The 59,649-nt window shown below is 35.6% G+C and overlaps 2 protein-coding genes across 2 annotated transcripts; both read left to right on the top strand.

Annotated features, from left to right (window-relative positions):
- The first annotated feature begins 17,576 nt into the window (after positions 1 to 17,576).
- On the top strand, positions 17,577 to 19,349 carry LOC113297736 (mitogen-activated protein kinase kinase 5-like). The gene has a single exon (XM_026546314.1). It carries the CDS (start codon positions 17,788 to 17,790, stop codon positions 19,003 to 19,005), a length of 1,218 nt encoding a protein of 405 aa, XP_026402099.1. The 5' UTR covers positions 17,577 to 17,787; the 3' UTR covers positions 19,006 to 19,349.
- A 14,237-nt stretch (positions 19,350 to 33,586) lies between these two features.
- LOC113294824 lies at positions 33,587 to 34,872 on the top strand. The gene is made up of 2 exons (XM_026543200.1): positions 33,587 to 34,493; positions 34,541 to 34,872. Exons 1-2 carry the CDS (start codon positions 33,587 to 33,589, stop codon positions 34,870 to 34,872), a joined length of 1,239 nt encoding a protein of 412 aa, XP_026398985.1.
- The last annotated feature ends 24,777 nt before the right edge of the window (positions 34,873 to 59,649 follow it).

Below are 59,649 nucleotides of genomic sequence, written 5' to 3'. Positions count from 1 at the left end.
GAGTTTACAAACTCAGCAGAAATTTTCGGTTTGAAACTTCCGTGGGTACGCGTACGGATATGCGTACCTAAGGTGACTGGTTTACTAGTTTGAAAACTTACAAACTCAGCAGAAACTTTCGGTATGAAAACTTCTGCAGGTACGCGTACGGGTACGCGTACTCAACCTGTCTCATTCACCAATACCGCATGCACACATATGCACGCACTTGGTTTCCGACACATGGATTTATACACTAATGTGCGAACACACTATATATGCTTATATCCATAGTTGGTAATGTCAACTCTACATTTCAATCATTGAAACATTCTTCTATAATGTTATAACAATCGTTATTCACGACTATCGTCATCAAAGCTATTTTCAAGATTGAAACGTCTTCATGACTTGCGTCATGGGTAAAGATGAAAATGGTTAAAGCTAAAGCTCACCAACACATATTTCGAGAAAAAGATACGCGAGTAAACTCGGCTCGAAATAACAAATGTGTATGTATGAAAACTATCATACTTATACGACTTTGTCTCAAGAGTAGGAGATAGAATAGAATTTTAAGTGACAGAAAAGTTCAAGTCTCCACATACCTTTTTTTCGGATGAAGTTCCACTTATTTCTCGAGTAGTTCTTCGTCTTCGTAAGATGATCGCCATGGAGTCTGGAGCTCAACTGCACTTAACTATCCTAGACCGAGACTTAGTCATAAGTAAACTAGAAATCAAGACATATAGTTTTGATCACTAATATTGACAAACATGCTTGATATAGCAACGCATGCGAGCTCGACCGAGCAGTGCTCTAACAATCTCCCCCTTTGTCAATTTTAGTGATAAAACTATCAATACATATGGATTCCAAAATAGATAAAAACTTTGTAGCTTCACGTACGTCCACATGCTTGATCTCCTTGGCGCTTCAACATTACTCGACAACTTCGTCTTTTCCAAGCACTCCCATGATTCCAAAGGTTGTAAGTTCAACATCATAGTTGTTGAAGTTCTGTAGCCATAACAATGAGAAAACAAGAGCTATCGATTATTGTTATACAATGTCATAGTATTATTACACAACATCAAAGTTCTAATATCACAACTTCGACAACAATACTATGGTGATATGTATCACTCCCCCTTAGTCAATACTTCGTCTCAACACGAAAAGCACTCCCCCTTACATAATGATCCGAAAACCATATGTATTTGTAGTGTGAACTACATATTAATTCTCCCCCTTTTTGTCAATAAAATTGGCAAAGGTACGAAAACGGGATCCTAATGAAAATTTTCATGGAGACACTTCAAGACCAAAGAAAAGTACATATCAACTTTGTTTAGATGCAATCATAAATCCGAAGCTAAATGCATTCATCGCGGAGTTTATAAAGATACAAGATAACTCCTCAAATATTCCACATCCGCACTCCCCACAAAGATATGGAAATTAAGCGCAAGTTCAAAAGAACTCTCTCCCATTTGATGTCATTCCCGAAAGAACAACAAGAGCGACCTTACTTTTACGAGAAAAGAAGGATTTCTTTGGACACCAAAAACCACAAAATGATTTTGTATCCAAAATTCTCAATCAAACTAGCCACAAGAGAACTCGTGATTAATTTAATCGGAATACAAAACCAAAATAACCACAAACGAATCTATGATTAGTCTAGTTGGAAATGCTCATACAAGAAGACTTATGAAGCCGCAAAGTATATACATAAAATATGGATCAGGGAAAGATCAATACCGCGGAATATACAAGGATTCATTCTATCTTCATCACTATTTGCATAACGACTTACAATAGACATAATCCTCGTAAACAAAAGATTTTAACCTATCTTCCATCAATGAATTGACATAATAGACTTAACTTTTGTTTGTCAAAAAGTTCATCGATCTTGTATCAATACATGCATATCGACATATAAACGAGATAACTTTTGACGATATATGGAACAATAATAATTCACGGACGCAAACACACATATCCCATAACACATTGCAATATATAAAATCATAAAGATTAATACTGCAAAAATCATCTTCCAAACCAAACTTTAGAATTTAAACAAACAAATCTAAAAACATGAAGATGAAAACGTTGGACATAGCTATGTGTGCTCACAATAATGGCTATTCCAAACCCTAGTTATCCTTCTTAAACAAAAACAAGAATAAAATTCTTTTAAGAAGTTTCATTAGACAACTAAAAAGCAGAACATCTACTAGAAACCGATCACAAGCTAAGGTTCGCGTTCGCCAGCTTCACGGGTCTCGATGCCTTTGAGCTTGTGATTCATAATATCAACTGCGTCTTCGGAGAAGATATCCTCATTAGGAAGTTCTTTAACATGTGATTTTATGAGACCAAGGTCAGTAGTAACCTTTTTAAACTCAATTCTAACCACATCAATATCCTTCATTGTATCAATAAGTTGCAGTTTTGCTTCCTCAAAGTATTTAAGAAAGTCATGAACCACTTCAGCAGAAACCATATCCTCATTCTCAACATCTTGGTGTGAGTAGGCATAGTAGCATGAGGCATTAGGTGCACCATCTTCTACTAGAATTTTTTTCTTCCTCCCTTTTGATTCGAAACCAAAACCTTTCTCAAGAAATCCCTTTGTAAAATCACCATATCGAGATGAAGAAGATGACATTCTTGATAACCCAGAAAATAACCTAGAGTATACGTACGAGGCTTACGAAAATCAATAGGTTGGGTACTTAAAAGGTTTCTTAGGGAAGAAATTTTTAGGGTTTCCTTAATTGGCTCGTGCCAGTCACATGTGTAACCTGTACGAGATCAATCTTGACCCAAAAGCAAGACAAAAGTCGTGCACGCACAACCATGTTGAAAAACTCTTGAAATTTTGAAGAAATCAAAAAAGACTCAAGAACTCTATGTCTCATAGAGAAGAGTAAGTCAGTAGCACCTTGTTTAACCAAACAATAAAAATAAAAAACTTGACACAACAAATACAAATACTTGTACAAGTATTCTTCCAAAAATACTCATGCTAAAGACGATAAGAAAATAGATTGAGAATCCAAGAATACTATTGACACAAGTATACCTGAGCATGTCTCTCAACCAGGATTTTTGTGTGAGAGATTTCAACCTTGTGATTAATTGGCACAAGTATGAGCTTTTAGCTCATCGAATGAATATTGTTTTTGGTTATCCTTCTTTCTTCGAGACTTTGGAGAAAAACCATTATGATGTGAACAGTTGTCATAAAAATTATTGTTATCAAAGTATGACTCATAGTATCAGTTCTTACTGGGAGAGATGGTTTACAGCCTGCTGACGGTTTCTTTATAACCCTTAATTACCTCCTTTAGGTTATTTCTTATATCATCATCTTTGCTCTTTTTCATTGATATTGTGTTCACATCAACATAACTATTATCTCCTCTGTAGCACAAGAAGGATTTCTGATGTTTTCTTAGACGGTTTTTCAGATGTTTGTTATGCATCTTTGAGAGACCCATTGAACTGATTTTCCTGGTAGGATACACAGGATGAGTACTGAAACCATTTGGTTTACACATACTAATGTCATTTATACCTTTGAGAATTAAGTCCAAGGTGTGTTGAAATTGAACTTGTTATTTAACATAGGGTTCCCTTTTTGCATAACAGGCTCTTTTGACCTGCAAAAGAGAAAAACTTTCTGATCAAGCGAGTGATTAGAATATTTCGTCCTGACATCTTCGTCTAAAGATTTCTTCCTCCCATGTGTTGTGCAACATTCTTGAACAAAGAAGATTGCAGGCACATACTTTTTAATTTGAAGGGATTCCGGTTTTACTTCTGAACCAGGACCACTTTTGGTTTTAATATAAGTGGATGGTATAGTGTATTTTTTGAAGCATCCTTGAATCGAGAGTTTATTCAAATGATGTTCAACTTCCAAAACATCCTTTTCAAGGAGGGTCCCAAGAAGGACTTGTGAAGAAAGAACTTCTGTGTTTTTGGAATTGTTGTCTCTTACTATACCAAGAAGAGCATTGACATGTTTTTTAAACCGATTAAATTTATCAGCTTGGATTCTAACAAGATTTAGAATCAGTTCACTCTCTTCAGCTGTTTCCTTTTCAAAAATAGATATAGACTCCTTTGAAGGGTAATCGGAAGGACACATGTCAGCGTCTGTCTGTCTCGTTAGAACACTAGGTTCGTCTATATTTGAGATTGAAGAATCTTTCTCTTTAATAGGATTAATCGAGACAGAACTTTTGTTTCTGATGATGCGTTTATCAGAGATAATACTTCTATCCATAGAGTCAGATCGCTACAAACACAGACTTGTAAGGTCTTGAGCGTGTTTGCCTGCTATGATACCAATTGAAAAAGCGGGGGTACAACAAACTCACCCAATATTAGCAATCTGTATGGACTAACTCTAATATAATTTTAAGAGAATCAACTAGACAATCAGACTCAATCTTAATAAAAGGTATATCAAGAGGTTAATATCTCTATCTCTCGATTTGATCTTTACTCAAGCAAATGGAAATCTGCGAGTCTTTATCAAATACTAGAGAGATAAACTTGGATGGTACCAAAGACCAATATCCAAGTGTCAATCAATATAAATCAACAAACAAAGGTTGGATATTCTAATTGATTGATCCCAACGCACAACCTGTGATATTTCAATTATATAACAAAATATAATGCGGAATAGGAATAACACAGACACCGGAAATTTTATTAACGGGGAAACCGCAAATACAGAAAAACCCCGGGATCTAGTCCAGATTGAACACCACACTGTATTAAGCCGCTACAGACACTAGCCTACTACAAACTAACATCGGTCTGGACTGTAGTTGAACCATAATCAATCTCACACTGATTCAAGGTATGGTTGCCCTCCTTACGTCTATGATCCCAGCATGATACTAGGTACTTGATTCCCTTAGCTGATCTCACCCACAACTAAGAGTTGCTACGACCCAAAGTCGAAGACTTGATAAACAAATCTATCTCACACAGAAAAGTCTATAGGATTGAATAAATCTGTCTCCCACAGAAATACCCAAGAGTTTATGTTCCGTCTTTTGATAAATCAAGGTGAACATGAACTAATTGATAACCCGTACTTATATTCCCGAAGAACAGCCTAGTATTATCAATCACCTCACAATAATATAAATCGTATGGTAGCGAAACTAGATATTGTGGAATCACAAACGATGAGACGAAGATGTTTGTGATTTCTTTTTATCTTGCCCTATCGGAGATATAATCTCAAGTCAATTATTTAATTGAACTCCTACGATAGAAAATTGCAAGATCAGATCGCTCAACTACAAGAAATTAGTTTCGTCTGGCTTCACAATCCCAATGAAGTCTTTCAGTCGTTAACCGACGGGGTCTCGAGAAGAAACCTACGGTTAAAGGAGAATCGACTCTAGCAAAACTAACTAGTATCACACAAGAGGTGTGGGGATTAGTTTTTCCAGTCGCTAGACATCTCCTTTATATAGTTTTCAAATCAGGGTTTGCAATCCAAGTTACCTTGGTAACAAAGCATTCAATATTCACTGTTAGATGAAAAACCTGATTTCTCCAAGCTAATATCTTTCAACCGTTGGATCAAAACTTAGCTTGTCACACACAAATGAAATGTATTCATTTACGTTTGAGTAACCGTACCTAAACGTGTACACTTAGTTGGTTCACAAATAGTTAACCAATGGTTAGACATATGAGCACTTTCATATTGACCGTATTCATCTTTCTCATAACTAGTTCAAATCTCATAAGAACTAGTTCAAGAGTTGTTCAATTGCTTAGGTATTTATTCATAAACACAATTGAAACAAAATAGGTTTGATTCACTTGAATCAATTCATGAACAATATAGCCACGGTTTGCAAAGATTACATTCCTTATAAATTATTGTTTTAAGTTCATGAACAACCGATTTGAGAATTAACCAGCTTGAGTACGCGTACGGGTATGCGTACATTAGCTACCGGATTTGAGTTTACAAACTCAGGAGAAATTTTTGATTCGAAAACTTCCGTGGGTACGCGTACGGGTATGCGTACCTAAGGTGACTGGTTTACTATTTTGCAAACTTACAAACTCAGCAGAAATTTTCGGTATGAAAACTTTCGCATGTACGCGTACTCAACCTGTATCCTTCACTAATACCGCATGCACACATATGCACGCACTTGGTTTTCGGCACATGGATTTATACACTAATGTGCGAACACACTATATATGCTTATATCCATAGTTGGTAATCTCAACTCTACATTTCGAACATTGAAACATTCTTCTATAATGTTATAACAATCGTTATTCACGACTATCGCCATTAAAGCTATTTTCAATATTGAAACGTCTTCATGACTTGCGTCACGGGTAAAGATGAAAATGGTTAAAGCAAAAAAGCTCACTAACACATATTTCGAGAAAAAGATACGCGAGTAAACTTGGCTCGAAATTACAAATGTGTATGTATGAAAACTATCATACTTATACGACTTTGTCTCAAGAGTAGGAGATATAATATACGTTTGAGTGACAGAAAAGTTCAAGTCTCCACATACCTTTTTGTCGGATGAAGTTCCACTTATTTCTCGAGTAGTTCTTCATCTTCATAAGATGATCGCCATGGAGTCTGGAGCTCAACTGCACTTAACTATCCTAGACCGAGACTTAGTCATAAGTAAACTAGAAATGAAGACATATAGTTTTGATCACTAATATTGACAAACATGCTTGATATAGCAACGCATGCGAGTTCGACGGAGCAGTGCTCTAACAACTTGGACAATTAATTTTCCATATTATTTAGCAGACTCATGCCTAACATGTAGTGGTCGCCTAACTATGTTTTATTTCTCTAGATATCACATTACACAAACAACAAAATATTCTATGAATTACAGACAACTAAATCAACAAAGTAATTTATAAGAACACAAAAGAAGAAATACCTTAGTCCAATATTTTGACTCATTGTTTATGTGTTTGTCCTAAACTAAAGTTCGTTGATGGCTGCGGATGACCACTTCAGTTTGGGCTTCGGGATGCTTAGGCATGAACTTCATGTGGCCAATATTATATGATACTAAAAATTAGTGTATCCGTGGAATCCATTTGAAATAAACCAAGAAAAGACAAAAATGCAAGAGACCAACCACCGCCAAAATTCTAACCTTGGAAAACCCTTTCTTATAATTTAGACTATATTCAAATCCACGGTTCAAATTAAAAGAATATAGACACACACCAAAACTAAATAACACAACCATAACAATGAACTTGCAATACACATCTTTAGAACTGCAAGTATGTCTTCATCGCATTCATACATCGTTCAAAATGAAGCATACATATTTTGGACGACTGATTTAGTTGGCTGCATCTAATCATGTTAAGCATGTTGTTTTCCTTTCATTATTCTTTTTCATATAGAATGATTTGGAAATGAGTGAATGAGTATGGTATAGTGGAAGAAATACACTCATCTATTTATACATATTTGGGGAATAATCATAAATAAATTGAGTTTTTAAATCATTTTTTTTTGCATGAGCTATGAGTGTTTATTTTGCATGAAAAATTATTTCAGTAAGATAATTTATGATGGTGCAAATATTCACAATGAACGTTTCAGCCTTTAGGCTGAACATTTCCCATGAATGTTAGTCATAAATTATGATGGAGTAAAACTTGAAAAACTAAAGTGAAAATGCAATAAAAGCATTGTAAACATATTTTAGCCCGAAATTTAGTGATCTTTAATTCTCTTTTCCTAAATAGAAAAAATGGACTGAAATTTTGTAACTTAGTAAAAAAAAGGAATCCTTCCAATTTCCACTTTTCCTAACGATTAATTTGCGTATGGTTGGTTTTTGCGGTATCTCCTAAGATCCAAAAACGAAGGAATTTTTTTAAAAGAGTACGATGAAACGTTACCCTCAACGGCGAGAAACTGATATTCTTGGATCAGGTTTGTTTTGCTATATGGATAATCAATTTCGTGTTTGTTTGTGTGGATTAAACTCTCAGCCTTTGTTGTTTGTTCGTATTATGCATTGAACTCATTTTTTTTTTTGCCTTCCTTACCCACAACTCATCCAAGTTTCGCTCCATAAAAACACATATTGAAGTTATGAGAAAATCTTGTATTTCGTCTTCTACATTTTTGTTAAGTTCACATGTTATATTGTATTTTCCTCTTTTGCATTTGTTTTTGTTCTGTGCTTACGAATATCGTAAAAATAACATATATAATATGATTGAGTTTGAATCCATGTCAAGGATCAATGTAGGTCAGGAAATGTTAAAAATTCCATATGGTTATTAAAATAGAATAGACGAACCCCATTGTGTACCTATGGTTGGTTCTGACTTGTGTTGACGGGCTTTGAGTAGTTTAGTTAGTTAGTGCATGCTTTTTTATATGTGTTTCTTTTGCATGAACTACTCATGCCAAGCATTAGGCCCTTGATAATTTACCAATTCTCAAATATAAAATAATTTATGTTTTTTTTTTTTAATATTGATACAACAATTTAATATTGTTCTTCCTTTATAGGTCGATGGAAGATGGCTAATTTGTTAAAACAATAAAATCCATTTATATTTGTAAGCGTAAAAATATAAATAATGATCTCAGTCTATTTATTTTCACATTTAATTTTTCTTTTATGATCAGAATTATGAGGGGATCTAATCAATACATATTTATGATGGGGGAGGTTACAAATCTTATATCCATCAGATGTTTATGGATAAGATACTGAGACTGGGATGGTCAGATGCAGCGTTTGTCTCTAAAAATATTATCCAACCATCCGAGGCTCAAATACCCTTTCTGTTTTGTAATAATACATATATATATATGTATGTATTATTTTTTTATTTTTATATATATATATGTATGTATATTTTTATTTTTTAGGGGGAGGGGAGCAAGCAAGCATTATGATAAGATAAGATATCAGGGTATCTGTTTATGAGCGATTACTAATCCAAATATAATAGCAACGGTATATGCACTAATTGAAAGGATATATTTAGCTTTTAGTACAAATACCTTCAGTATATACTCATATCTCTCTTTAGCATTCCTCGAACACCCATCTTACCGTAGGTATTTATAGATTGGTTATTCCTCTTCTTCTTAGCCGATCTTGACCCCACAACCTTCCTTCGTTAACCAGCTTCCTTGACCTTCTTGTGGGTCATTATTACTCACGTGTGGCCCTCTTTACTTGGGCCTAACTCCTTGTGACTGGTTCATTACGATGAGTCCACATGCCTCGTCCTTGTCCACCTTTCACTAGTCATTATGGGAGCGTGCTGACCTGGAAGTCCTCATTCTACGTGGCCACGTCTTTGAACGGTTACATCCAACATGTCTTAGTGGTAATTATTATGTCTCTTCATCCCTTTCACCTTCACGCTCTTTTTTTATAGTTGTTATAAAGATAGACAACATACAACTAAATAAAACTATTAAAATAACACTTAAAACACAAAACTAGTGTATATATACTATAAAGCAAAGCATAATAAAAGAAGAGCTTATGAGTATTATTCATAATAAAATCGAAGGAACTAAAGTGGAACCGGCCAAGACTTCCTCAACATAACCATTTATCTTGGACGTTAATTAAGGGTATCTATTTATCAGGCATGCGCTCGTTATCTGGTGGTACTCAAAGGTTATATAAATGAAGTTACATAAACTCTAGAGTATTCTTTTACATGAACACGGTCTTGTCTCCTTATATACTAGCCTTATGGCTCTAAAGTATGGAAATGCTCCTAATGCGAATCACAATATCAACAACAGTTACTACACGAATGAGTATTATCTAGCGAGCAGAATGTATTTGCAATTAGAAACGGTATTTCAAGCATACAACCACACCAATAACAAATGCGGTAGAAAGTATTCAACACGAATTAAATGTGAAAGAGGAAAGATGTTTAAAAAGCATTTGGAATTTTAAGTTGGAAATTCGCCATAATTTGTTGGTCATATTCTTTTTTTCAACCAATATAAATGAATAGAGTTATGCGTACGTGCATAATTCTGTATAATATTGGCATCAAGGAAACCCAACGTGATCCGGAAGAGACGAGTTACCCAAATGAAGATCTGAGGCCTGATGTACTTACAATCATTACATGGAGTTGGTGGAAGAGTATATCTAGATTAAAATGATAGAAATTGAGACGGGTGTATGTATAAAATGTAAAGGAAAGATCTGACAGCATAACTTTGGTTTAACCATGGAACCTAGACCAATCAAGTTTAGTTTAATTATTGTCATTTGGATTGTTATTTTAGTTTGTGTAGTTTAAATTATGTAACAAAAAATCATATCCTTAATTTAACGAAACTATTACACTTGAAGCGACAAAGAAAATTTAACTAAAAAGTAATCAATACATGTAATTATAACTCACCGTTATATATAATTAAACCTTAAATCATTACTTTTAACCAGAACTAAACCCATTCTATTGGAGCTAACTTTTACATTCAAGTTTAAAACATTTGGGATGATTCGAATTCAACTTCTTTATCATCTTCATCATCTTACCATTATCTTAGATCACATTATGTTACTATCATTTTACCATGGTTTTAGTTGTGATTCATTCATTTTCGAAGTATCAACTGATATAATCCGACTTATGTGTGTGTTACTGTTAAGTCTACTAACCGCATCCCTATTTATTTTTAACTCTGAAATTACAACGTTACGATGGGGTGATCTAACAACTTATTTTCTTTTCTGGTTTTCCCATGTACTCCTTCATATTGAATTCGTTAATATAAGTTGAATATCCAAAATAACATTCATTTCTCGGTTGTTTTACTTTTCTTTGACCCGGACCAGAGCGTTTTTCTGACCGTGAATATTGATTGAAGTTGAATGTGGGGAGGGATCAACTGGTATGCCGGTGACCATTTAGGCTGACATGCTTATTTATTTTGAGGAAAATGATACAATCAATGAATATACTTGAGAAATATGTGTAGCTTGATGTGGTGATTGAGTTGGTGGAGCATAATCGTCACACAATCAAGGTTAAATTTTTTCATCATCTTAAGGATGTGAATCCAGCCTTATGAAAATAGCTTTTATCATATTTCATTTGCCACTCATATCAAGTTTCTTTCGTGCTGCAATTTGAAAACAAAAATTAAGGTAACAATTTCAAAATTTCGAATTGTTCTTACCACATCAACCTTTTTTTTGGCGTTCTTTTTGTACGTTTTCGTTGTATGATTAGAGCAACACATAAAGTTACTTATTTTCTTACTCAATTAAAACGGTTCGACAACCCTTGTACATCACGACCTCTCATGTTGCAGATGTCCAAGCAAAATTTGTCATGATTTTTTTGTAAAAATGTAAGATTGTATAGATAAGATCGAGTGTTTGTAATACAAATAACAACATTATCCTTAACAGTATATTTAGACCACAAACTTTGGGGGCAGGGTGCATGATGTATCCATATTTTAAGAATGAATATGAGAAAAAAAGTGGGATGATAAAAAAAAATTCCCAAAAATATTTGAGAAAAAAATGTAGAAAATGTGTGAGTTGATATATAGAGATAATGTCGCTGATGGTGCTAACTTGGACGCTCGGCCAAGACTCTGCCACTAGGTTACCATATGATTTTTATAAGAAAACTACCAAGTTGGATTTTTTTTTTTAATTCGGTTTGCTTATTCGCTTGACCCAATATAAATATATTCTTTAAGTTATTTGTTTACTCTAGTGGACTCGTCCTAACACATAGGCGTTGCAGTAACAAACGATAAAAAAGGTCCATGGTTAATTATACCACATATGCATTATGTCCATTCTCTATAAAAGCCCATCCATCAGACAAGCATATATATAGCAAAAAATAATTTTAGTGAAAATCGCAACATAAAAATGTATCACGTCCCATAATTTGCCTTAATATTTTTCTTCTTCTTATGACATGTCGATAAAGATACTGATCCATAACTGCTCAGCTAAGGACCCATGGACTCGATGAATCTATTATTTTCAAATAAAAGGTTTAGATTGGGGCAACAGATCATCTGTACCTCAAATTCTACTGTTCCTATGTCCCTGCCTATCATTAGGTGACACGTGTCTAGCACTCTGCTAACGTAAACTTTCCGTCAACTCAAGTATTGAATTCGAACAGATAAAGAAATAATTTCTTTTTACTGTAAACTCCATTAAACATATTAAATGCTTTAAAAAAAATTAAACGTGATAAAAAAAATTATGCTGTAAATTCCATTACAAAATGTTCGTTTAAACCTGTAAATGCATCTTTGAATTTGGTTATCAGTTGATGGTTGAAGAACTAAGCAAATAAAACCCCAGGTTACCCAATTTTTATGCCAAAACCCAAGCTAAACACATGGAAGAATAATGATTCATCATAAATTCATAATTGTTGATTTTGCAGTTATGTTATATGTGATATAAAGGTCTTACTAAAATCAAAGATTACACGAATTACAGGTCTTACAGAGAAAGATGAAAACATCGCTAGTTTTTTTTAATAAATTTTCTTTTTTAAAATAGAAATTAATCTGGAAAGTATATAATATTACATTATTGGATAACGATTATTACATGGAACTAGTTGGAAGCCTAACAAGCTAAGCTCCAACGATGCACTACTACAATAATTTAACAGGTAGCCGTGCTATCCTACCAGCGAGCCTCATGAGAAACCTAGCCAAGTTAGCCGAAGTGGATATGGGGATGAGATTATGTCGTAAGGGGGCAAACTAACTCTACCTTCCATGTCAAATTCTCTAATATTGCGCCATCGGGAACTCAAACATGGGACTTCCTGGTGCGCATCAACTTTTGAGGAACGGAGATGACTAGCTGAGTATAGAAATTAATCGAAATATCTCCGTACACCATCAAATACGTAGCTCCCCTTGATAGGTAGGGACAGAGGGACATGCGGTTACCGGGTACGGAGGATCTGCGCCCTTGGATCGGCTCCCATTGTTAGGGCATGAAGCAGCTTCGGACACAAAACTCTCATGATTTATAAAGGGGATACCAATATTACTAAGTGTTGATACCGTTTCATATAGGACAAAAAGATCCCACCGATCCTGGCCGTTGGATCGATGAAATGGTATCAACAGTTAGTAATGCTGGTATCCCCCTTTATAAAATGTGCAAAACTCTGCTCGTCATTTCTTCTTAATCAAGAAGTGTGGAAAATTTTTACCTTCATTTTGACCCAACGGTTTACTATTACCTTCATTTTTACCTTCATGAGAATATAGCTTTGGCATCTGAATTGATCAATGAGATCAACACGGAAAGGAGGTATGGTAATGTTGGCCTAAAGCTGGATATTGCACATGCATTTGATACGGTCAGTTGGGATTTCATATTTGAGGTTTTTCGGCTGTATGACTTTTCCGAGGCTTGGCGTAGTTGGCGCCTAAGTATTTTAAGTTCTGCTCGGATTTCTGTCATGGTTAACGGCTGCCTTGAAGGTTTTTTCAGCATCTCGAGAGGATTGCGGCAAGGTGATCCCCTTTCACCTTTGATTTTTGTTCTTATAGAGGATGTGTTAAGTCGGAATCTCTCTAAGTTGTTTGCGGCTCGAAGTATGCACACTATGGTTACCAAGAAAGGAGTGACGCCTACTCATTTGCTCTTTGCGGATGATATTCTTATTTTCTGCAAAGACAATCTTCATAGTTTGCAGAATTTGAAGGATATGCTTGGAATGTATCAACGTGCTTCTGGTCAATTTGTGAGTTATGCCAAAAGCAAATTTTATTATGGTGGTGATAGGGGTTCTCGCGCGATTGCTATCGCAAATTTTATGGGCATGGAAAGAGCTTTGTTTCCTGATAAATATTTGGGAATTCAACTGAAGCCCGGTATTTTTAAACACATTCATGTTCGTCAAGTGGTGGAGAAGATTATGGACAAGTTGGCTGGTTGGAAGGGTAAGTTGTTGTCTTTCCAGGCCAGGCTAGTTTTGATTAAATCAGTGATTTCCAGCTATGTTATTCATTCCATGGCTGTGTATAAGTGGCCATGTACGGTTATTAAGCAGGTTGAGAGGGCCATTCGAAATTTTCTTTGGTCTGGTGATGCTGGAAAACGTAAATACTTTACGGTTTTATATGAAGATCTGTGTTGTTCAAAGCGTGAAGGTGGTCTTGATATTCAGAAGCTGTTGGATGTTAATAAGGCAATGCTTATGAAGTTGTGGGTTTCGATTCGAGACTCGGATAAGACTTGGGCCAGATTTTTGAGGGCGAAGTACTTCAAAATCAATGGCAACTTGATTGATTATAAACTTGGTTATTCGATTTTTCCAGGAATCAGATTGGTTTACAATTATGTTCAGCGCCATACCCGCCCAATTATAGGTAACGGTGCTAATACTTCCTTATTTTTTGATAATTGGTGTGGTGATTTTTCGATTACGGAGAGGATTGGAATCACTTCCAAAGGCCCTAATGATTTTAAGGCCAAGGTTAGTGATATTATTGTTGATGGTTCTTGGGACATACCCCAAATAACTAGAGATTTGATGCTGCGTTGTAACATTGATGTTGATAATTTGCCTCTTATTGCTGGTGGTGAAGACTACAAAATTTTGGATTTGGATAGCAAAGGCGTATTTTCAGTAAAGTCTGCAAAGGTTGCTTTAAAGACGCCACATGAGGTGCTGCCTATTGCAACTTTGTTCACTAGGCAGGTTGTACATCCTACTTTGAGTATGCAATATTGGAAGATTTGGGCGAAACAATGTTGCGCAACTGAAGAACATTATTATGAAAACTGGTAGGAGCATGCCTACTATGTGTCGTTTGTGCAGGAAGAATGGCGAAACTATGAACCACATCACTTGGCATTGCAGAATTGCCAAGAGGATTTGGGCTTGGGTGGCGGAAATTTTTAAATTGAAACCAAATGAGGATTTAGTGGTCTCCTATAAGGCTGCTAAGGGTCGCAGCAGGATGATAAAGGACCTATGGCTTGTTGCTAATTTAGCCATTGTCACAGAGTTATGGAAGCTGCGGAATAAGGCTTTTTATGAAGGTATTACGGTGCAATGGCTCGGTTTTAGAGGGAGAGTTTATCAAATAATCGGTGAAAACTCAATCCGGATGAAAGGTCATATGTTTAATAATTTGGAGGACTTGCGCATTTTGAATTATTTCAGAGTGCGGCATAGAGTTTGTAAGATTTCTCATCCAGTTGAGGTTAGTTGGTCTCCTCCTAACCCAGGTGAAATTATGATTTGTTGCGATGGCGCTTCTCTTGGCAACCCAGACCAAGCTGGTTGTGGTGTTACTTTCCGTGATTCCAACTCGGCAGTGCTTGGCGTTCTTAGTGTTGGTCTTGGTTGGCAGACTAATTTTTATGCGGAAGTATGTGCTATTATTTATGGAGCGATGCTAGCCAAAAGATGAGGCGTTAAAAACCTTTGTGTTCGATCTGATTCGATGAGTTGCATCCACCCTTTTCAGAAAGGAGCGTTTCCTTGGCAACTAATGCAGCGTTGGAGAATGACAAAGAGTTTCTATACCAATACTAGGTATCACCCCGGCCTACAGCCGTGATCAACCTTTTTCGAGTTTTGTTTACTGTTCGGACGGCCGGTCAATATCCTCACATAAAATTTTAGTCAGCATGTAATGATCGTTTCGTGTTTGATCAGTCGGGTCATAGCAGCCGGGGCCTACGACCCCGGCCGTGGATTAGAAAATCTAGAGTCAAATATAGTCCCCGCATTAAAATTTAGTCAACATGTAATGATCGGGTCGTGTTTAGTCAGTCGGGCCATAGCAGCCGGGGCCGTGGATTAGAAAATCAAGAGTCAAATGTAATCCCCTAATTAAGATTTGATTTACTGATTTCCTATATTCCTAACTTCCTAAAATTTATATTTTTTTTTTCCTTTTCTTTGTCTTTTCGTGTTTCCTATATTCTAAACGTAGTTAATTTAGAAATCATTATGTAAATAGAATTCTAATACATATCTTATACGAAAAATATAACTGAGGTAAATCAGCTAATTAAATCTAGCACATGATACTGCCGTAATGGGGTAGTAATACTCTAAGTTTGTCGTGATCCTTAGCTTATTGAATCTCCTTTACTAATATTAAATATGATTAACGTGTCGTCCTCCGCATGCACCAATACCAACACGAGGAATGAAGTTATTGACTTGATAAGTAAATGTTCTTTTAGCAAGCAGGTCTAGCAACTCTGTATGCATGACGGGGTGAGCATGGGCCGGTATGGACCGGTTTTCACCTCATCCGCATCCAATCCATTGCATTACGGATTTCTAATTTGGCATCCGCATCCAATCCATATCCAACGGATTTGCATCCAATGGATGCACGGATGGACGGATTGGATGCGGATAATCCAATGGATTTGTTTTAATTAAAATTTATAGTAAAGAAAATAAAGCTAACACAAATGACTCCTTATAAAACCTTTATATCTTATATATGTATGCAAATATAAAAATGCGATGTCCGTCACCCCAAGCAAACATCTTAAAAATTCCTAAATGATCCATAACATTTTCTAGAACTATATAAATGTCCTTAATTTAACGGATATGGATGTCCAACGGATTTTCAAGGTTGCATCCGGGCCCGATCCTTTATCCGTTGGATTTCAAAAATTCCATCCGCATCCAACCCATTAACGAACGGTCCGGACACCCATCCGCAAATGAACGGTTGGTCCCGGTTAAATCCACGGATTATGGATCAAATGCTCACCCCTATGCATGCGTCCATACAAAATTTGGGAGAGCGGTGGAGCCCATGTACATAGATATTTAGTAATAGCTGTCTAGCACATTACAAAATTTAGTAATGGGTTCTCAAATGTGTATGCATGCGTCATGGCTAATCAAATCGAGTAGACCACGAATTTACTTGGTCACGGTAAGGTTAGGGTGCGGTTCATGAAACCTAAAAATTGGTCAAAGTAAAATTAGGGAATTTTGGTTGGGTCGGGCATAATCCGCGCCATCCAAAATTATATGTTAAAAACGGGATCGGACGGACGTCTATATAGAACATATAACGAATCGATCCGAGCCGTTGGATGACGAAATCGATGGTCGGATTTGTAAGGCTACACACACACCACTTCTTTTTATAATATAGATTCGATATGTTCATAGTTATAGAGAAGTTAATTTTTCAACTGATGCTTTGGCCAAACAAACATGTTTGTTGGCCGAAGATATTTTTGAATTTTATGAGGGTAGGCCAGATTTCGTTCTCCCCATGAAATGATCTGAAGAGATTTATTTTCGTTTCAAATAGGTTTTCTTATGTGATAGCCTCACAGTTATGTGCTGTACGGTTTCGTTTTTTTATTTTATTTTATTGACCTAGTAAAAAAAATACTATTAGTCTTTCACAAATCTCCCCTGTCATACGTGCACAACCTAATTTCTCCTGCATTTGTTTTTTTTTGCTCTCGTCTTCCGAAATTACCATACTAATTTTTACCAACCCCCACAAAAACAAAATCTCTAATGTTCCTCTCTGCATTATTTCTTTCCTCCTTTTTCGCAGAACCTTCTCTCCTCTAAAACCAGAGAAACCCATTTATTGTTCCATGGAAACTTTAGAAGAAAGAAGATTATTTAGGTAAAGACATGAACCCAAACCTCAAAATCGAAAGATCTCCAAGAAAACCCATCTCTTCAGGATCAAAATAAACCCAAAACTGAGTCATGAGACCGATTCAACCCCCACCACCATTACAATCAGCATCCTCATCACCATTACCATGCGGTACCAACAGAACCGATTCAAATCGAAATCGTCGTCGTCCTGGTTTAACAATCCCTTTACCGAAACGTGATACGTCTAGTGCTCTTCCTTTACCTCTCCCCCTCCCTCTACCTCTCCCTCCTTCAACATCAACATCAACATCCTCATCAACAACAACAACCGTTTCACCACAACCAACTCAGTTAACTCAACTGAGTTTCTCGGAACTTGATAAAGAAAGAAGAATCGGTAGTGGAAGCGGTGGTACAGTTTATAAAGTAAAACATAAACCGACAGGGAAATTCTTTGCTTTGAAAGTGATCTATGGTAATCATGAAGAAGCAGTAAGAAAACAGATCTGTAGAGAAATCGAAATCTTAAGACAAGTTAATAACCCTAGCGTTGTTAATTGTCATGGTATGTTTGATAACAATGGTGAAATTCAAGTCTTATTAGAATACATGGATGGTGGTTCTTTAGAAGGTATTCATATCTCTAATGAAAGGAATTTAGCTCATTTATCGCATCAGATTCTATTGGGTTTATCATATTTACATCGTCATAAAATTGTTCACCGCGATATTAAGCCTTCCAATCTGTTGATTAACGCCCGAAAGGAAGTGAAAATTGCTGATTTTGGTGTTAGTAGAATCTTAGCACAAACAATGGATCCATGTAATTCAGCTGTAGGTACTATTGCTTATATGAGTCCTGAAAGAATCAATACAGATCTAAATGAAGGTGTTTATGATGGATATGCTGGTGATATATGGAGTTTGGGGGTTTCTATATTGGAATTTTATCTGGGTAAGTTTCCCTTTAATGTTAGTAGACAAGGTGACTGGGCTAGTTTGATGTGTGCTATTTGTATAGCACCACCACCTGAAGCACCACCAACTGCATCTGGAGAATTTAGATCGTTTTTATCAGCTTGTTTGCAAAGAGAACCATCTAAAAGATGGACTGCTGAGAAATTACTACTTCATCCATTTATAACCCAGAATAGGGTGATCAACATCTCAAATCAGAAGTCCCCAAATCATGATCATCAAGTCCATCTACTTCAACAGCAATTACAACACCATCAGTTACTTCAACAACAACAACATCCACATCCACAACAGCAAAACCCACAACAGCAGCAGCAATTTCTTCCTCCTCCTCAACATTTGGGTTGATTTTAATCTGAGACTTTGTTATGGAGATGATTTAAGAAAATGGGTATGTATCAAATCAAATCTCTTTTCAATATCTCTGATTATTATTATTATGGTGGTTCTAGTAATGAGATTAGATGTTTTTTTTTTTTTTTTTTAACTTCTTTATTTTAATTGTCATGTACTTTTTATTTGTTGGTGTTGTTGTTAGAGTGGCTAGAATTAAAAATGAAGCTACTTTATGTACCCCCGGATTAAGCTTTTGTAATCTTTGTATTACAACAAAAAATTTCATATGATCAATGTTGATGATGAAAAATGAAGTATCAATAGAAATGGAAAATTGCAACTTTTTTTATGTTTCACTCTTTTTATGGCCTGTTCATTGATGTATGAAAGATTAATGATTTCTTTCTTCTTTCTTTTGGTTGGCAAATTTGGAAACTATATCATTTGATGAACATGATGATGAAAATGAAGTACTCAATTTTTGTTTGGAAACTTGCTACTTATTGTATATTACATTCTTTTCATGAATCCATTTTTAGATGTTTGAAAGATAAATGACATCTTAGATTCTATAAGCATTTTTAGAAATGAGATTAAATTTTAGAATGTTGATATTTGGGTTCGTTAAGAGTGAAGAAGTGGTTTTCTTTATGATGTCTGTTTCTCGTTTTTGAAACAAAATCTACTTTCTTGGGTAATGACTAGTGGGTAATGACTAGTTTGATATTGGAAATCTGGATAAATTCTTTTTCTGGGGCCACAATTTCTAAATTTTGTTGATTTTTTTTCAAGGTAAAGATCATCTTAATTTTTCTGCAGCTGTTTTTGGTTTTGATGGGGTCATAGGGAAAGATTGGAGATGATGATGCTTACATAGTACTAGTTCTGTACTAACTGCAAACTGAGTCTTTCATCATAGCTTCCTTGCCCACTTTTCTTTATACCGAAAAAATTACCAATTGGAGTTGAAGAATCTAGTCAGTCTTTTTCTTTTAGGTGTTTTGCCAGCATGGACTAAACATAGCTAAGATTGCATCAATGGTGTAAAATTGGTAATGTCTCAATGTTACTTTTACTATTGACAATCTGAGATTGTTTGCTAGGAATTCTGTTTTTCATTGCGTTGGTTCTAGAGTGGGTACCTGATGCTTTAGAAAATAGGGTAATAAATTATAAGGCTATAGGTGTACATTTGTCCCATAGCTTGTTGATCAATTGTCATTTGGTTGCCGCTTTTTAGCAAGTATACAGAACAAAGTGATAGTCTAGACTCTAGATCACTAGAGGTCGCAACTCCGATCAAATATCTAACATGACCGTCCTGATTGCCATTTCAATTAGGATAATTATGATTGAAATCATTGTCTTTATTGATTTGAAACACTATAGGAACAATGTTCTACCGGCACTGTGTGGTGAGGCAACAGCAGAGGAGCGATATTCCAAAGGGAATTGTGGGCATGTTGTTGTCATAGCATGTAGGGCTGAACATGGTTTCGGTTTTCCGCTGGAACCGTACCAAATCAGACCAATTAGGAAGAAACCAAACCGATCCATTTACTAATGGATTGGTTACGGTGTAGAAAGTGAAAAACTGATAGTGTTGGTTCTGGTTTAGTTTGACCTCTAAAACCGAATCAAAAACCATTGGAAAACCTGTTAATTTTTAAACTTAGTTTTTACCGAGTATTAGATTCTACCCATTGATTTAGAGGATAAATAGAAACCCTAAATCTAATGTCATTATGATATACTCCCTCTTTCTCCTTCTCCTTCTCTCAGTCGCCTCCTTTCTCCACCCCAACTACAACTGCTGTTACTCGATTTTTTTCTTCCTTCTTTTTTATTTGTCAATAACTAAATTAAGATATATTATATATATTTTTTTGGTCTCTAGAATTAGAGTAAGCTTTAACTATTCTTGATATTTTTTTTTATTTATTGTTTTTGTCTGTAAATTTGTGTAAACCAATACTATCGGCAACTACGATTTTTTTATCTGTAAATTTGTGTATTTTTTTTTTCTGGTTTGACATAATTATTGGTTAACCAAAAATCACTGGGACAAACCGAAATGAACTGGAACCATTTGAAAATCGGACCAATGATTAATGGATTGGTTTGGTTTAAATTTTTAGAAACCAAAACCGACCATGAACAACCCTAATAGCATGCGTCAACTTGACCTTATGATTTGGGAAGAGGATTAATGCTGTCACTCAAAACTGATTTCTCATTTAAATAATTTTAGGGACAAACATTGGTTGAAATTTAAGGTCTGAAATCTGAGTAGATGTATACAAAGCTCTAAAATGATAATTAAGTGAAAGTGTCCTAATATGTCTCAGCCTGGGTTAGTGGCTTAGTGCCGAGAGCTATGAAATCTGAATTCATTAGCTGATCGAGATTTTGGTGAAACTTATTTGTGTGGATATGAGGTATAAAGTGTAGGGACAAACATTGGTTGAAATTTATGGTCTGAAATCTGAGTAGATGTATACAAAGCTCTAAAATGATAATTAAGTGAAAGTGTCCTAATATGTCTCAGCCTGGGTTAGTGGCTTAGTGCCGAGAGCTATGAAATCTGAATTCATTAGCTGATCGAGATTTTGGTGAAACTTATTTGTGTGGATATGAGGTATAAAGTGTAGGGACAAACATTGGTTGAAATTTATGGTCTGAAATCTGAGTAGATGTATACAAAGCTCTAAAATGATAATTAAGTGAAAGTGTCCTAATATGTCTCAGCCTGGGTTAGTGGCTTAGTGCCGAGAGCTATGAAATCTGAATTCATTAGCTGATCGAGATTTTGGTGAAACTTATTTGTGTGGATATGAGGTATAAAGTGTAGGGACAAACATTGGTTGAAATTTATGGTCTGAAATCTGAGTAGATGTATACAAAGCTCTAAAATGATAATTAAGTGAAAGTGTCCTAATATGTCTCAGCCTGGGTTAGTGGCTTAGTGCCGAGAGCTATGAAATCTGAATTCATTAGCTGATCGAGATTTTGGTGAAACTTATTTGTGTGGATATGAGGTATAAAGTGTAGGGACAAACATTGGTTGAAATTTATGGTCTGAAATCTGAGTAGATGTATACAAAGCTCTAAAATGATAATTAAGTGAAAGTGTCCTAATATGTCTCAGCCTGGGTTAGTGGCTTAGTGCCGAGAGCTATGAAATCTGAATTCATTAGCTGATCGAGATTTTGGTGAAACGATTTGATGGAGACTTATGAGTGGAGGACTCCTTCACTCACCTATTTTCACAGCATCTCATATTTTGTGAGACATTTTTCATAATAAAACTTAAACGGTAACTTATTTGGAAGCTAAGCTAATATTTTGGAGATATGTATGTCCTACCAAGCTCTACATACCTATAGAAAATGAGTTTTTTTGTGTGGATATGTATAGTTTTGTAAGACGAGCATAACGCCAAAATATTAGCTCGAAAAACGTCATCGTTTAAGTTTTATTATGAAAAATATCTCCCGAAGTGTGAGAAGTTTTATTATGAAAAATATTCCCGAAGTGTGAGAAGTTTTATTATGAAAAATATCTCCCGAAGTGTGAGATAGTGCGAAAACAGAAATGTGACGGGATCCTCTCTCTTTCTTTATATGTACTTCCTCCGTTCACTTTATTTAGGTAGAATTTGGGATTCCCACTTTTTTGTTCACCTAAATAGCATATTTCAATTTTCAGGACGATAGATTATGTTATTCGTTATAAATGGAAGTTCAATATGCAGATTCTCACTTCAGTGAGATACTTGGGCATGAAGTATCTAAACTCTATAAATAGAGTCCTTAATCTTTATATTCCATATACGTTAGTAGATTTTTTTTTCCATTTCTTCCTACTTTGTGCATATTTCTCTTTCACAACACGTAATCAACACGATCTATATTGAGCGTTGGTGAGAATTATGATATCCTTATGATGACCAAGATTAAGAGCAGAGAAGATTGAAAGCAAAGAAATATTTCTATTACAGATTAATCATTAAAGTAAAAAACGTTATAGAGAAAGGTATTATTCAGACACCCACATATATATACATACATATCAAACATCTAAGGTTGTCAAATACACAAAACTAACTAGACTAACATTAAGAACAATACAAAAAGAAAACTGAACAGAAAAAGGAAACTAACTTACATGACTCAAGTCAACACACTATGAATGTTATACTTATTAGCTACCCTCAAACTAATAGGGACAACCACTGCTGCTCTGAAAATGATAGGGGTAACCACTAAACTGCTGCTCTGATTGCGGTTTATCTTGTGTTTTCGATTGATTTAATTGACTAACGGTGGTTGAACTTGATTGCACCTGGTTTGTTTATGCTTTAGAATCTTCTCTTCTGATATAAGATTCACTCAAACTAGATCGAAGTTTCGACAGGGATCTTTAGACTGTTGTTAGTGCTAAAGATGATCTTGTGATAATCCATTGTTAAAAGACTCCGTTCTGTGCGTGATTGATCACAAGAGATTCAAGTTGTTGTATGCAGGTGTTTATTGAAGATCTAAGAAGATTTGAAGACAAGGAAGATATTGAAGATTTCTGATTTGGGGTTCATAATCTTTGGTGTGCACAATACTTGTTTCGGTATAAGAGGATCCAACTATAATCGGTTTATCATTGTGGTATATTGGATTGATTAGTTGTGTAGATCGGCATCAATACAATTCTTTGTGATTAAAAGTATTGATTGCAAAATCTTAACAATTACTTCGGTAGTTGAACATAAGATAGATCTAAGAACCTGGCGAAGGAGTTTATGTTAAGATAAACAGAAGATCCTTTGTCCGACTCACATCACTTGGTTGAATAGAGTTGATACCAAACATATTTGTTGTTCCTTTTCTGTTTGGAATACGAACCAAAGGAATTGTTCCAAGTACGTGACTTATTCATAAGTTGGAGGCGTGGGAATACAGACGAAACTAGGTGAACTATAGGTTTAGTAACTTGGTCTCAACTATACGAAGTTGGTTTAATATTGTGTAGCGTCTTAATCCTGAGAGTATTCAATTCTGGACAAGGTCCCGGGGTTTTTATGCATTTGCGATTTCCTCATTAACAAAATCTTGTTGTGTCATTTACTTTATATTTCCGCATTATAATTATTTTATTATAATTAAGGTAAATTACACAAATGTGAATTCCTATTTACTTGATAAGCAATCCTATTGTGTTTGGTTAAGTCCGAACCTTTTTTATCAAGTAAACATACTTCGTTGTTGTATTGTCTCGATCTCGTATCCATAGACGATCACACGAAGTGTGAACCGATTAGTTGCATTGTCTCGACTCAGTCCATAGACAATCACTTTCGGAGAAAGGACTTATAGGTAGGAAAAGTTTTAGCTTGAGGTATATTTGGGTACCCTCGCCTTTTCAATTGGTATCAGAGAAGGCAAACACGAAAAGATCTAACAATCTATGTTTGGTGCGATCCAACGTATAAGAATGAATCTAATAAGTGATTCAGTTAACATACCACCAAGATTTAATGGGACAAACTACCCATTATGGAAATCGGCTATGAAAGATTTTCTTCAATCCCGAGATTTTAATACTTGGCTGTTAATCGAAGACGGATACCAACAACCGATGGATTATTCGGAATCAGAGTTTAAACGCTTAGCTCTTATACTCTTGAAGAAAGAGCTCTTGCAAAGCAAAATTCGGATGGTTTGAATGCCATCATACATGTTGTAGGTCATGATCTTCTACATCATGTGTTGACCTGTAGAACTTCTAAAGAAGCATGGGATATTCTTGAGAACGTATTCGAGGGAGATGAATCTGAAAAAGAAGCTAGACTTCTTTCCCTTTCATCTGAATGGGAACATCTCAAAATGGATGATAACGATACTTTCGAGGAGTTTAATTCTAAACTTTCTGAGATTGTCAATGCATCTTTCTTTCTTCGAAAGGCTATACCTGAAAAGGAAATAGTATGCAAAATTCTCAGATCGTTACCATCCAAATACGAGTCTAAGAAACATGCCATAATAGAAGGTAATGATCTTTCTCTACTTTCTCGAAGCTCTATTGTAGGAAAGTTAAAGATCTTTGATAGAGAAATTCTGCTGAAGAATGAAACTAAAAAACGTTGTCAAGAGGACAAGGTATATGTTGAAAAAGAGCTTGACTCAACTATTGTGCTTCTAGCGCAACGAATAAAGGACATCTTATCTATTGATAAACATGTTCCTGATGCACTATCGGTTTTCCATAAAAAGGGTAATGATGAAGTACAATGCTTCAAGTGCCGTAGATTCGGACATATGGCAAAACACTGTCCCAGCAGAAGAAATCAAAAGTACAACAAAGCTTTTGTCTCCACTCTTGATGATATTCCGGAGGAAGAATCCAATGAAGAAATATCTAAGTGTAATGCACTTCTTGCCAACTCTAACAATGATGAATTCTGCGAGTCTAATCAACTCCTAGAACAAGGTGAGTTGGAGGTTAAGGAAAATAAAAGGTTAAGCCTGGTACTTCAAAACCTTTTGAAATTCCTCTCAGATAAAACCCTTATGGTAAAATCTGAACAAGAAAAATTGGGTGGAAAACCAAGAGAATCGGAAACTAGTTTTTCTGATAATATGATAAGTTATTCATGTGGAGAAAATAATTTCACTATAATCCTTCTTGAAAATAAACTTATCAAAGCTCTTCGTAAGGGGATAAAGAAGACTGGTAATTTATAATATCTCAAAAGGAGATTGCAAACTCTTGTAATTACAAGAGAAAGAAAGAACAGAAGGAAACACAGTAGATTGTGTTTATAATTCATCCTAAGGATGTCTTTGTTAACTGTGGTGAGAATAAGTCTCACCTCAACACACACTGATTGTGTTGAAATATGTGATGTGACTCAATAATGTTGTAGTAAAAAGGTTCGTTGAGACTTGTGAAAGCAAAAGAATTTAGACTTAAAAATTAAAGAAAATTTAACTCAAAATTTGATTTCAAGATATGAGAAAATAACCAAGACACTGATTCCACTATTATATATGAATGAATGATGGTAAATAACCCCAAACTCTAATTATCTTTTAAGTCCCTTATTTTCTTAACTCACAAATAATCAGGCAAATTTTCAAAAAGTAATTGTATCCCCTAAGCATAGATTATCTAATCAAAGCATAACCTATCTACTTGAATCACAACTAATGAATAGAATTATGCAAACAATTAAAAACTCTGCAAAAACAATGATTGAGTGAATTATAATTAAATATTAGAGAAAATATAATAGTTACCAAATTATTCATGCGTAAATAGCTTCCTCATTGCCTTGGTTGTGAGAGAATTAGCACATCATCATGTTGGAAACACGCCCGAAATTCATTATTATTGCTCAAAAATGGTTTACAAATGATGAAAAGGGAGAAATATAATGAAAACCGGGTTTGTAACAGTTATATGTGTTACAAACCAGAACGACCCACAGTATGTGTCACTGATACTGTAGCAAATAAGTCTGCCTCTGATGTACGACCCTCGGCTGTGAGTCGTTATCACTGTAGAAAAACGATTGTCCTGGTAAGTCTGTTCTTCGTGTTCTTTAGCTTTGCAGCAGCAGAAATGGAGTTTTTGCAATTTGATCTTCTCGACTCTCTGGTGCTCTGTAATTCTCCCAAACTCTCTATCCCCCTTTATGAAACACCAGCACCCTTTATATAGCCAGTAGCACCAAGAAATCTCGCTATAACTCAAGATAATTCTCTCTTAACTCGGCCTTGATCAAAAATATTTTGGGAATATTTTCTTCCCTGATTTAGCTTCTCACGCTGTTTCCCCACGCCAAATTACACTCAACGCATCCAGTCATTGTCCAGAAGTGTTCCAACATGCAGCAGCCACGCGAAAATCTCTTGGTCACTCAATCAGGACTCGAAATGGAAAACCAACCAGTGATGCTCTGATTTCATATCTTGGGTTATCTAGCCAAATTTGATCGAAAAAAACACCCATACCAGCTTTGTTATGACAAATCACATCTACCCATGAAGTTTTAGGTATTGAATCTCACTAAATCACGTCCAAACATCCGATTGAAAATCTGCCAGTTCTCTTCACCATTTTCCCGCCAAAACAAAATTTTGAATTTGTTAAAGAAGGTTACCCCTTATCCAGTGGTCGCCCCTTATCCGTTGCTGGAGTCCGAATAACATATGTCCTTCGAGGTGCCTTTAACAACTTTTTGAGCCGAATTTTCCATCAATATTTATTCCAAAAAATACCTACAAACACACAAAACACCATAATAAGGACGAAAACAAGTACTAACAATACGAAACATTAAGGACAAATTAGACACATAAATGCGTCTATCAATATGCATCCTCACTTGTTGCCCAAAAAATTCTGATTGTGAGGAAGCATAAATCTGGGCAAGTTGTTCATATTTGTTTCTTTAGTGAAAAATAAAGGATGTCTTTTATTTTTGGGAAAAATAGTTTCGGTTTCCATGAACCAAATTATTCCGTGATTTTCTCTCATCTTATATATCTTCTTCTTGTCCGAAAGAAGACTAGTTAATTTCAATGGAGAAATTGGTAAAAGAAGGGTCATCACTTGATGATTTAGCACTTTGTGCATCAGTTTTGACTGAAACTTATGATGACTCTCGTCATGATAACTCTCAAGATTCTTTAAGGAAACAAATTCTTACTGTTAAAGGTTGCATTAAATATCATGAGCTGATGATAAAGGATTCAAAAGAAGTATTAGCTAATCTTCATTCTCAACTGTTTGAGATGAACAAATTATTTACTGAAAAGGGAAGGGATCAGAAGAATTTGAATCCAATTTTTAAAAGCAATCTTCACAAGAACTGAGAAGGGAATGATAGGCATCAATTTTTGATTTTCTTTCAATGATTGTATTAGGTCTATTATGAATAAAAACTATTATGAATAAAAAAAATTGATTTATAATTTTTCTTGTGATGGTTTTGATTTACATAGCATGTGCTTGAGTGCTTTATTATTGATATGGATGTTTATGGGATGTTTGATTTCAGTTTTATTACCTTGATATTCGATCTCATAATATTGTGAACCCTTATGGTTTGGGTGACTTTTTGATTTAGCATGATTAAGTTCTAGCCCATGTTGGTAGGCTTTATCAAAGGATCATGAGGGGTTCTGGTAGAAACAATATGTGAAAAAGTCACAATATGTTGAATCGGTTTTGGTTTAGCATAAAAACATATGTGTTTCGACGGTTTTCAACTTTTGCTTGCAATTGTTAAAACCGATTTTCAACCTTTCTCTGGTAAAGATTGGTTGTTGTTATTATTTTGTTTTGCATAAGGATGATAACATAATGATATTTCGATATCAATTCTCCCTGGAAGAAGATGCAAACATATTGGAGAAGTGGATGCGAAATTTGAGGTAACAATGTTGTTAGTTAATTGTTTTCCTGTTTAAGAAAAGCCAGATTTTTATTTCATATATATATTTTGCTTTTGCTTAACAAAATTTCGGTACAATTGATGTTTTATTCCATTATGTGTGTATGGATGTGTGTGTGATTCAATTGGTTCCGGTTAAGAAAAACTATTGTTATCTTGCTCTATTGTGTGGTATCAATTGTTTAGGCTTACAAAATTTCGGTGCAATTGCGGTGTTTTAATGCTTATGTTGATTCAATTGCTTCCGGTTGAGGTGAACAATTATGCAAGTTGATTTATTTTGGTTTGTATGAATTATTTATGGCTTAACGAAAGAAAAGGTTTATGGGATGGATTGTTTAGTCCAATTCGATTCCGGATAAGAGAAGCTAAGTTTATCTTAGTTAAACTTATCAAAGTGGAGGTTTCGGTTATTCAAGTCTAATCGAATGCCTTAACAAGAAATGCTAGTTAACTAACCTAGTACTTGTCTTGTTTAAAATTTAAAGGTCTAAGTTATATGGATAATTAGAGCCTGATGAGAAAAACAGAGTTATCTTTGTTTTGGCCTTATCGAATGAAGCGATTGTATTTGTACAATCGGTTTAGCGAAGGGACTAAGTTGCTTAGTTGATTTTTGGTTTGCTAAACTAAATTGGGAAAATTGCTTCGGGCAATTGTTTCCTTGATAACATATCAAAACAAATTACTTTGTAGTTTCGGTTTTGATATTGGTTATCAAAAATGGTGTGTGGAACCCTCGTGCTTAACTCTATAGGTTTGCAAGTCTATTTTCGGATTTGTAAGATTCTTTTCGTGTTGTCCTTTATTTTTTCGTTTCTTTGTCATTTTGTGACAAAAAGGGGGAGAAATATATGGAGTAAACAAGTGATACCGGTATTGATTTTATATTGATTGGTATCACTAAGGAAAAGAACATTTGTGCTTAAACGATTATCTAACGAAAGACTGAAAGCATATACTAAGGGGGAGTAGCATATCATATTAATTGGTATAACAAAGACGTGCAAATTGATGAAATCTACCTATATCACCTTTAGGGGAAGTATTAGCTTTGTTATTATAATGTCAACAACGACATTTAAGGATTGAATGAATGCAGGTTATTGTGCTATTGAATTCGGGAATCAAGCGTATATGTATGAATTCTTGTAATTTGTTTATCCATATGATTGTAAGAGTTTTGTCACTAAAATTGACAAAGGTGGAGATTGTTAGAGCATAGCTCGGTTGAACCCACCAAGCGTTGGTATGTCAAGTTTGGTTGTCATATTTTAGTGAATCAAAACTCATTTAAAGAGTCGCTTGATTATGTACTAGAATCAACTTCGTATAGGTTAGCTTGAAAGTATTAGGATATGAGACATTACAAGTATTGCGAAGACTTGAAGAAGTGAAGAAGTAAGAAGCTACAAAGACAACATCATCCTTCCACTTGAGGTTAGTGATATTTGACTTGAATGGTTTCATTCCCTAACGTATCTTTCAAGTCGTGCATATTGAAAACGTAACTGCGAATCATGAACACTCTAGATAGACATAGTATTAAGGAATACAATATGAAGTTTATTGCTTAACCATTAAACTTTGTAGATAAGTCATCGACATAATCGTTTAAATGCTATCGTGATTATGTATGGGTATGAGGTGAGGATTTCATCCTAGAAAACAATGTTTTTACATGTGTTTTAAGAAAGTAAGTTCATAAACTTGTTTATGAATCGAAAAGGAAATCGACAAGCGTTATTGGGATTGTTATTCATTGCATATCTTGTGGACATCCAACATGTATGATTTATTATAACCGCTCACGACTTGTTTGTGTTCTTGGTAAAACTATTCACAGAGGCCTGACTTATGTACTGGTATGACTTTTATTAGTGAAACCGATCTTAAGTAATCACCTGAGACGGTATGATCGAGTTTGTGATTTGTTGAACCGCATCTGGGTAAAGGGGAACCGATCCTATGAAGAGGTGCAACACATCACAAAGGGGAATCGATCCTTGTATGATGTGCAGAAAGGGGAACCAATCCTATGGACATGTGCAACACGTTTTTAGGCAAAGGGGAACCAATCCTATGGGCATGTGCAACACATATAAGTCAGACACCATATATATGTGGGGAACCGATCCTAGTACCTAGTCAACCGAATTTTGGAAAGCTAGTGTGGCTATGCACAGTACTCACATAGAGGTAGAACCGAAACTTGTTTTGGTAGAACCGTTAAACCCATGATTTGTGATTGAGTGTTTCTTAATCAATCGCACAGTTCTTGAAAGTCAGATGAACCAATTCTAAACTTGTTTGGAAGTGTGGAAAATCGGTTTCAAGGTTGTAAGTATGAAAGAGAACTTACAAAGTAAAGATGTCGACATACTTTGAACACGTATAATAATGTTTATCTTTTATTGTTCAAAGTTATTCCTTAATAACTACAGGAAAAAATCCCAGTATAGAAATATAAATAAGTTAAGAATCTTTTAATTAAGGTTGTTAATTTTATTTTAGGAAAATGAGAATTAGTAATGTGCATTTACTAGTTGAGATTTTCCAAAGAGATTTTCGGTCATTATTTTGGACAGAGCATTTCCAGGAATTATGGAAACCGAATTTGGAATATATTGAATATATTTGAGAATATTTTCGGTTTTGGAAATTCCTTGGTGTCCAAACTTCCTTGTCTATAAATACTTGAAGTTTGCATTTCTAGCAAACTAATCCTTCGTGACAGCAAACTTCCTCGGTTGTGTTGTTACTGGTGTAGCCTCCTATTCGGAGAGGAGGGTAACCTAATTAGGCGAAATCTCTTATGGCCGCTTAGTTTAAAGTCTTCTTTGGGACTGAGAAGCTCTATGAGTATCGTTGGTGGGAAACTAGATAATTGCGGTTTATCTTGTGTTTTCGATTGATTTAATTGACTAACGGTGGTTGAACTTGATTGCACCTGGTTTGTTTATGCTTTAGAATCTTCTCTTCTGATATAAGATTCACTCAAACTAGATCGAAGTTTCGACAGGGATCTTTATACTGTTGTTAGTGCTAAAGACGATCTTGTGATAATCCATTGTTAAAAGACTCCGTTCTGTGCGTGATTGATCACAAGAGATTCAAGTTGTTGTATGCAGGTGTTTATTGAAGATCTAAGAAGATATGAAGACAAGGAAGATATTGAAGATTTCTGATTTGGGGTTCATAATCTTTGGTGTGCACAATACTTGTTTCGGTATAAGAGGATCCAACTATAATCGGTTTATCATTGTGGTAGATTGGATTGATTAGTTGTTTAGATCGACATCAATACAACTGTTTGTGATTAAAAGTATTGATTGCAAAATCTTAACAATTACTTCGGTAGTTGAACATAAGATAGATCTAAGAACCTGGCGAAGGAGTTTATGTTAAGATAAACAGAAAAGCCTTTGTCTGAGTCACATCACTTGGTTAAATAAAGTTGATACCAAACAGATTTGTTGTTCCTTTACTGTTTAGAATACGAACCAAAGGAATTGTTCCAAGTACGTGACTTATTCATAAGTTGGAGGCGTGGGAATACAAATGGAACTAGGCGAACTATGGGTTTAGTTGCGTGGTCTCAACTATACGAAGTTGGTTTAATTTTGTGTAGCTGCTTAATCCTGAGAGTATTCAATTCTGGACAAGGTCCCGTGGTTTTTCTGCATTTGCGGTTTCCTCGTTAACAAAATCTTGCTGTGTCATTTACTTTATATTTCCGCATTATAATTGTTTTATTATAATTAAAGTAAATTACACAAACGTTAATTCATATTTACTTGATAAGCAATCCTATTGTGTTTGGTTAAGTCCTAACCCTTTTATCAAGTAAACATACTTCATTGTTGTATTGTCTCGATCTCGTATCCATAGACGATCATACGAAGTGTGAACCGATTAGTTGCAGTGTCTCGACTCAGTCCATAGACAATCACTTTCGAAGAAAGGACTTATAGGTAGGAAAAGTTTTAGCTTGAGGTATATTTGGGTACCCTCGCCTTTTCATGGAATGTTTTATCATGGAATGTAGCAAAGTAATTTAGGATTTCAAGAAAATTAAGGGTTACCTGAATTTCATCCTTTTGCTCAGATGGGGACTCAAGATTGAATGGGATTGGTGAAGTCACATATGTTGCCTGATTCTGCTCTTTAAGATTGGAGCCATATTGGTCAATATTAAACCGATTGTCTGAATCAGTTACTGAAATTCTAAGCCCTTCAGAAGAGGAAGATGATTGAAAATCTGGGACTGACAGCTTGAATGCATATTTTGGTTGAGTTAAAGGAGTAGACAACATTGAATTCAAAGGATGCTAATATGAATGCAATGTACTATCATGAGATGCAATAATGGATGATGCAATTGATTCATAGGAGATAGCAAAAGAAATTTTTTCCTAAGCATCCTCATATGGAGGAGAAGAGAAAGATAGTCTTCTGTTAACTAGTATAGGTTCTGGTTCTATCCTTGTATTGGTCTGATTGAGAAGAACCGGATCTAAAACTGCATCTAAAGGCGAATTGGTTTCGATCTGAACCAATGAGTTAAGGACTCGACGCGTCTCCGAGCTTCTCGATCCAGCCGACTCAAAGCTATTACCATGAATGGGAATGAAGTTTTCAGGCAGATTAAACTGGTAGGTTCTCTTTCCTAGAATAGAGTTAAATGCTTCCGGCATATCTTCATCATAAGTTACCGGCCCCAAAACCTCATAATTATGATCAGCTAGAGTCGAAGCATTGTTTTGTTGCTCAGCCAGTGGATATTCTTCTCCAAACAACTCATGTAAGGTTTCTCTATTTCCTGGGATATCTAAGAAAGGTTCAAATGGTTCCATGTTTCCATGTGCATCAGTATTATCTTGAGGGTTCCATATCTGAATTGGGGTATTATCAAGCTAGAAAATATACCTTTGGACTGACTCGGAGCTCTGCAAATCGGCGATCGACTCAGTCAATTTTTCTTCGTTTTTCTTCATCTCTCGAGGAACTACATCATTAATTCAGGTAGAATTCTTACAGTCCTAATGATTGAAGTTAAATTCTTCATCAGAAGGTAGTTATCAGTCGTTATTTTAGGTTGATATCATTAATTTTATGGAAAATACATCAAATCCAGAAATGGGTTCCTCAACTGTTGATTTTAAAAAATCTGTAGATCTTGTTACTCCGGTTGAGGAAAGTCCTTCAATAGATCTTATTAAGGGTACTAATGATAGATGTGCTGCGTGGAGATTCTCTTTAATTGGTCGTCTTGATTTGCTTCGATTGAAATTTTCTGATGCTGTTCTTAATCTTAAAAGTCAGTGGAAATTAGAAGATCAATGTAAAATGATTCCATTAGGAAAATTATTCTTTACGATTAAACTGGATAATGAGCGTGATCAAAGTTACATTAAAGCTGGGAAATGGGAAGTTCTTCATCAGGATCTATGGATTCGTAATTGGATACCCAATTTTCATCTAGAAAATCATCGTACATCATATGCTAATATATGGGTTCATCTTCCTGGACTCAGCTTAGAGTATTGGGATGAAAAAACACTCTTCACCATCTGCAGTGATTTGGGTGATCCTGTGAAAGTGGATGAAGCTACCTTAAACTTTGAGAATGGTATGTTTGCAAGAGTTTTAATCAACATTGATTTAGCAAAGAAGATTCCTCATAAACTCTGGATTAAAACTAAATTTGGGGGTTTTATGCAAGATGTGGTTCTTACTAAGTTACCTAAATTCTGTCAAAATTGCAAAATTGTTGGTCATCTTCTTTCTGAGTGCAGAGTTAAGAAAGTATCACAAGAAGCAAATATTCTACAAAAAAACACCTCTCCATTATTTGGATCAACATCACTGAAGCCTCAAGACAAATTTGACTCAAATAAAGCTTATGAAGACAAGAGCACTAATTCTACAAAACCTGTATCTCCAACAACAACATTATCTCCACCAAAAAACACAAAGAAATTGGATATCTGTTTTACTCCTGTAACACATATTAATCAACAAGTGGTTACTCCACAGCATTCAAGTAATGCAGTTAAAATTACTCAGGAAGATTTGGTTCTTTAAATACAGTGATTGAAGAAGAAACTGTTATCAATGTGTCTGAGGAAGAATGTAATCTTGATCCAACAAGAATATCACAAATAGCTGAAGAAAATGCAATTGAAAAGAGTGTTATCAAATATATTAATGGGAAGGATTGTTCAATATCAGAAGAAAGAGTGCCTTCAACCTCTTGGTCAAGAATAATTCAAAAACCAGCTTCTTCAAATGTAACATCTACTTCTGAAACACAAAAACAAGGAGCAGAACCAAAGGTAAAAATTCTACAAGCTACCAACAAATACAATTTTAGGAAAAATCAAGGAAAGGGAGGCACTAAAGGCCTCCAACCACAAATATGAAGATACTTTTTTGGAACTTAAGGGGCCTTAGAAGGACTAGGGCTCAAAATAAGTTGTGGTCTTTAGTAAGTCAATTTAATCCATCATTAGTTTTTATAGCATAACCTAAAATTTTTTGTAGTGCAAGTTTCTGTAGCAAATTAAATCTTCCTGGTATGAAAAATATGGTCATTCATAACTCATTCAACAATCAAAAAGGCAATATATGGTTATTCTGGAACAAAAATATTCCTACTCCTTCTGTGGTTTCTATGTCAAGTCAAATAATAACTGTAAACATAGGGGGAGCTCTTATTTCTGGTATTCATGCTCATGTTGGAGCAGTACATAGAAGAATATTGTGGGCTGAGATGGAAGCAGTTAGTGAACTAAAGCTTCCATGGCTTGCAATTGGGGACTTTAATGCTACCACATCTGCTGAAGAAAAGGTTGGAGGTAGACAAGCTAACAGAAGAGCAATGCTTGAATTTACTACTTGTTTAGATAACTGTGAATTGCAACAAGCTCCAAAGACAGGTCTTCAACATTCTTGGTCTAATTGCCAACATGGGACAAGCAGGATTTTATGCAATTTGGATAGAGCATTTTACAATAATCTTTGGATTCAAAAATATGAAGGACGGGGTTATAAAGTTGGTCTTAGATTTGCTTCTGATCACTCTCCTCTTTTGGGTGGCATTGTAAGTATTCCTAAACCAAAAAATGTGCCACAAAAATTTCAGAAAATATGGATTGAGCATCCTGGTTTTTTAGAAGTTGTAGATAATTGTTGGGCTGAACAAATATTAGGAGATCCAGATTATGTGTTTCAAAGTAAATTAAAGAAGCTCAAAAAAGTTCTAGCTGACTGGAACTGAAATGTTTTTGATAATGTTCATGTGAAGATCAAAGAAGCTGAAAAAAGAGTGCAAGATTCTTTGGAAGCTTCTAATCAAGACCCTTTTAATGAGGACCTATTAAATAATCTCGTGGAAGCAGAAAATGAGCTAAACTCCGAGGAAATGCAGTTAAATACAATGATGAAAATGAAGGCTAGAATTAAATGGGTAAAGGAGGGATCTGCAAATACATGTTTTTTCCATACAAATTTTAAAATCAGGCAAGCCAGAAATTTATTGGAGAATTGGAGGATGATAACAATAACATTATAACTGAACAAGGAAAAATTGCTGAGGTTCTTACTAACCATTTTGAGCAGAAGTTTAAATTTAAAGAAGTGGAGATAACAGATTCATTACTTGATGTGATACCAAAGCTTGTAACTGAAGAAGATCAAGCAATGCTAGATGTTATTCCATCAGCTAAGGAAATCAAGAAAACTTTTTTTGAAATGGACCCTGATAGCTCCCCATGACCCGATGGGTACTGAGGAATTTTTTAAAAAGCTTGTTGCACTAGTACACAGAGACCCTTTTGCCACGCCAAATTGGCGTGTTCATAGGGGTTTTGTCACGCCACTTCGGTTTGGACTAGGCGTGACTTCTGCTTGCGTGGCTTTAGGTAACATGGCTTGGTTTTAGGTAGCTTATAGCCACGCCAGAGCCATATAGGCGTTGCTATATAGGGTCCCAAAAACTTAAGTACTGGTACTCTGTAGACACACGATTTATTGTTTTGGCGTGGCTATTTGGTTCACTATAGACACGCAAATTTATTTTGGCATGGATATTTGATTCACTATAGACACGCAAATTGTTGTTTGGCGTGGCTATTTGGTTCACTTTAGACACACAAATTGCTTGTTGGCGTGGATATTTGTTTCACTTTAGACACGTAAATTGCTTTTGGCGTGGCTATTTGATTCACTATAGACACCCAAATTGTGTTTTGGCGTGCCTATTTGATTCACTTTAGACACGCAAATTTATTTTTGGCGTATCCATTGGCTATCCGATAGACACGCCATATAGGTTTAACGTGGTTATATGTTATGTTTTAGCCACGCCAATTTCACTTACTTTCATCCACGTGGCTGCATTAGGAACCGTTGAATACCATCCACATGTAACGTTGTGAACCGTTCATTGGATATCCTATAGACACGCCCTATAGAGCATGGCTATATGTGATATTTAGCCACGCCAATTTCCAATTACCTTGGTCCCCGTAGCCGTATTACGAAGTTGGATCTCATTTAAGATGATGCAATATTGACCGTTAAATTATATGCATCCTTCACCGTCCACAAGTAATGTTGTGAGCCGTTGATTGCATATCCTATAGACACGCCCCATATAGCATGGCTATATGTGCTATTTAGCCACGCCAATTTACAATTACCTTGATCCACGTGGCTGTATTAGGAATCGTTGGATCTCATTTAAGATGATGCAATATTGACCGTTCAATTATATGCATCCTTCACCGTCCACATGTAACGTTGTGAGCCGTTCACTGATTTCCTATAGACACGCCCCAAAGAGCGTGGCTATATGTGATATTTAGCCACGCCCATTTACAATTACCTTGATCCACGTGTCCGTATTAGGAATCGTTGGATCTCATTTTAGATGATGCAATATAAACCGTTAAATTATATGCATCCTACGCCGTCCACATGTAACGTTGTGAGTCGTTCATTTAAGAACCTATAGACACGCAATATAGCGTGGCTATATTTGATATTTTGCCATGCAAATTTACAATTACCTTCATCCACGTGGCTGTATTAGGTACCATTGGATCTCGTTTAAGATGATGCAATATCGACCGTTCAGATGTAATGTTGACCGTCCACATGTAACGTTGGGAGCCGTTCATCGGAGAACCTATAGACACGCCATATAGCGTGGCTTTATATGATATTTAGCCACGCCAATTTATATCTGCTTAATGTGTCTTTATGTTATGTTTAGCCACGCCAATTAACGTCGAAGCGTGTATATTACGCATGTGACGCCTCTAAGCCGTTCAGATATGGCGCATCTAAACCATCCACCTGGCACTATCCAAATTCTCTTATATACTTTATAAATTGTGGTTAAATCTGAAATTCATATATGCCAAAAATTCATTTATTATTAATAACACAGTAAAAATGTTGATCTTTGGTCTAACAGTTTGCAAAAAAATAAATATTAAAGAGCATTTATCCAAAAATCATCAGTTTTTCTTCAACTTTTTTGATGGTGGTGTCTCTGCATACAATGGATCAGGTTGTGACATTCTCGACGCGCCAAACCTTGTCTTCCTCTGTTGCCCATCTGAAAGTTGGTATGCCTTCTGCACAGTTGGTACATATAACCTTCTTTGCGCCTTTTTAGTCTTCTGAGAAAGCTTTTCAGAGGATGCATGCATGACTCCCCGAATGTGGATTGACTGCTAGGTTCTCCTCATTCAGTTTATCACTGTCCAATTTCTTCTCAAAATCTAAAACTGGTTCTGGTTGCTTATGAGGTTTTCCATGTTGTGGAGTTTCCTGCAGCAAGAGATTAAATGTATTATATATATTCTAAATCCAAGGCAAATTCGTCTTTCATATGAATTATTCGTCTGTCATATGAATTCTCCACAAGAGACAAACAAAATTCATTTTTCCAACAATGTGATAAATCCAACTTCACTGAAGGCCGCGCCATTTTTCACAGCTGACGCCCATAATAAAATCCGTAACCAAATATCAATTTTCTAATTTACACTGGCATTCATGTTCCATTAGGTGTTAATATATTTCTATCTCGTGTTTATTCTTTAATCAAACTGAATACACGATTGATTTACGTAAAACAATTTATATACTTGATTAACAAAGCAAAAGAGCTAAGAAACTAACCTTGTCATCAGAGATGGAACAATTATCTTTCGGACATGCCACAAAACCATCTTTAGCTTCCCCTAATAACTTAAACTCACCACTTGGTTCCGTTAACACGAATGATGGATCTATGACGTCCAGAATATTGGCAGCATAACAGTGTTCAGGAAGCTCTTGTCGACGTATTTTCTGGTTAGGCACCATAGGTAAAATACTGCCTCTAGCAACGACGTTTCCCCTAGATCCATTCCAAAAGTCGCATTTTGCTTTCTGCGGAGATACGGCATATGAACATCATATAAAAAGAAGATGCTAGGATTAGCAATATAGATTTACGAAGAAAAATAATAATAATAAAAAAAATACTCCATTAGATGTCTTAGCCATAGGTTCTTCCATAGATGTGCACGACTTCTCTTGAGATATTTAAGGATTTGGTTGGGAATTACTGGTAGAGTTCTGCATAAGATTAGGAGACTGCTTCTTAGACCATGAATGCGAAGACACTGATGAATTGAATAGGTAACAAATATACAAGGTTCTCCAAAATATACCCTAGCATCCGTGATTCATATAGTTGATATCATATTTCAGACATATGGTTCAAGATCATGTAACTGGTTTAAGACAACAGACTTACTAATTTTAGTTTTAATCCCGAGTATCCTCCTCGTCCTGTCCGATGTGGGAACTTGGATTGTGATATTGCCTCTGTTCCCTTCTCCGAATTTTTCTTGCAGAGGAAATAAAAATAATTTCATTAGTATGCTGGGATAGACAATAAAAACGAAACACAAATTAGAAAAAGCAATGTGTATTCCATACCTTAAATATAGGCGATTCTAGTACATACTTAAGGTATTCGTCCCAGTCTTTTTGGTCCATTACCGTTTCGTACTTTCTGGGAAAAGTTATTAGTTTGTCTGGTCTTTCCAGGAAGGGTTTTACATGATTATTGTATAATTTCCTTCTGAAGTCCCGCAGCTGAACAGCTAGACGCTTCATGACCGCTTGCTTATATTCATGGGGCACCTCATAATGAAACTGCAATAACAACTAATTTATGTTCATCACAGACTCACAGTTCGACAGCAAAAACGACGAATTGATAACCGCATATGCATACCAGAATTTCCTCCCACATATTTTGTTTTGTTGTTGCAGGGACTTCCTTCCAACATAAATGTTTTATGCCAACCATATCACGGGCCAAATATCCTAGGTAACTACTGAATTCAATTTTATGGCCACTATCAGAATCCACCTCATCATCCCATTGGTCCTCCTCTGGGGGCACGTTGTAATCATCTTCTGCATGACAAAAGTTGTGTAGGTACGTGCATCTCAGTTAGGAATTTGAGCTTATTTTGGAAAACATTAGCTAAACCTAACAGGATAGGCTACATGTGTTACACCTCTTTTCTATTATATGAAAAAAAAACATGAACTCATTGATGCATGTATATTGAGGCTAAAACATCACTGCAACACACAAAATATCCTCATGAATATTGTGTTATCCACAAAGTGAAAGGTACCGATTAAACAGTCTTATATAACTTTTTGTTACAAAAGCCAAGAGTACTAAAGCACCACATAATGATTATCCATTTTTAGCTTGAAGATTATAGTCAAATTGGCCAACTAGCAACATGGTATCATTAAAAGTGGCAACTTAAAATGCAGACGTTACAGGCTCGCCAAGTAACAGAGACTCAAATGATTAAATCTTGAGAAGCCTTATATATATATGATTGACACAACATCGTCCATCAAAGTAGAGTTATATCTAAATCAAACCCAAACAATAACAAAAACTCGAGAAAACAATTAACATCGTTAAGTTTTGTAAAACCAAACTAACTAGTAAAGCCTAACTAAGTAACATGAAAGAAAGATCCTTACCTAAATCTTATAATAGTTCATGCATGTAACTTAAGCCTAAAACAGTATTGTTGTAACAAAATAAAATCAACTCTCATCGTCATTAACTTGTTCTTTGATACAGCCGAATAAAAACCCTAGTCATGCTTTAAATAGTAAACCTATAAGATCTAACATCTGATTCCATGAGATCGAACAAAAAATCTAATATCAGTTTAATATTCATTCGATAATGGGTTGTAATACCGACAACAAAGATCGAGTATGAAAAGGTAGGTTCCTTGTAAAGATTAGAGATAGTAAAAATAGAATAAAAACCCTAATAATGCTTTAACTAGTAAACATATAAGAAGTAATAGAATAAAAACCCTAATCATGCTTTAACTAGTAAACCTATAAGATCTAACATCTGATTCCATGAGATCGAATAAAAAATCTAACATCAATTTAATATTCGGTTGTAGGAATAATACCAACAACAAAGATCGAGTCTGAAGAGGTAGGTTCCTTGTAAAGATTAGAGATAGTAGCAGAATTATGATTTCAAAGAGAGAATGAATCGAGTAATAAAAACTGAAAAAGTAGATCGAACTCATCTTTCTTTTTCTTTTTGGAGTTTAACCAAACCATCAGGCGGGAATTGATTTTCCTTTTGAAATCATCTCGCCCAGTAAAATTCATTTTCATCGCACGCCAAACAAAAGATTTTTGGTGTTTTTCTTTTTTTATTTCCAAATTTTTGATGTGTGACCAATATGGTTAGTTTCCTTTATTTTATGAGAGAATATATCGTAGACAGTTATGATAAAATTGTTTCCCAAAATTTTCGAAATTTAGTTTCCTATCTCTAACCAACTCGAGAAAAGGCCATAGAAAAAAATTACTTTCCTATTTCGAATAATATTTTCCTTAAAATTTTTAACCTGGGTTGTATCATGTATTATTCTTGGTTTAGGGAGGAAACGTATGAATTATTAGTTGCACCTATGTAGGAAACGTATTCTTCTAATCATACAGTATTTTTTTTATATGAAAGAATAAATATATTGATAAGCAAGCTTACATATTGTTTTTATCCTGTTGAATCAGAAGATTGATCCATACAGACAGATTATTAAACCAACAAAAGCAAATTGTTTGAGTTCTTGCATACTTTGCTATAGAGTGTGCAATATGATTTGCATCCCTATGGGCATAAGTGCAAACCCAAGAATCAAAATAACTTAATATAACTAATGCATCATGGATTAAATTATATGTTGTCCATTTAACTGTTGTAGCCTTCCCATTCACAGCTGCTATAACATTCTGACAATCCCCTTCCAAGTGAATTTTTCGCCATCCATTACTGTGAGCCCATTGTACTGCTTCTAGGAGAGAATGCGCTTCAGCTTTCTCTGGATCAATGGCTAGAGATGCACCTCCTCGCAGTCCATGGTTGTTTCCTGCAGAATCTCTACAAATCAGTCCCCATCCTGATAATACAGTTTTATCAATATAGGAAGCATCAAAATTCAATTTGTATATATCATCTATAGGAGCCTTCCAGTTCTTATTAATTATTCTCAAAGCACTGTTGCTACTAGTTTGCATACTTTTAGCCCTTTTCCAGTCCTCAATCTGCCTGACAATATTGTTTATAACAATGTTACTGTTAAATGGCTTGTTTTCAAAAACTGTATCACATCTAGCCTTCTAGGTTAGCCACAAAATGAAACTGCACTCTCATACAGACTAAAATCCTTGGGCATACCATTGTTTGCCTTAAGAAAGAAACCACTTATCCAATTTTGTAAGTCTAGACCCTGGAGGATAGTAGATAATATAGAGTCTACTGAATCCCATATATGTCTGACATGATGACAATCAAAGAACAGATGTTGAATAGTTTCAGGGTTACCATTACAAATAGCACATCTACTATCTTTATGTTTAGTGAACCTAGCAAGTCTATGTTTAGTAGTAATGCAACCATGTAGGAATTTCCGTATAAAATACTGAATTCTGGGAGGTAGCTTATATCTCCAAAAGGATTTCCAGCAGATGTCTAAGTTGTTCTTAGTTGGCTTAGTAGCTAAGTTTTCATTCAAGATGGCATTGTAAGCAGATTTTATAGTAAATATTCCATTGCTGGAAGGCTCCCATCTCAACTTATCTTTACCTGCAATAGGAATTCTTATGTCAGTAATCCTTTTAACAGTATCTTCATCAAAAAAAACATTCAAAATATCAGAATTCCAAGACTTAGAGTCTTGGTCAATGAGCTGATTCACAGTTTTCATATTAAAAGAGCTAAAATGACTATCTGGAGGTCTGTGCATATTTGGAATCCAAGTATCTTTCCAAATTTGCACAGAAGTACCATCGCCTATCTGCCATATGTAGTGTCTTTTAATTATATTCAAACCTGTGCATATGCCTTGCCAAATCCAAGACCCCTGTTTGTTCACAATATCAGTTAAAGGATTAACAACATGAAAATATTTTTCCTTCATAATAACAACCCATGGTTCATCTGGATTGGTAATCAATCATACAATAAGCCATTAAAGATGAATAAACTAAACCTATCCATTTTCATGTTCATCATTTCCAGAAAACATAAAAATTCAGCGTGAATCATTCATCACATAAATGTCAACCTATCTATCAGCGTAAAAAACATGCATCTAGTGCAGTACTTAAAAAATACGTAAACTAAAAGTTCACACATCAAAAACCCCGTTTAAAAAAGCAAAGAACTTGTTAGATGAGCATTTATCCAAAAATCATCAGTTTTTCTTCAACTTTTTTGATGGTGGTGTCTCTGCATGCAATGGATCAGGTTGTGACATTCTCGACGTGCCAAACCTTGTCTTCCTCTGGTGCGCAGCTGAAAGTTGCAATGCCTTCTGCACAGTTGGTACATATAACCTTCTCTGCGCCTTTTTAGTCTTCTGAGAAATCTTTTCAGAGGCTGCATGACTCCCCGAATGTGGATTGACTGCTAGGTGCTCCTCATTCAGTTTTTCACTGTCCAATTTCTTCTCAGAATCTAAAACTTGTTCTGGTTTCTCATGAGGTTTTCCATGCTGTGGAGTTTCCTGCAACAAGAGATTAAATGTATTATATATATATATATATATTCTAAATCCAAGGGGAATTCGTCTGTCATGTGAATTCTCAACAAGAGACAGACAAAAGTCATTTTTCCAACAATGTAATAAAGCCAACTTCACTGAAGGCCGCGGCATTTTTCACAGCTGACGCCCATAATAAAATCCCTAACCAAATATCATTTTTCAAATTTACACTGGCATTCATGTTCCCTTTAGGTGTTAATATATTTCTATCTCGTACTTATTCTTTAATCAAACTGAATACAGGATTTATGTAAAATTATTTATATACTTGATTAACAAAGCAAAAGAGCTAAGAAACTAACCTTGTCATCAGAGATGGAACAATTATCTTTCGACCATGCCACAAAACCATCTTTAGCTTCCCCTAATAACTTAAACTCACCACTTGGTTCGGTTAACACGAACGATGGAACTATAACCTCCTGAATATTGACAGCATAACAGTTATTAGGAAGATCTTGTCGACGTATTTTCTGGTTAGGCACCATAGGTAAAATACTGCCTCTAGCAACGACGTTTCCCCTAGATCCATTCCAAAAGTCTTATTTTGCTTTCTGCGGAGATACGGCATATGAACATCATATAAAAAGAAGATGCTAGAATTAGCAATATAGATTTACGAAGAAAAAAAAATCAAAAAAAACATACTCCATTAGATGTCTTATCCAGATGTTCTGCCGTAGATGTGCACGACTTCTCTAGAGATATTGAAGGATTTGGTTGGGAATTACTGGTAGAGTTCTGCATAAGATTAGGAGACTGCTTCTTAGATCCATCAGAAGGGTTGCTACGTGAAGGAGACTTCAGCAGAGAAGTATTTGGTTGTGAATTACTGGTAGGGTTCTGCATAAGATTAAAAGAGTTATTAGTTACTTTTGAAAGTAACACATGTTTCTATTTTTCTAGGTTCTCTTATTTACACTTGGATCGGTGATTCATATAATTGATAGACTGGATTATGTATATTCGACTTACATATCAAACAAGCCAAGCAACTAACCTTCTTAGCAGGCTCGGTAAACTGAACACCATACTTTGGCCAAGGAATCGCTTTTCCAAAAGTTTGCCCTAATGTTTCCATACCAACAAATCGTACGGGTAGACAGAAATTCGGTTTTATTACTTCATCAATCAGGATTTTGTGGCAATCAACCTCCAACCCATCCTTTCCATGTAATTGTTGTTTTCCTGTTAACAGAAAAGCTCTACCTCTAGCAAGGACGTTTGCCTTAGACAGCTCGTCAAAAAGGTTTCACCTTCTACCCTGCGGAAATATATGGCATATGAACATCTTCAAGCGAAAACTTCAAAACAAATTGAGATTTAAAATGCATGTAAAAATAAAACAGATACCGGAGAAACTGCTTTATTTGTCGTGATCTCAGATTGGCTCCGACTAGGTGTATCTTTTGATGTCACATCCAGAGTATGTTTCCCCGAATTTTGTTGACTTACCTGCAGCAGTAGAGTAATATTCCATATTTGGGTGACAAATATGCCAAATTACACCGTGAATGCGAAGACACGGATGAATAGGTAACAAATATACAAGGTTCTCCAAAATACACCCTAGCATCCGTGATTCATATAGTAGTTGATAGCATATTTCAGACTCATATGGTCTTAAGATCATGTAACTGGTTTAAAACACATACCTTCAGAACTTTTTCAGATATTGCGATACGAGATTGGCTTCCGTTGAGTAGATCCGGTGATTTCACAGCCTCAGAATGTTTTGGTTGACTTACCTGCATCAGAAAATTGAAATGAAAGTTGTACCTTGTTTTTGCAGTGAAACCATTTAAGCAAAATGCACAACTGACTCACAATCAAATAGCTAACCACATATCTCGTTCTATAAGGTTCTCTAAAATATACACTAACGTCCGTGATTCATATAGCTGGTAACATATTCGTCTCTTATATCAAACAAGATATATATATATATATATATATATATATATATATATATATATATATATATATATATATATATATATATAAAACTGGTTTGTGTAAAAACATATCCAATGATTTAATAAAGCAAACAAGCATAGCAACCAACCTTTTGATCCAAGATGGTTTGATTTGATGGCCAACAAATTTCAGCATCACCAACATCTTTTAAAGTTTTTATCCCAGAAGATGTGCCAAAGGGTAATTTGATGGTTTCATTTAGTACTTCATTAACCATGACGCTATAACATGTAACCTCACCCGTCATTCCTGACTTCATTTTATAAGATACCTTCTTTGAAGAGTAAGCTCTACCAATGGCAACAATGTTGTCCTTTTCTCCAAACCAAAGTTTGCATCTTGTGCCCTGTAGAAACACAAGGCGCATGAGAGATAGTAAATGGAAGATTCAAAATTTAAAAGCGTTGGAAAACCATATATCAATGGTAACTTTTTCAGATGGCACATTCTGAGATTCCCCAGTGGATGAAGGAGACGAAGACTTCTTTTTTGATACTAAAGACGACTGGGATTCAGTAGAAACGGTCGGCGTTTTAGTACAAGGAGAGACTCGCTTCGCGGACCCTTTGGTGCTTTCAGATGACTTCTGCGGACCGGATTTCCCATGTTTTTTTTGAAGTTGCTTAACTGATTCTGGACCTATGTTATTCTTAGATCGATTGGAGGCGTTGATAGGTCATGTATCCTGTGACTGTAGTTGAACATATTGCTTGAAAAAAATCAGATACTGTCTGCCAATTTTTTCAAAAAATTACACAATCTAATCAAAACGCGGTTCACTTACCTCTCCTCCAGACTTGCTGATACTGTTTCCCACAATTTTCGCATTGTCGACTCCTTGAGATAACAAGTTATCTGTCAATCTCTGACACGCATTTTTAGTAGACTATAATTCTTTCTCCTTAGCTTTCATCTTTTCACGCAGTTCATCGTTCTCTTTCGAGTGTCTTGGTTTTCTTCCATTTGGAAAGTAAAGGGTTGCCGTCACTCCAAATCCAACCCCCTTGACACGTCCACCCTTATCCGGGCCGATCACAACTGTTAGGGAATCCTCGTTATGACCAACCTTTAGAGTTCCCTCTCGAATCATCTTCTGCTTCTCTTCCTGTTCAAATAATGTGTTAAATTCTGATTTAAACCTTGCGCAATTACTGTGCACTTACTTTGGTTAAAAACATGAGGACTGTAAAGTTTTTGTTTTCTCACAACTTCAGATGTCTTCTTCCTGACAAACTCGTCTGGAAAAATTCCGTCTTTGTTTTCGCGTGCTCTTGCCCACATGAAGCACCGGTCTTCAAGATCTTCTTCGGCAACATTTCCGCTTTGGACCTAGTAGTTACCAGAAACAAGTAAGGATTTACATCCGCACAGATATTAACTGTGTAAAACAGAAAACCTATTCCAAAGCATCTAATGTGACAAAATTACAGATTGGTGTAAGAAGACACATCCCTGTACCGTTTTAAGTTTCTGCATATATGAAACACGCAACACGACATACAAAACAGAAGTATCTGATATGGCCGGTTTTACTGTGCAGTGTATAATAAATAAGACAACAGACTTACTAATTTTAGTTTTAATCCCGAGTATCCTCCTCGTCCCGTCCGATGTGGGAACTTGGATTGTGATATTGCCTTTTTTCCCCTCTCCGAATTTTTCTTGCAGAGGAAATAAAAATAATTTCATTAGTATGTTGGGATAGACAATAAGAACGAAACACAAAACTAGAAAAAGCAATGTGTATCCCATACCTTAAATATAGCCGATTTTAGTACATGATTAAGGTAATTGTCCCAGTTCTCTTGGTCCATTACCGTTTCGTACTTTTTGGGGAAAGTTCTTAGTTTGTGCGGCATTTCCAGGAAGGGTTTTACATGATTGTTGTACAATTTCCTTCTGAAGTCCCGCAGCTGAACAGGTAGACGCTTCATGACCACTCGCTTCAGCTCATGGGGCACCTCATAATGAAGCTGCAATAACATCTAATGTATGTTAATCACAGACTCACAGTTAGACAACAAACGACGAATTGGTAACCGCATATGCATACCAAAATTTTCTCCCACATATTTTCCTTTGTTGTTGAAGGGACTTCCTTCCAACATAAATGTTTTATGCCAACCATATCACGGACCAAATAGCCTAGGTAACTACTGAATTCAATTCTATGGTTATCAATAGGACGAAACATTTTGTCAAATTCAATATCCCTTCTTTTGGCATATTTTATCGAGAAGTCTCTATGCAGCTTCAATATTCTTGTCATTCCCCTCTCTTTTATGATCACTTCTGTAGAGTCTTCTTGCTGTGGCTGCTTTTCTGCTTCTGGAGTATTTTCCAATTCTTTTTCTTCTAACACCTCCAAATCATCATTTTCAGAATCTTCTGACTCTGGAAATAACCGAGGCAACATATGAAACCATGTGATGTTTAAGTAGAAACAAGTAAGTACAAGGTTTCGCACATTACCTGTTAAGTCTTCAAATCTAGCAGTGTGGAGCATATATCCACCATCATCGTCATCTGATTGTACAATGTCATCATGACTCTCATCTAAATCCACCGTTTCTTCATCAGAATCCCCCTCAACATCTGATTCCCTCCATTGGCCGTAATCATCATCTTCTGCCATGACAAAAGCTGTGTAGGTACGTGCATCTCAGTTAGGAATTTGAGCTTATTTTGGAAAATATTAGCTAAACCTAACAGGATATGCAACATGTGTTACACCTATTTTCTATTATATGAAAAGAAAACAAACATGAACTTAGTGATGCATGTAACTTGAGGCTAAAACATCACTGCAACACACAAAATCTCCTCATGATTATTGTGTTATCCACAAAGCGAAAGGTACCGATTAAACGGTCTTATATAACTTTTTGTTACAAAAGCCAAGAGCACTAAAGCACCAGATAATGATTATCCATTTTTAGCTTGAAGATATAGTCAAATTGTCCAACCAGCAACATGGTATTATTAAAAGTGGCAACTTAAAATACAGACGTTATAGGCTCGCCAAGTAACAGAGACTCAAATGATTAAATCTTGAGAAGACTTTTATTTAAATATGATTGACACAACATCGTCGATCAAAGTAGAGTTATTAACTCTCAATCAAAATCCAACCCAAACAATAACAAAAACCCTAGAAAAAAAATAGCATCGTTAAGTTTTTTATTATTTTTTATTTTGTAAAACCTAACTAGTAAAGCCTAACTAAGTAACATGAAAGAAAGATCCTTACCTAAATCTTATAATAGTTCATGCATGTAACTTAAGCCTAAAATATTATTGTTGTAACAAAATGAAATCACATCTCATCGTACAACCCGTGATTGTCATTGACTTGTTCTTTGATACAGCCGAATAAAAATCCTAATCATGCTTTAACAAGTAAACCTATAAGATCTAACATCTGATTCCATGAGATCAAACAAAAAATCTAACATAAATTTAATATTCATTCGATAATGGGTTGTAGAAATATTACCAGCAACAAAGTTCGAGTTTAAAGAGGTAGATTCCTTGTAAAGATTAGAGATAGTAATAGAATAAAAACCCTACTCATGCTTTAACTAGTAAACCTATAAGAAGTGATAGAATAAAAACCCTAATCATGCTTTAACTAGTAAACCTATAAGATCTAACATATGATTCCATGAGATCGAACAAAAAATCTAACATCAATTTAATATTCATTCGATAATGGGTTGTAGAAATAATACCAACAACAAAGATCGAGTCTGAAGAGGTAGGTTCCTTGTAAAGATTAGAGACGATAGTAGTAGAATTATGATTTCATAGAGAGAATGAATCGAGTAATAAAAACCGAAAAAGTAGATCGAACTCATCTTTCTTTTTCTTTTTGGAATTTAACCAAACCATTAGGCGGGAATTGATTTTCCTTTTGAAATCACCCCGTCCAGTAAAATCCATTTTCATCACCCGCCAAACAAAAGATTTTTGGTGTTTTTCTTTTTTTGTTTCCAAATTTTTGATGTGTAACCAATATGGTTAGTTTCCTTATTTTATGAGAGAATATATCGTAGACAGTTATGATAAAATTGTTTCCCAAGATTTTCAAAATTTTGTTTCCTAACTCTAACCAACTCGAGAAGAGGCTATAGAAAAAAAGTACTTTCCTATTTTGAATAATATTTACCTTAATAATTTTAAGCTGGGTTGTCTCCTGTATTATTCTTGGTTTAGGGAGGAAACGTATGAATTATTAGTGGCACCTATGTAGGAAACATATTATTTTAATCATACAGTAAGATAATAAAGATAAATAAACTAAACCCATCCATTTTCATGTTCATCATTTCCAGAAAACATAAAGTTCAACGTGAATCATTCATCACATAAATGTCAACCTATCTATCAGCGTAAAAAGCCTCCATCTAGTGTAGTACTTAAAAAATAAATAAAAAACCACCACTGAAAACAAAATGGTCATCAAAAATCCTGTTTAAAAAGCAAAGAACTTGTTAGATGAGTCTGGTTCTTTGTCATATTAGTCTGGTTCCTCATTCTCATCCAATTCCATGCAAAGATCATTATCATTAACATCGTCGTATAGCAGTACTTTACTTTCAATAGCACTTTACTTGTTCAAACTCGTATTTTTGTTAAAAGTATTGGCAAGGAGATAATAATATCAGACCTAAAGTGATAAATTGATTCTTATTGTTTACAGGGGGGAAAACTGTATTTTTCTACATTTCCTCTGTTCTTTCAGCTAATTATATTTATTTTTCCAAAAGAATGCACACCTCATAAATAAATAAATTTGCAAGAGTATATTGCAAACTGTAAACTCTATGAACTTGTAAATAATTATCTGATTTATTTCATGATTCCAATACCTAAATAATAAAATAATTCATAAACATCACCTTCTTCTAAATGACAAAATTAGCAAACGAAACAAGAAACGAAAACAACTTTCAAAGCGTCCACAAAATGAAATCGATAAATCAAACCATATCATCAAAAAAAAAATATCAAATGAACCATCCCCCATCTTCAAACAATTTTTCTTGCAATGCTGAGGTGAACCTGATCACTCCAACCATCAGGCTTGGGCGCCTTGTCATCCTCAGATTTGTCATTTTCTGCTTCATCAGGCTCCACATGCTTGTTAAGATCATGTTTGTTAACTTTTGGATTATCTGCCATATCCGGAACATCAGGACGATCTTCATCAATAATTTCAATAATAGAAGCAGGAGCATCATCATTTACAGTAGGAACATCAGCATAACCAGGAACATCAGCATCCTCAACGCTACTGATTACAACGTCCAGAGGAACACCAGGAATAACATCAGCATAAATAGGAACATCATCATTGTCAACACTACTGACAACAAAACTAATTACAACGTCGAGAGGAACACCAGGAACAGTAGTTATTCCGTCCACAGTAATGATAATCCTCAATTTACGAGGACCAGCCATCAGTCGAGGACATTTTTGGATCCTCTCTTCAGTTTCATCTCTACAGTCCCTCTTAGCAGAACTCATTTTTTCCTCTTAATACTCTATGTTAATTTTTTCTATGCTTGGTGTAATTTATATATATTTCTAAGGAAAACCCTAATTTCTTAGGTTTTCCATTATTATCTTAAATCACTTATTCTTTGGTATTTACATCGAATATTCTATCAATATAAGGAGATATGGAATGAATATTTTCATGTTTAGCTAATTTCCTTTTTAATCTAATATACATAAGAACATAACAAACTAAAATAAATTATGATCTCGTGAGATATATGGAATGAATATTTTCATATTTATCTAATTTTCTTTTTAATTTAATTACCTAGGTCGGTTGGGGTGGCCCGGCCGGCTGGACCATAGGTGTAACGCAAAAAAAAGGAAAAAACCAAATGTTAGCTAGTTAAATAATGACCAAACATTTAGCGGCAACCCTTTCATGTTGATGCACGAAATTGAACATTTCAACATAGAAAAAAAATCCAAACACCAAAACAAAAACAAAAATATACAAGGAAAAAAAAGCAACATAAATAACCCAAGGAATAAATTGTACATTTCAGCATAGAAAAAATCCAAATACCAAAAAAAAAAAAACACAACTGCAAGAAAAAAAGCTACATAGATAAGCCTAGGAATGTGTTAGTGGCATGGACATCATGAGTACACGTTTCCGATTGTCCACCAAAATTTTTCAACGAGACAGCGCTCCTCATGTGAGGAATAATTGCAACCCTTGTTTCCCACGCTAGTGCCCCCCAAATTTCCGTCCAAGTTCTGGTGAGTGTATTGTAACGCAATAAACACCTATTCTGCCAAAATAAGAGTTCCTTGTTATTTATAAAGGCTATCGGGTTATGAGTCGGCCATTCATCCTCTTTAAAGAAAATGCTTATCTCATAATTCCAATTCCATTCCCCGCTAGGTTCCCATGTATGAATATTTTCTTTGGAAACGGGAGCCCAAAAATCTATCCGGGGCCGATCAATTCCCTCATGTATGTATTAAAATAAAATGCGAACTCCGAACATGACCATCCCAAGTGATGGGTAAGTATTTATCCAAAATTCACTCCCAGGAATATGATGCGGGTGTGGCAAATGTTGATGGAATGTCTCGGTGTCCAAATTGAAAGATATTATGCCAATATCTTGCTGACAACAATCTATCCAAAAAATACAACCGTGTGCGTACACATCTAAACTCCAAAAAGTATAAGGAATCTCCCATGCTATGTTCCTACATCCCTTCTTGTATCCTAAAGTGTGTATTTGGACTTTACCATCCATGTGAATTCGAACTACCTTGTACTCATTGGTACGTTGACAGTATCCGAAACCCCCAATTACGTTGTATCGTGGATACCACGAAAGTACTTGATCTGTTGCAATTGGGATGCATAGTTGTGGCAAATGGAGGTGGTCACCAGTTTCTGGATTCATAATATATACAGGATCTTGTATGTCGTGGTGTGAAACATAAAAACAAACCAGACCATTGCAAGATCCAACTATTGGGTGCAACACAGTCCAATCATCATGGGTTCCATCATTCGGGCATCATGCTTGTTGGCTGTTACGATCGGGCTGAAATCTTCCTCTCTATAAAAGAGTTGGGTAACTTTATCTTTCCCCATTCTTGGTATGACACCAAAAAGGAATCCAATTCTTTTGTCCCCGAGGATAGTATTTCATTCTTTGCATACACATTTGCTTGCTAAAACGATTTCCGTAGTTTGGAGGCGCTGAAGTATCTCGGTAGATAATTCCGGCAACATATCCATCACTATTATACTGATGAAAGATTATCAAAAAAAACAAAAATTACAAGCTTTTAGGATTTTCTTATTGTGAATGCTACAAGCAAATACAAGTATAAAGCTCATATATATATATATATATAGACATCCAATATACCTGTTGGCGAATGGTCGCGTCAGTCTAGGACGTTTTTGGATCCTCTCGTCAATTTCATATCAACAATACCTCTTAATACTCTATGTTAGTTTTTTTCTATGCTTGGTGTAATTTGAAAACTCTAATTTTTTAGGTTTTCCATTATTATCTTAAATCACGATTCTTTGGTATTTACACCGAATATTTCGATTTCCATATTACTAAAAAATGAGATATTGTAGCAGTATAATGAGATATGGAATGAATATTTTCATGTTTATCTAATTTCCTTTTTAATCTAATATATATATTCCGAACATAACAAACTAAAATAAATCATGATCTCTTAGGAAATACCCAAATAATTTTTCTACTTTTCGACTAATTACCTAGGTGGGTTGGGGTGGCCCGGAAGGCTGGACCTTAGGTGTAACGCAAAAAAAGGAAAAAAAACTAAAGGTTGTCTAGTTAAACAATGACCCAAACTAAATTGTACATTTCAACATAGAAAATAATCCAAACACCAAAAAAAAAAAAAACACACCTACAAGAGAAAAAAAAGCTACATACCCAAGGAATAAATTGTACATAGGAAAAAAAATCCAAATCCAAATCCAAATACAAAAAAACAAAAAACAACACAACTACAAGAAAAAAAGAAGCTACATAGATAACCCAAGGAATGTGTTAGTGGCATGGACATCATGAGTACATGTTTCCGATTGTCCACCAAAATTCTTCAACGAGACAGCGCTCCTCATATGAGGAATAATTGCAACCTTGCTTGTTTCCCATAGTTGTGTCCCCCAAATTTCCGTCCAAGTTCTGGTGAGTGCATTATAACGCAATAAACGCCCATTCTGCCACAATATGAGGTCCTTGTTTTTCCAAAAGCTATCGGGTAATAGGCCGGCCACCCTTCATCCTCATCCTTTTCCAAGAAAATGCTTATCTTGTGATTCCAATTCCATTCCCCGCTAGGTGCCCATGTATGAATATTTTTTTTTTGGAAATGGGTGCCCAGAAATCTATCTGGGGCTGATTAATTCTCTCATCACAGCAGACCTCATGGATGTAATAAAATAAAAGGCGAACTCCGAACATAACCATCCCAACTGATGGGAATTCACTCATAGGAATATGATGCGGGGGTCGCGAATGTTGATGAAATGTCTCAGTGTCCAAATTGAAAGAAACTATGCCACTATCCCACTGACAACAATCCTTCCAAAAAATACAACCATGTGCGTACACACCTGAACTCCGAAAAATATAAGGAATCTCCCATGCTATGTTCCTCCATCCTTTATTGTCTCATAGAGTGTGTATTTGAACTTTACCATCCATATTAATTTGAACTACCTTGTACTCATCGGTACGTTGACAGTATCCGAAACCCCCAATTACATGATACCAAGAAAGTACTTGATCTCGTGCAATAATTGGGATGCATAGTTGTGGCAGATGTAGGTGCTCACCAGTTTCTGGATTCATAACATATACGGGATCTTGTATGCCGTGGTGTGAAACATAAAAACAGACCAAACCATTGCAAGATCCAACTATTGGGTGCAACTTAGTCAAATCTTCATGGGTTCCATCATTCGGGGCGTCGTGATTGTTGGTTGTTACGATCGGGCTGAAATCTTCCTCTCTATAAAATAGTTGAGTAACTTCTTTCCCTATTCTTGGTGTGACACCAAAAAGGAGTCCATTTCTTTTGTCCCCGAGGATAGTATTCCACTCTTTGGAAACACATTTGCTTGCTAAAATGCTTTCTGCAATTTAGAGGTGTTGTAGTATCTCGGTAGTTAATTCCGGCAACATATCCATCACTATTATACTGATGAAAGATTATCAAATTTTTTTTTAAAGCATTTAAGATTTTCTTAATATTGTAGAATGCTACAAGCAGATACGAGTAATGCTTATATAGACATCCAATACACCTGTTGGCGAATGGTTGCGTCCTTGATGAGCAGGCATTATTTGAAAGGTCGCGTCTTTAATGAGCAGACAAGTAACGCATATTTGCATGTTTTATCTTTGAAAGGTCGCGTCCTTAATGAGAAGGCAAGTAAAGCATATTTGCCCCTTTTATCTTATAAGCGGTTATAGCTTAAACCTATAACTGAATTTTTATTTAAAAGGAAACAAAATCTAAAGGATAACCATTACGTCATCAAGTAGGTATGAAAAGACACCAATTCACTAATGCTGACCTCCTGGAATTAGAATACCCGTCACGACAACATCTTAATATTTACAATTACATTGGTTGATAATATAAAACATGAACTATCCATAAAATACAAAACGTGAATTTATCATTACAAATATGGCTAATGGTACCATAATTTATGTATCTCTCTTTTTGCCCATTTATGTTCTGGTTTTGTGTTTTGGTGTCAAATACCAGTTTCAAATCAATAATTCGTCTACAAAAAGAATCCCGATTAGTCACAAAATCTTTTTCATGCGTGTGCATTTTCAAGAATATCATCATTGATTTGTCTATCAATCACTTATACCATTTGCATCTCAAATTCTCACTTCTTTTTATATTTTTCTTTTCCCCTCTCGAATTTTATTATAATTGTTGAAGAATAAACCAAGATACTATGAAGAATAAACCAATATGGTTGAGTCAACTGGTATAATTGACATGAAGAATAAACCAATATGGTTGAGTAAACTGGTACAATTGACATGAAGTGAATGGATCAACAACTCTTGTTGACATGGTACGGTTTATAGAAGTTTATTTGGGTTGCATGTATTACTGGTTTTAAGAGTTTATTTACGTGAGAATTGTCTAGAAGTTTCTTTGTTAGAGTTTGATTATGTTTGGAAAGTTATTTTTCTTGAGAGTCAAGTTTGTTACTCATATAAATAGGTTGTTGAGCCATGAGTCGAAATACATCAATCCATGAGTCGAAATACATCAATCAAGAGAAGTTTGTTTGAGTTTTAGTTCTGTGTTCGTTTCATCAAGTCTTTGATATCATATTTTCTACAATAATGAACACATAAAAGTCTCCCTATAGATTCGCAAAATTTATAACCATAAATACAACTGGAATACAGAAATGCCTCCATATATACCAAATTGACCACCATAAAAGAAAATCCCCCTCTAAATTAGTCGGGAATATGTTTAAAAGCATTAACTCCATTAAATAAAATACCAACCATTATTACCCAAAATAAGACCAACTCTGATTCTTCAGATTTCAAAAACAACTTTTAGTCCAAACAAGATACGAAAAAAAAAATCAAAGATGAGAAATAGTACTTTCAAAAATATAGTATATATATATATTGAACACCAAACTACATTACTCTAATCAAAACAAAAACAAAAACACTACACTCGAAATATGTTTGTGGCATGGTCATCGTCAGTACATGTTTCCGATTGTCCTCCAATATTCCTCAACGAGACGGCGCTCCTCATGTGAGTAATAACTCTAACCTTTTCCCACCTTATCTCCGCAATTTCTGTCAAAGTTCTGGTGAGTTCATTATAACGCGCTAAACAATGGTTGTTTTTCAATAGGACGTCGTTGTTCTTTCCCAAGGCTATAATATTATAATACGGTCACCATAGATTCGAAGGCTCTTCGAAGACAATGCTACTCTTAAGTTCCCAATTCCATTCTACACCGGGTTCCCGTGCATGAATATCATTATCCGAAATGGGTTCCCAAAAATCAATCCGGAGATCATAAATATCGTGAATGTTGTAAAGTAAAAGGCGAACTCCAGACAAGACCATTCCAAGTTTTGGAGTACTGAAACCACCATTCTCATAAATATGATACGGGGGTGGCGAATGTGACTGGAATGTCTCATTGTCCAAATTGAAAGATATTATCTGAATATCGTCATAAAATAATGATTTATCCAAAAAATACAACCATGTGCGTACACACTTGAATCCCAAAAAGTATAAGGAAAATATCTGATGTTCCTCCATCCCCTGTTGTCGCCTAGAGTGTGTACGTCCACTTTACCGTCCACTTGAATTCGAACTAGTTTGTATTCACCGGTATGTTGACAATAGCAGAACCCCCTACGACGAATCGTGGATCCCAACTAATTTGTGGCGTTGGTGTTGGATCGCATATTTGTGGCAGATGGAGGTGCTCACCCGTTGTTGGATTCATAATATAGATAGGATCTTGTATGCCGTGGTGTGAAACATAAAAACATACCAGACCATTACAAGATCCAACGATTGGGTGTGACATGTTTTCATCATAGGATCCGATAATATTCCAGGTACCATTGTTTCCAAATAACATCTGAAGAAATCTCCCATCATCGTGTAGTAATCTTCCTCCTCAATTTGTTCTCTGTAGAAGAGTTGCGTAACTTTTTCTTCTATCACTTTTTGAGTCAAACCGAAAAGGAGTCCAATTCTTTTGTCTGCAAGGACAGAATTCCACTCTTTGCATACACATTTGCTTGCCAAAATACCTTCTGTACTTGGGAGGAGGTGTAGTATTTCGGGAGTTAAATCCGACAACATTTCCATTACTATTACTGGTGAAATATTTTTTTTAATGTAGAAGTATTTAGGATTTCTTTTTTGTTGAATGCTTATATAGACATCCAATGGATGCAATATGTGTCCCCATACAACACACCTGCTGGAATTTTCACGTCTTTTGGTGTTTCAAAATCTATTTGGTTAATGTGAAGCGTAATACGAAGGGGTGCGAACCGTTACACCATTTGGCCAATGGTCGCATCCTTAATCATCATGCCTTATTTAAAAATCCATGATCCAAACAAGTGTAGATGGGGGAAAATGATTTGTTGTTTTTTAAGGAATTGAGGAGACGACCATACGGAGGAGACTCCTCGGACCGAGCGAAATGTTAAACCTCACATAGATGCACCGCTGCAAAGGGGGTGCTTTAGATTCGAGAGATCAATCTGTAATACTCCGGCCTAAATCAAGACAATGACCGTTGCAGAGTAAATTCGGTCACAAGAGAGGATGGGTTGATCTGTAGGAGGGAAGCTAAGAAATGTGTGGAATCAATGGTAATCAAAGATTGTTGGCATGTGAATTCCGAATGCAATAAGCTCTGAGTGATTGAAATTGCTCAATTGAGAGTAGTTGCTCAATTGATGAGTTGATGATCTCGTGTTGTCAGTTTGACGTGAGATTGATGATACTGATGATGATTCAATCATGATCTAGAGACTTATTTATATTGCTAGAATTGTAGACACCATGATTCCATTAAGTGTGACAGTTGATGGAATCAAGGAGTGGGGAAGTGGAGATCTTGTTTGAAACCAGTTGCTCAACGTGTGGAGACTTGGTCGATTTTCCACCCATTACCTCGTGAATTCCTTCAACTGATTGCACGACTTGCTCACATTCCATCGTGTGTTTGAACACACGTGTCGTAGACCGCCAGACCAAAAACCCTAAGTGATATCCCCCAAGTGACACGATTGACGTCTCGTGGTTTGTTAGTCAATTGATGACTTCGTGGTTTGATGGGACGATGAGTCCATGTAGTCGTTGAGTTGAACATGATGTTCTGAAACTCATGAATTGAACATATCATAAGACAGAGGTATAGTTCTTACGATGAAGTGAGAAAGTATTGCTCATTCGATGGATCATTGAATATTGATTGTTGAACCAATATTGAGCAAATATTCCTCATCTGAACAAGTGCTGCTCATATGATGAATTGTTGAATATTTGATCGTCTGAGCATGTGTTGCTCATCTGATGGATTATTGGCAGCGTACCAAAATATTAATTAGAATACTAGTCGTTGAACCGACTATAATTAATGAAATTAATGACCATGAGGCCGTCGTAAAATTATTAAGGTTGGAATCTGGAATGATGATCTTTGGATTCAGAAACCCTAATTTGATCAATTGATGATCAATTCATGGTTGTCAGAATTTCAACCATGGGATGAAGGAGGGAGCGACTACATGGGACCGTGGATCAACCATGTAGTGTCCATATGCTCACGTGAGAAAATACAAAGAACTCCTGAAGAGTTGACGATTTGTTGGTGGAAGAATGATTAAATGCTGGTTTAATCATTTATTCAAAAAATGCTCGTCTGAGCCTTATGTGAGAAAACCTAATTAATTATGACGAGGCGATGGACCGACCATGGAGTCATGAGAACGGCCCTGGGTTATCCCGTGACCTCATGACGATCATTTCATGAAAATCCAAAGTGTTTGGGAGAAATTTGGACCTAATAAGAGCAATTGTGCAAATTAGGTCAAAACTGAGAAAATTGATGGGACCGGCTTCCGTGAGCCAAAGAGCCAATCTTGGTCGGTCAAGATAGCGTGCTCGTGTCCCCAAGGCGTCCGCGTCTCAGTCCTGAGAATTTTGATATTTTTTGGCGTGCAATTGAGCATCCATTCGAGAAAATATGCCAAAATTAGGGTTTCGACGAAACTTAGGAAAAACACCATGAGATGATGAGAAATAATTATAAAATAAGGAATGAGGAGGCGTGGGACCTCCTTGGTCAAGGCATGGTCGGCCGGTCGTGACCACGGTCCCGTGGTGCCTTTTCCTTAATTTTATAATATTTTGATGATTTTATGAAAAATTCATGAATTTTGAGAAATT

This window comes from Papaver somniferum, chromosome 7, assembly GCF_003573695.1.
Source record: "Papaver somniferum cultivar HN1 chromosome 7, ASM357369v1, whole genome shotgun sequence".
NCBI lineage: Eukaryota > Viridiplantae > Streptophyta > Magnoliopsida > Ranunculales > Papaveraceae > Papaver > Papaver somniferum.
This window is presented reverse-complemented; position numbering and strand designations above follow the sequence as displayed.

Bases quoted from the DNA above. Each gene is read 5' to 3' on its own strand.
- LOC113294824 (XM_026543200.1), top strand. From the start codon at position 33,587: ATGGGTTCCTCAACTGTTGATTTTAAAAAATCTGTAGATCTTGTTACT. The intron at 34,494-34,540 runs GTAATGCAGTTA...CTTTAAATACAG, and splicing joins GGTTACTCCACAGCATTCAA to TGATTGAAGAAGAAACTGTT.
- LOC113297736 (XM_026546314.1), top strand. From the start codon at position 17,788: ATGAGACCGATTCAACCCCCACCACCATTACAATCAGCATCCTCATCA.